At 36.7% G+C, this 72089-nt stretch overlaps 1 long non-coding RNA gene across 1 annotated transcript; it reads right to left on the bottom strand.

Moving 5' to 3' along the window:
- Positions 1-20995: 20995 nt before the first annotated feature.
- LOC138707605 (uncharacterized) lies at positions 20996-59043 on the bottom strand. Its single transcript, XR_011334288.1, has 5 exons — positions 58864-59043; positions 57086-57391; positions 52496-52783; positions 21465-21568; positions 20996-21112 (listed from the first exon to the last, which is right to left on the bottom strand). It is a non-coding gene; the product is annotated as an uncharacterized lncRNA (long non-coding RNA).
- Positions 59044-72089: the final 13046 nt, after the last annotated feature.

Genomic DNA, 72089 nt, shown 5'->3' with positions numbered 1-72089 from the left:
CTTTGGACGGGAGAGGCCGGCAAATTTAAAAAAAATGGTCATTTTGACCTTCCAAAACAGACTATTCTCTACACGAGGAGAACGAAGCGGCTCAGAGGCCCGCCCTTTTAACTGTCGCATCCCCGCATCTTCCTTAGTAATAACCGCACAAATCCAGTAAATCCGTCGCACTTTTTTCTAGCCCCAATTTTTGGTTGCCTAAAATATTTGAGTCTCAAATTCCGGAAATTTCGGCCATATCGAGGAACGGGATGCGGCCATGTTTTCTCCCTTGACTTACTTCTTACACGATAGCATCAAAATGGCAATCGCGAACACTTTCTGATTTTCGACAAAAAAAAAGGGAAAGGGTACCGATCGTCGAAATCTATCTTCAGTGTCCGCCGACATTCTAGCCGCCATAACTTCGCAGTACGTGTAGTTACAACAAAGCCGATGAGTGCGTTCAATACATATCGTGGAACTCTATCTTCAGTATAAAGGGCAACTCTCTATCCCCGCGCATTTGCACGGGAGAGGCGGGAAAATAAAAAAAAAATGCTCATTTTGACCTTCCAAAACAGACTTTCTTCTACACAAGGAGAACGAAGCCGATGAGTGCGTTGAATAGAGCTCGTCGAACTCTATCTTCATTATAAAGGACAACTCTCTATCCCCGCGCGTTTGGAAGGGAGACACCGGCAAATTTTCAAAAAATGGTCATTTTGACCTTCTAAAACAGACTATTTAAAACAAGGAGAACAAGCGGCTCAGAGGACCGCCTTTTAACTGTAGCATCCCCGCATCTTCCTTAGTAAACACCGCAAAAATCCAGCAAATCCGTCGCTCTTTTCTCTAGCCCCAATTTTTGGGTACCTAAAATATTTGAGTCTCAAATTCCGGAAATAACGGCCATACCGAGGAACGGGATTCGGCCATGTATTCCCACTTGACTTACTTCTTACACGATAGCATCAAAATGGCAATCGAAAACACTTTCTGATTTTCGAGAAAACCTAGCCGCCAAAACTGCGCAGTACGTATAGTTACAACAAAGCCGATGAGTGCGTTGAATACAGATCGTCGAACTCTATGTTCAGTATAAAGGACAACTCTCTATCCCCGCACGTTTCGACGGGAGAGGCCAGCAAATTAAAAAAAAATGGTCATTTTGATCTTCCAAAACAGACTTTTTTACACAAGGAGAACGAAGCGGCTCAGAGGCCCGCCCTTTTAACTGTAGCATCCTCGCATCTTCCTTAGTAATCACCGCAAAAATCCAGCAAATCCATCGCACCTTTTTCTGGCCCCAATTTTTTGGGTACCTAAAATATTTTAGTCTCAATGTCCTGAAATAACTGCCAAACCGAGGAACCGGAAGCGGCCATATATTCCGCCTTGACTTACTTCTTACACGATAGCATCAAAATGGCATTCGCGAACACTTTCTGATTTTCGAGAAAATCACTATTCCGCAGACATTCTAGCCGCCATAACTCCCCAGTAAGTATAGTTACAACAAAGCCGTTGAGTGCGTTGAATACAAACCGCCGAACTCTATCTTCGGTATAAAGGACAACTCTCTATCCCCGCACGTTTCGACGGGAGAGGCCGGCAAATTTTCAAAAAATGGTCATTTTGACATTCCTAAACAGAATTTTTTCTACACGAGGAGAACGAAGATGCTCAGAGGCCCGACCTTTTAACTGTTGCATCCCTGCATCTTCCTTAGTAATCACCGCAAACATCCAGCAAAACCGTCGCACTTATTCCTAGTCCCAAATTTTTGGTACCTAAATATTTGAGTCTCTAATTCCGGAAATAACGGCCATACCGAGGAACGGGATGCTGCCATGTATTCCCCCTTGACTTACTTCTAACACGATAGCATTAAAATGACAATCGCGAACACTTTCTGATTTTCGAGAAAAAAACAGAGGAAGGGTTCAAACCATTATTCCGCCGACATTCTAACCGCCATACCTCCGGAGTACTTAGAGACACCACAAAGCCGATGAGTGCGTTGAATAGAGCTCGTCGAACTCTATCTTCAGTATAAAGGACAACTGTCTATCCCTGCGCGTTTGGACGGGATAAGCCGGCAAATTTTCAAAGAATGGTCATTTTGACCTTGCAAAACATACTTTTTTCTACATAAGGAGAACGAAGCGGCACAGAGGTCCGCCCTTTTAGCCTAGCATCCCAGCATCTTCGTTAGTAATCACCACAAAAATCCAGCAATTCAGTCGCAATTTTTTACTAGCCCCAATTTTTGGGTACCTAAAATATTTGAGTCAAAAATCCAGCAAATCCTTCGCACTTTTTTCTAGCCCCTAATTTTGAGTACCTTAAATATTTGAGTTTCAAATTCCGGAAATAACGTCCAAACCGAGGAACGGGATGCGGCCATGTGTTCTCGCTTGACTTACTTCTTACACGGTAGCATCAAAATGGCAATCGCGAACACTTTCTGATTTTCGATAGAAAAAGTGGATGTTTTAAACCACTATTCCGCCGACATTCTAGCCGCCATAACTCCACAGTACGTATAGTTACAACAATGCCGATGAGTGCGTTGAACACAGATCGTCGAACTCTATCTTCATTATAAAGGGCAACTCTCTATCCCCGCGCGTTTGGACTGGAGAGGCCGGCAAATTTTCAAAAAATGGTCATTTTGACCTTCCAAAACATACTTTTGTCTACACAAGGAGAACGAAGCGGCTCAGGGGCCCGCCCTTTTAACTGTAGCATCAACGCATCTTCTTTAGTAATCATAGCAAAAATCCAGCAAATCTTTCGCACAATTTTCTAGCCCCAATTTTTGGGTACCTAAAATTTTTGAGTCTCTAATTCCGGAAATAACGCCCATAACGAGGAAGGGGATGCGGCCATGTTTTCCCCCTTGACTTACTTCTTATAAGATAGCATCAAAATGGCAATCGCGGACAATTTTTGATTTTCGACAAAGAAAAGGGGAAGGGTTCAAACCACTATTCTGCCGACATTCTAACCACCATAACTCCGCAGTACTTACAGATACCACAAAGCCGATGAGTGCGTTGCATAGAGCTCATCGAAATCTATCTACACTATAAAGGACAACTATCTATCCCCGCGCGTTTGGACGGGAGAGGCCGGCAAATTTTCAAAAAAAAAATGGTCATTTTGACCTTCCAAAATAGTTTTTTTCTACACAAGGAGAATGAAGCGGCTCAGAGCAACGCCCTTTTAGCTGTAGCATCCCCGCATCTTCCTTAGTAATCACCGCAAAAATCCAGCAAAACCGTCGCTATTTTTTTAGCCCCAATTTTTCGGTACCTCAAATATTTGAGTAAAAAATCCAGCAAATCCGTCGCACTTTTTTCTAGCCCCAATTTTTGGGTACCTAAAATATTTGAGTCTTTAATTCCGGAAATAACGGCCATACCGAGGAACGGGATGCGGCTATGTATTCCCCCTTGACTTTCTTCTTACACGATTGCATCAAAATGGCAATCGCGGAACACTTTCTCATTTTCGAGAAAAAAAGGGGAAGTGTAAAAACCACTATTCCGCCGACAATCTAGCCGCCATAACTCCGCAGTACGCATAGTCACAACAAAGCCGAAGAGTGCGTTGAATACAGATCGTCGAATTCTATCTTCAGTATAAAGGACAACTCTCTATCCCCGCACCTTTGGACGGGAGAGGCCGGCAAATTTTCAAAAAATGGTCATTTTGACCTTGCAAAACAGACTTTTTTCTACACAAGGAGAACGAAGCGGTTCAGAGGATCGCCCTTTTAGCTGTAGCATCCCCGCATCTTTATTAGTAATTACCACAAAAATCCAGGAAATCCGTCGGACATTTTACTAGCCCCTATTTCTGGGTACCTAAAATATTTGAGTCAAAAATCCAGCAAATCCGTCGCACTTTTTTCTAGCCCCAAATTTTGGGTACCTAAAATATTTGAGTCTCAAATTCCGGAAATAACGGCCATACCAAAGAAGGGGATGCGGTCATGTTTTCCCCCTTGATTTACTTCTTACAGGATAGCATCAAAATGGCAGTCGCGAACACTCTCTGATTTTCGAGAAAAAAAGGGGACATCCTAGCCGCCATAACTCCGCAGTACGTACAAGTACAACAAAGCCGATGAGTGCATTGAATACAGATCGTCGATCTCTATCTTCAGTATAAAGGACAACTCTCTATCCCTCCACGTTTAGACGGGAGAGGCCGGCAAATTTTCAAAAAATGGTCATTTTGACATTCCAAAATAGCCTCTTTTGTACACAAGGAGAACCAAGAGGCTCAGAGGCCCGACATTTTAACTGTAGTATCATCGCATCTTCTTTAGTAATCACCGCAAAAATGCAGCAAATCCGTCGCACTTTTTTCTAGCCCCAAATGTTGGGTACCTAAAATATTTGAGTCTCAAATTCCGGAAATAACGGCCAAACCGAGGAACGGGATGCGGCCATGTATTGCCCCTTGACTTACTTCTTACACGATAGCATCGAAATGGCAATCGCGAACACTTTCTGATTTTCGAGATAAAAAGAGGAAGAGTTCAAACCATTATTCCGCCGACATACTAACCGCCATAACACCGCAGTACTTACAGATACCATAAAGCCGATGAATGCGTTGAATAGAGCTCGTCGAACTCTATCTTCAGTATATAGGAAAAGTTTCTATCCCCGCGCCTTTAGATGGTAGAGGCCGGCAAATTTTCAAAAAATGGTCATTTTGACCTTGCAAAACACACTTTTTCTACACAAGGAGAACGAAGCGGCTCAGAGGCCCGCCCTTTTAGCTGTAGCATTCCCGCATCTTCCTTAGTAAACACCACAAAAATCCAGCAAATCCGTCGCACTTTTTTCTAGCCCCAAATTTTTGGTACCTAAAATATTTGAGTCTCAAATTCCGGAAATAACGGCCATACCGAGGAACTCGATGCGGCCATGCATTCCCCCTTGACTTAATTCTTACACGATAGCATCAAAATTGCAATCGTGAAATCTTTCTTATTCCGCCGACATTATAGCCGCTATAACTCCGCTGTACGTATAGTTACACCAAAGCCGATGAGTGCGTTGAATACAGACCGTCGAACTCTATCCTGAGCAAAAAGAACAACTCTCTATCTCCGCGCGTTTGGACGGGAGAGGCCGTCAAATTAAAAAAAAATAGTCATTTTGACATTCCAAAACAGACTTTTTCTATACAAGGAGAAAGAAGCGGCTCAAAGGCCCGCCATTTTAACTGCTGCATTGCCGCATCTTCCTTAGTAATAACCGCAAAAATCCAGCAAATCCGTCGCAATTTTTCTAGACCCAATTTTAGGGCGCCTAAAATTTTTGAGTCTCTAATTCAGGAAATAACGGCCATACCGAGGAACGGGATGCGGCCATGTATTCCCCCATGACTTACTTCTTACACGATGGCATCAAAATGCCAATCGCGAACACTTTCTGATTTTCGAGAGAAAAAGGGGAACCACTATTCCGCCGACATTCTCGCCGCAATAACTCCGCAGTACTTACAGATACCACAAAGCCGATAAGTGCGTTGAATAGAGCTCGTGGAACTCTATCTTCAGTATAAAGGACAACTTTCTATCCCCGCGCCTTTGGACGGGAGAGGCCGGCAAATTTTCAAAAAATGGTCATTTTGACCTTCCAAAACAGACTTTTTTCTACACAAGGAGAACGAAGCGGCTCAGCGGTCCGCCCTTTTAGCTGTAGCATCCCCGCATCTTCCTTAGTAATCACCGCAAAAATCCAGCAAAACCGTCGCACTTTTTTCTAGCCCCAATTTTTGGGTACCTAAAATATTTGAGTCAAAAATCCAGCAAATCCGTCGCACTTTTTTCTAGCCCCACTTTTTGGGTACCTAAAATATTTGAGTCTCTAGTTCCGGAAATAACGGCCATACCGAGGAAGGGGATGCGGCCATGTAATCCCCCTTGCCTTACTTCTTACACTATAGCATCAAAATGGCAATCGCGAACACTCTCTGATTTTCGAGAAAATCCGACATTCCGACGACATTCTAGCCGCCATAACTCCGCAGTACGTACAGAACACAAAAGCCGATGAGTGCGTTGAATACAGATCGTCGAACTCTATCTTCAGTATAAAGGACAAGTCTATCCCCGCGCGTTTGGACTGGAGAGGCCGGCAAAATTTCAGAAAATGATCATTTTGACCTTCCAAAACAGCCTTTTTTCTACACAAGGAGAACGAATCGGCTCAGAGGCCCGATATTTTAACTGTAGCATCCCCGCATCTTCCTTAGTAATCACCGCTAGAATCCATCTAATCCGTCGCACTTTTTTCTAGCCCCAAATTTTGGGTACCTAAAATATTTGAGTCTCAAATTCCGGAAATAACGGGCAAACCGAGGAACGAGATGAGGCCATGTATTCCCCCTTGACTTACTTCTTACACGATAGCATCAAAAAGGCAATCGCGAATACTCTCTGATTTTCGAGAAAAAAAGGGGAGAGTTTAAACCACTATTCCGCCGTCATTCCGCAGTACGTATAGTTACAACAAAGCCGATGAGTTCGTTGAATACAGATCGTCAAACTCTATCTTCAGTATAAAGCACAACTCTCTATCCCCGCGCCTTTGGACGGGAGATGCCGGCAAATTTTGAAAAAAGGTCATTTTGACCTTCCAAAACAGACTTTATTTTGCACAAGTTGATCGAAGAGGCTCAGAGGCTCAGAGGCCCGACCTTTAAACTGTAGCATCCCCGCATCTTCCTTAGTAAACACCGCAAAAATCAAGCAAATCCGTCGCACTTTTTTCTATCCTTAATTTATGGGTACCTAAAATTTTTGAGTCTTTAATTCCGGAAATAATGGCCATACGGAGGAACGGGGTTCGGGCCTGTATTCCCGCTAGACTTACTTCTTACACGATAGCATCAAAATTTCAATCGCGGACACTTTCTGATTTTCGAGAAATTCTTGCCGCCATAACTCTCTATCTTCAGCATAAAGGGCAGCTCTATACATCCGCGCGATTGGACGGGAGAGGCCGGCAAATTTTCAACAGCTCTATATCCCAGCGCCTTTGGAAGGGAGATTCCGCAAAAATTAAAAAAAATGGTCATTTTGACCTTCCAAAACAGACTTTTTTCTACACAAGGAGAACGAAGCGGCTCAGAGGCCAGCCCTTTTAACTGTAGCATCCCCGCATCTTCCCCAATAATCACCGCTAAAATCCAGCAAATCCGTCGCACTTTTTTCTAGCCTTAATTTTTTTTTACCTGAAATATTTGAGTGTCTAATTCCACTATTCCGCAGACATTCTTGCCGCCATAACTCTGCAGTACTAGTAGTAAGAACATATTCGAAGAGTGCGTTGAATAGAGCTGCTCGAACTCTATCTTTTCTGTAAAGGACAAATCTCTGACCCCGTCAGTTTGGACGGGACAGGCCGGCAAATTTTAAAAAAATAGTCATTTTGCCCATCCAAAACAGATGATTCTCTACACATGGAGAACGGAGCGGCTCAGAAGCTCGCTCTTTTAACTGTAACATCGCCGAATGCTCACTAATAATCAGCGCTAAAATCGGGCAAATTAGTCGCAATTTTCTCTAGGCTTATTTTTTGGGTACCTAAAATACTTCAGTCTCTATTTCCGGAAATAAAGTTCATACAGAGGAACGGGGTGCGTCCCTGTATTCCCCCTTAAATCACATCTTATACGATAGCATCAAAATGGCAATCGCGAACACTTTCTGATTTTCGAGAAAGACATTCTTTCCGCCATAACTCCGGAGTACTTGCAGTTACAGCAAAGCCGATGAGTGCTTTGAATACAGCTCGTGGAACTCTGTCTTTAGTGTAAAGGACAACTCTCTAACCCCGTGCGTTTGGACGGGACAGGCAGGCAAATTTTCAAAAAATGGCCATTTTGCCCTTCCAAAACAGAAGTTTCTCTACACAAGGAGAACGGAGCGGCTCAGAGGCCCGCTCTTTTGACTGTAGCATCCCCGCACGTTCACTAATAATCACCGCTAAAATCGGGCAAAGCCGTCGCACTTTATTCTATCCTTATTTTTGGTTACCTAAAATACTTCAGTCTCTAATTCCGGAAATATTGGCCATGCCTAGGATCGGGATGCGGTCCTGCATTCTCCCTTGACTTACTTCTTACACGATAGCATCAAAATGGGAATCGCGAACACAAGCTTATTTTCGAGAATAAACCCCGGAAGGGGTTTGGAAGGTAAACCCCGCCGACCTTCTTGCCGCGATAACTCCGCAGTACGTGTAGTGAGAGGAATACGTGGATGGGAGAGGCCGGAAAATTAAAAAAAAAAAGTCATTTTGCACTTCCAAAACAGAAGTTTCCCTTCACAAGGAGAACGGAGCTGCTCAGAGGCCTGTCCTTTTAACTGTACCATCTCCGCATGTTTACCAATAATAACCGCTAAAATGGGGCAAATCCGTCGCACTTTTTTCTAGCCTTATTTTTTGGGTACTTAAAATAGTTCAGTCTCTAATTCCGGAAATAATGGCCACGCTGAGGAATGAGATGCGGTCCTGCATTCTCCCTTGACTTATTTCTTACACGATAGTACCAAAATGGTAATCGCGAAAACAAGCTGATTTTCGAGAAAATCTATCCCGCCAACATTTTCGAATTCTATCCGTAGAGGAAAGGACAACCGTCTGCCCCCAGGCTTATGGATGGTAGAGGCCTGAAAATTTTCAAAAAGTGGTCTGTTTGAATTTCCAAAACAGACTTTTCTCTACATAAGGTGAACGAAGTGGTTCAGAGATGCGCGATTTTCACAGTAGGATCCCCGCATGTTAACTAGTAATCAGCAATAAGATCGAGCAAATACGTTGCACTTTTTTTCTAGACTTTTTTCCGACTATATAAAATGTTTCAGTCTCTAATCTCCTGAATTAATGGCGATATCGTATGTATGTATGTATGTATGTATGTATGTATGTATGTATGTATGTATGTATGTATGTATGTATGTATGTATGTATGTATGTATGTATTTATGTATGTATGTATGTATGTATTTATTTATTCACACTGCAATGGGTATATACCCGGTGGCAGTGGTAACTAATTACACTCAATAATGACAATAATAAACTTATTAATTAAAAATACAATTAATAATAATAATACTAATAATTAATACTAACAATAATTAATAATAATAATAATAATAATAATAATAATAATAATAATAATAGTAACAACAGGGAATATCCTAAATTAAATGAAACGATCACTTAAAATAACATTTGAAATAAATCTAATTTGTATCTTAAAACTAACATCGAACTAAAACCCATGAGTATGATATGTTCATATCTGCACAAATACCTTTCAACATTACACTCATTTCGGTGTCAACTCACTCACTGCACTGGAACTACGACACATTTCACTGATTCTATCCTGATTTCACTAACACTTCAAAAACATTTCACTGTTCAAATACGTTGCACTGCCACTACAAACTATAAAGCTTCACTGACAGAAACACGTTTCACTTACACAGCACACTTCACTGACACGACATACTTCTTCACTGATACAACACACTTCACTGACACAACACACTTCACTGACACAACATAATTCTTCACTGATACAACACTTCAATAACAACATATCATTTACACCCTTTAAATACTGTGTATAATTACCGTCTATTAGTAAGGTCCTTAAGCCTATTTTTAAATACATTTTTGGTTGTTGGTAAAGCCTTTAGTAAGTCTGCAGGTAAAGCATTCCAGTCCCTGATAGTACGATTGAGAAAAGAAAACTTTCCAGTGTCCGTCCTCTGCCTCCTTTCCCTCAATTTATATGAGTGGTCGTTCCTTGAAGAGTAATTTGGCGGCTGCAACCTATTTTTTATTTCTCTCCAGGCAGGCTCACCTCTGTATCGTGGAACGGGATGAGGTGTTGTATTCGCCCTTGACTTACTTCGGACACGATAGCATACAATTTGGAATCCCGAACACAAGCTGATTTTCGAGAAAAAAAAATACCCCTATTCCACCATATTTTTCGCCGCCATAACTCAGCCGTGTGTGTAGTGAGAAGAAAGCCGTTAAGTGGGGCGAATAGAGCTCTTTAAACTCTATCCGTAGTGGAAAGGACAACCCTCTGCCCCCAAGCATATGGACGGTAGAGGCCGGCAAATTTCAAAAAATGGTCTTTTTTATTTTCCAAAACAGACTTTTCTCTACACAAGGAGAAAGATAGGGCTCAGAGACCTGCCCTTTCCACTGCAACATTCCAGAATTTTTACTAATAATCGCCAATAAAACCTAGCAAATCCGTTGCACTTTTTTCTAGACTTATTTTTTGTCTACAAAAAAATTTTTCAGTTCCTAATCTTTGGAAATAGTGGCGATATCGAGGAACGGGATACGGTGTTGTATTCTCCCTTTACTTACATCGGACACGACAGCATAAAAATGGAAATTCCGAAAACAAACTGATTTTGGAGAGAAAAAAACCTATAGCTTATTCCGCCAACATTCTTGCCGCCATATCTCCGCCGTACGTGTAGAGACAAAGAAGCTGATAAGTGGGGCGAATAGAGATCTTCGAACTCTATCATTAGTGCAAAGGACAACCCTCTGCCGCGAAGCATATGCAAGATAGAGGCCGACAAATTTTCAAAAAATGGTTACTTCGACTTTCCAAACAGACTTTTCTCTACATAAGGAGAACGAAGGGGCTCAGAGACCCTCCTCTTTTCACTGTAGCATCCCAGGATGTTTACTTCTATAGTCCCGTCGCTCTAATTTCCGGCAGCCAATCGCGTTGCAGGTCGGCTACATTTAAATGTGTGCGTCTTGTGATTCGCTGATTCATTTCTTAAGGCTCGATAAATACTTAATATAATCGCCCGCCATTTTAGCTCTTTAGTTGGCGTTCGCAGAAAACACACGAAGACGTTATTTGCCGCTCAATTATTTGCTGAATTACATTGCGTTTGATTTATTATCATAGGAGTTACGACATGATAATGTTTAACGGTGTTGCAAATAGATTCCTCGTATGGTAGCTCGGCAACATAAGAACAAAAATGGCGAATGATACTACCTACCTAGACTTTATAGAGCCTTCACTTTCTAAGACGTAAGCAAAGAGGCGGAGTCACGCCGGAAATAACAGCGTCGGGACTTATAATCACCAATATAATCAACCAAATCCGCTGCACTTTTTTGTAGACTTATTTTTTTCCCTAACTAAAATATTTCAGTCTCTAATCTCCTGAAATAATGCCCATGTCGAGGAACGGGATGCGGTGTTGTATGCCCCTATGATTTACTTCGGACATGATAGCATGAAAATGGAATTCCCGAACACAAACTGATTTCCGAGAAAAAAAAAATACTCTATTTCGCGAACAATCTCGCCGACGTAACTCCGCCGTATGTCCAGTGATTACAAAGCTGATAAGTGCGGCGAATATAGCTTCTCGAACTCCATCTGCAATGTAAAGGGCGATCCTCTGTCGCCAGGCATATGGAGTGTACAGACCGGGAAATTAAAAAAAAAAATTGTCATTTTGGCTTTCCAAAAGATTTTTCTCTACACAAGGAGAACGAAGGGACTCATATGACGATAGTTTCAATTCTGCATACTTGACTTATGTATCCAAATAATCTGGGACTTGGCTAATGAATGTCTGTAAATATTACTAGCTTCGAACTTGAGTTGCATTAATTAAATTTATTTCATTCTGTTTATTGTCCATGTAACTTGATAACACTTTCATACTCTTAAAATAATTAATCACATTTTATACATTTTGCAGTATGTGAGTTACTCTCCACTACAGCCTGAATACCTATTTGGGTTTTTCCGAGTTTTTCCAGTCCTAAGACGAATGTCAGGTAAGCTACGACGATTTCTCGGGCTGATCTCGCCAAATACCATCTCGCTATCATAAATTCCATCGACGATAAATAACCTAGTATCACAGTCTACTATATACAATCGCGAAGCTTGTGGTGATTTTTTGCAAATCTCGTGATAAAGCGCTCCAAGCGGTTAGCAACTAGAAACAATAGACTGTCCAAGGTCGACTTTGGACTGTGTCGTATTTCCATCGAGTGCTAGCTCGTTGCGTATTTCACATTGATGCTTGTTAAATGTTCGTTATTGGTTGTAATGAAAATGTTAATGGCTAAAATACAATAATTGGAATAATAATATTTCACTAGAGGCGTAGAAAAATTAAGTTTGTTTTAATGAAATTTATTGATCACGTTTTATTTTCAATTCTGGTGGGATTATTATTGCTTAGGCCTACTTTTTTTTTCAAAGGATAGGTTTTTAATTATAGCTGTTAATTTTGTTGTTATTTTTATTTGTTACTTTACTAGAGACGTAGAAAAAGTCTGTTACAATAAAATTTATTGATCAAGTTTTATTTCCAATTCTGGGTTGATTATTATTGCTTAACATCATCCCAATTTGTTAACTACGTAAGCCTACATTACAAGTACCGGTACACGTAAGTTACTACATTAATTCATATTTCCATTATTATTGTTGTAAAGGGAAATGCAAATTAATATTTATTGGTTTCATAGTTAATTATCGCTATAATCTTGAATGAGTGAAGCGATTATAGTAAATTTCAGTTCGTTTTGCACAAACAAAAATAATATTAACCTATTTCTTGCAGGTATCTTCGAGTTTATGGTGGAATTTAATATACTTCATTAAAATAATAAATTAACTTTATGCATTTAATATTTCAATAATGGAAGGAAAGTGTTAATTTTTCCAAAAGAACACAACGAAAGTGTAACATATTCTGTCGTCTACTAGGTGAGAGATCTGCGATGATGAGGCGATAGTAGCGATCCTAGTGGTGGGCAACTACCCATGTTTGCATTTTTACTACATATTGAGCTTCGCGACTGTATATAGTAGACTGTGCTAGTATTTTATACAGTGTCATTAAATAACCAACTAAAAATCTACTGAAGCAAGCCATCCCCTACATACAAATTTTCTTTCCCACACGTTTGTACATTTGTGGCCTCATTATTTTCGTTTTTCGTCTTTATTCAGGCCAATCCCACGAATTTAGCAAATTTTCTTCAGTGTAGCAGGAGTTGAAACATCGTCGATCTCTTCGTCACTTGTTAGGCACACATTTCTAAAGAACTGGTACAAACTATCATAACACAATTTATTCTCAATCTCTCTTAACTTTAATGACCGGGTACAGACAATGTGAATATAATCCAGAATGAAATAACATTCAGATGACGAATCCTTCACTTAGAAAACTTGCGAGTTTTAAAACCTGATACAAAATAGTGTAGTTAAATGTAAACTCCAGTTAACTTCAATTTATTTCGTATTGTACTGTTGATAGGCTATTGTTTAATCAACTTTAACGAGTTTTGTTGCAACTAGTCAACAATTGTAATATTCAAACACATTATTTAAACTTTTTTATTTGTTGTTTCATTATTTGGAACTTTTAATTATTTATTCAAAAGAACTAATAATATTATGTTATTTTTGCGTAGCAGAATGAGTTTCTATGGAACAAGCGCAAAATTATAGCATAGGCCTAATCAATCGCATAAATTCCGGTAGTCTGGTAACACTGTTCAAGATGTCAACCACGAAATATGGAAGTCTCGCGCATGCGCAGAAACACAGTCGGAAACAGACTATGTCAGTGGAAGCGCCTCGAAGCTCATTGTAAGGCGCACTTCCGAATTGTAGAACTGTTTTACAAATACATAGATCCAGAATGTCTCAGTTGCTATGCAGCGACATAGCAATCATTGGAATGCTAGTTGCCGGTTATAGATTTGGCAAAAGTATGTCTTATGTACTCTACAACGAGCGCATTGGCCCATGTTTGCTCAGGAGCAATGCTACTTTAAAGAATGTGGGACAATGGGCAGGTAAGTTTCATGGATTAAGTTATGCACTGAATGTATATTAATATAATATTAATGTGTGTTAATTTGTGTATTACGTTTTAATAATATTTAGGCCTATTGCTTTGCATCAAGCAGGCACGAAATAAGTATGTGTATTAAAAATATGCTTTAATCATACGAATATTATGAAAACTTCATACTAAATTCCGATGGAGCCGACTATCGAGTTAAGTGGACACAAAAACATATTATCTTTTTATAAAAAGTATAAATATATATATATATATATATATGTTATGCTCCGACACTTGACACAAAGTCATTCGTCTACGTACTTTTTCTCTTTTATAAAAAGTAGAAGGGATATGAAATACTATTTTAATTGGAGGGAATCATCTTTTGTAAGCGCGAAACAAAATAATTGCGATATCAGTGATATATACGATACCGAGAATTGCATTCTGTCTACAATGGTTATTTATACTGAGTGAGGGGATCATCAGTGAAACATTAGCATGGCGTAACTCAGGCAGAAGTTTAGCTTGTCCGACATTTTGTGTGAAGTGGAGCCCTGCATAATGGACGGGATATACGGAGCAGTGAGGTAGAAGCACAGTCTAGTATATACAGCCACGAAGCTTGAGTTGTGAGGTTGCTAGGAACAATAGACTGTGCCGGTACTATTTCGCATTGTTTGTAATGAGGTGATATTAACGATCCTAGTGGTTAGCAACTATCTATGGATGCATATTTACTACGCATTGAGCTTCGTGACTGTATATACTAGACTGTGGTAGAAGTCTCTTAGTCTTACGAAAGTGGATACTAAACGCACGTGTTTGTTGTTGATGTTATGGGATATATATATATATATATATATATATATATATATATATATATATATATATATATATATATATTTATTTATTTTGAAAATTTAGTCATTTTCTACCAAAAAATATTGTAAACTCCCCCCTTAAAAAAGGAAAGGTGAAATGAAAAATAATAGGCCAAATTATTCTATTCCTTAAACAAGTGTTAATTTATGACTCTATGTTCGTACTTAATTCGTCTGTGATGTAAGGAGATTATTTCAAGAAATATTCCCAGGTGTTCTAATTCCAAGTCATGCTACGATTCATAAATCGGTTAATAAATGTCACGAAACGGTACCTATGAGTTCAATATAAGAAACGAAAAAGACGACGAACAGCACCAGCTGGAAAATTCCCCTGAAATTCTCTTCAGTGTCTTTCTAATTTCCTACAATTCCATACAAGAGGCTACAAAGCTACTTTAGTTAAAACTGCATTGAACTAGTGTGGTGCAAGGACTCAAACCAGGTGACCCAGTACTTGGGAGTCGATTTTGTGAATTGATTTCGTGTAAAATGCATGACGGCGAAATTGATCCCAATCTCATTTTTTCTTCGACTTACATGCCTATGTTAACACACAAAACAACTGATATTGTAGTTACGAAAACCCTAATCTGCTCATGACCAAAAAAAACTGGAGTGTGGTGTACACTTAACACTGATAGAATAATAGATATGTAAAAAATATTTTGCAACCAATTTTTGCTGAAATTACTGTGAGAGTATGTAGTTTCGTATTTATTTTTCAGCAAGACTCTACAATGGCACATGCAGCCAATGTTTCCTGGCAGGCAATTCATGAAATATTTGACGACAGAGTTATCAACAGACAAAGAAAAATGTATTGCCTAAAGTTAGTCTTGGAATATACCATACTATAGCATGTTTACAAGCATAGTATCGGTACTGGTACCTATGCATGCATCGCCCAGCAGGCCGCTATAATGCCAGAGCACAGCATAGAATAGCACGGTCAAAAGCAACACAAAGAACTAACGACCTAGATGTGCGTTGAAAATGCTATGACCGTAATTATGTAAGATAGAGGTTATAAGCAACGTATGTAGCATGTACCATTAGGAAACATTAAAATATTAAAATACACATGCTTGTGACAGGAAACGTCAAGTTAACTAGGTACAACAGGAGCCTACGTCACGATAAATTAAGTAAAATAAACATTTTTTGAAAATTTGTATGAAACATCATTGCAGCAAATATTCCGCTAAACAAATAGCAGAATGAGAAACTGCGTGGCTTTTTCAGAAAGTAGAGCCCGGACGAGAAGTTATGGCACCGGCGCGAGGGACGCATTTTAGTTCGTTTGCTTGGACTCGCCCTCACAGTAAACTGGATGGGTGTTGGGTTAGTTGGTTACTAGCATTCCAAGTGTTCAGATCGTTCTGCTACTACCGCTATTGCTAATACTGAAAACATTCTCCTTCTGACCGCCCTCATTATGACATTGTCTAAGGTGTGAAATCATAGAGTAGTTCATAGTCAAGGACATGAAATAGCATACAATGAATGGAAATTCATGTCAGAAGAGGCTGTAAACGGAATACCAATTCCATTGAAAAGCGTGTGTGCAAGAGTACTGGCTGCCATTGGTATTTCAAAGCGAACCTTGGCAAGAATCAGGAAAGAAGGGAAAAATATTGAGGCAGGAACAGCAGATCTTTCTCCAGTCCGGAAAAATCACAGCCGAAGAAGAAGATTGTTGCAGCTGTAGACAGTTTTGATGAGGAAGTCATAAGAAGACTCATTTATAATTTCTACACTATGCATAAGCAGAGGCTGACTCTGCAATCACTTCTTCCAAAAATGGATATCAGTGTATGATTATGTGAAGAAAGTAGAGAATAATTACATTGAAATTGAGCACGTGATGGACAGTATTTTTTAGAACATTTCCATAAACTTAGGGACATCTGATTCCAGCACAGATCAGTCGTCTGATTCGGACGGAGAATAAGAATGTAAAGATGGAATAGCGGGCATAATTCCATTAGGTATCTTCGGACTCTTGAGTAGAAAAGTGGTGATACTAAGGTAAGACGAATGTTTTTGGAAAGAGATGAAACAGATATGCCTGCCGCGCTGAGCTTGAGAACCGTAACCCAAACAACCCCCACTCCTCTACCCTGCTGGCCGGCAATTTAAAACTTCGCGCATGTTGGTGCCATAACATCTCGTCTCAGCTCTACACATGGAGGAAAATTGCTACAGAATTAACACCGTGGAAGAATTATGTACAACACTATTATGATATGACAAACGCATAAGGGTTGCAGAAGTGTAGTGAAGTACATTCAATTTCTACTTTAAAATCTAAATAATAAAAAAACATACTAGATTAAAATTATATAATACTCTTCCTCTTTCAACTCTCATGTACGGAAGTGAAATTTGGGTTCTTAAGTGAAGAGACACCAGAAGATTACTAATTACAGAAATGAGATACATGAGACAAACTGGTAGATGTACTTTGCTTGACCATTAGAGGAACAAAGATATTTTAGAACTCCATGTGCAGCCACTGGAAGACAAACTATCTTCATTCGAGAAAGATCGCTCCAACATGTATCCAGAATGTCTCCAAACAAGATAGGTACCAAAAGTACTCTTACAGTATCACCCACAAGGACGATGAAGATCAGGATGCCCACAGAAAAGAGTTCTAGACCCTGTTTAGCTGAGACCGATACAGGTCAAAATAGTCTAATTTTGTGCATGGTGTATGATAATGATGATGATGATGATGATGATGATGTACAACTGACGTAAAAAGTAAATTAAAATATAAGAAAATTTGTTTGTCAATTGATGACTCAGTCTATGTAACATTGCTAATGTAGTTGTAGATGCATTAAATACAGAAGGTGCTGATAACCTTTACCTTCTATCCACTGACGTACTAGAGAAAGTTAATTATTTTATCATAGGTGAACTTTTAAATTTCTGAGTTTACTTTGGCCATCAAGTGTACCGTATGTAAATGTCTTGCTATCTGTCAAAGATACTGTAACCTACATGAACAGATCGGCAAAGTTCCTTCATCAGCATTATCTCAATATAATACATGTGACATGTCTTATACATACTTGTCACAGTGATAGAAGATGTGAGAACGCAATTTCCTTATGTTGACATATTAATGACTGATGTTACAAAAGACAATTAGGAACATTAAATCCAGACATTTCAGATGGGCAGGGCATGTAGCAAGTATGGGCGAATCCAGAAATGCATACAGAGTGTTAGTTGGGAGGCCGGAGGGAAAAAGACCTTTGGGGAGGCCGAGACGTAGATGGGAAGATAATATTAAAATGGATTTGAGGGAGGTGGGATATGATGGTAGAGACTGGATTAATCTTGCTCAGGGTAGGGACCAATGGCGGGCTTATGTGAGGGCAATGAACCTCCGGGTTCCTTAAAAGCCAGAGCAGGAGAACTAAATTCAATGGGCCGGGCATAAATCACACAAAATTAGCTATAAATGGATTACAAATCGAGTGGAAAACTTCAGTTAAATATCTCGGAGTAACACTAGATAGACGGCTCACTTTTTCTGAACATATACTACAAAAGCTCAGACTTGCCAATTCTAGAATGGTGGAGCTCTATCCAATATTAAATAAAAGCAGACATTTAAACATACATACAGCATTGATTTTGTATAAAGCATTAATTAGGTCGGTAATATTATATGCTTGTCCTGCTTGGGGACATGCACCTATTACAGTTCTTAAAAAATTACAGGTTTTCCAAAACAAACTTTTAAGCTTCATTACAGGACTTCCTAGAGTAACACCTGTTACATTAATTCACAAAGAACTAGAAATTTGGACAATTCAAGAATATATATCTAATCAAGCCTTCTGCACATACACCAAGTCGTACAGCAGCACAAACCCATTAATTTCTTCACTAGGTAACTACAACCCGGCTTTAGATAAACATAAACGACCTAAAAGTGTACTCCACATTCTAGCTTGGAACGACAACATACAAGACGCAAACCAAACTGAACATTAAACAACAAGATGACTCAGAAGACAATCATACGTATACCACTGCATTAATAATGATATTGCTCTGTTTCAGGGACATCACGTTATTGGATGCATATTCAATTCAATTCAGTTTATTTGGCCATGAGACATACAGTTTTAGGCTACGTCAGAATACATTGAAAAAACATATAAATACATTTTAAAAAACACTAATAATAGAAACAGTAAAATTTAAGTAATACAATGAAAACGTGAAATAATTTGAAACTTTTAAATTGAAGAAAACTAACTAAATTGCAATTAAACTTATTTATTAAAATGCAATTTCATACAAATTTGTGTTGAAAAACTCAGCAACAGAAAAATAATTGTAACTAATCTAAATAACTTTATTTATTAAAAAACAATTTCGTGTGAATTTATATTAAGAAACTCATCTACAGAGTAGAAAGGATTAATTAAAAGCCAATCATAAAATCTAGCTTTGAAACTATTGGTTGGTAACTTATAATATTGACTGGGAAGCTTATTATATAATTTCATCCCCATGACAGAAAAATTTGTACTAATTTTATGTAATCTACAGTATGGAAATATTAATTTGTTCACTATTTATAATTTCATGATCATGTATATTGGCTATTAATGAGTAATTGTCTATATTCTGTCGAGTGTAAAGGACTAGGTCGTATATATATAAATTTATGACAGTTAATATCTGTTATTGTTTGAAAAGAGATCGACAATGTTCAAGATAGTTTGATTGACATAGAATTCTAATGGCTTTCTTTTGCATAGGAGTATGCACTGTAAAAGTTGTTATTGTAACTTCTTATATGGTTTATTATGTCTATTTTAAATTATGATTAAAAGTCAACCTTCCTACTGAATATATGCATATCCCAATGAAGCCAATTGGCTTGTCGTCAGTACGACACCTCATCCTGCTCAAGGTTTTCCGTGGTTTCCCTTGAGTAATAAGACAAATGTCGGGATGAGCCCTAAAAGAAATGGGCCACGGACCTCTTCCCTTCCCCCACACTTTCTCTTTTACTATTACAAAGAACTTGCTAATTTCTTAGATCATACCTGCACAAACAGCGCTCAACGAGCGCGCGCGCTCCTTTGGAGCGGGAGAGCGGTGTTTATCGCTCGCCGAAATGGAGAGGAAGATACGTCAGAATGACATAGACTTGCTATAGGTAGAGGAGAGGGAAACGATCACTCAGTTATCTAGTGGAGTGCAGTGTGTAGCCCTATTCTCAGTAACTGTTTCACGTTGCTTACCTACTGCTATAGTACAGTATGGAGGAATCTAAAAGACGGAACATAACATTTAACGATTTACAGCTCGAACTTACTGATATTCAATGTGACCTAAGGGCTAAAGATCGTTTGACTAATGCTACTAGCCTGGTTTAGTTTAACAAGACTAAACATTAGCAATAATATCCACGACTACACAGGCTGGCTGTGAAAATTATTGCTATGTTTGGCTCAACATTTATATTTGTGAGCAACTGTTTTCTATATCAACTTTAATAAAGGCAGACATCGAACATCTGTAACTGATGTTTCATTACGATCAGTAGGCAACTGTTCCTTTCACCCCTTCTTCCAGTCCACCCTTACACAGAGCGCAGCTAATATCTGCATTCCGCTCGTGAGCTGTGAGCCGGCTCAGAGAGTGCAAACCTTGTGCAGGCCTGTCTTAGATAACAACCCTATAATATGAAAATAGGGGAAAATAAATATACTGTAAGTTCTCAGGGCTAACAGCTTCGAAGCTGGGTACCTAGTTCTAATGAAGTGCACTGGTAGCAATTTGAAATATGGGGGCATGAGATAGTTTCTCTGCCTGCCATAAAAATTCACTTCAATTAAATCCCCAAGTTAAAAAAAAAAGTAAGTTACAAAAGACTGGAATTTTACTTGAAGCAAGTAAGGAGATAGGTTTGGAAGTAAACCCCGAAAAAAAACAGTATTATGATTATGTCTCGTGACCAGAACACAGAGCATTTCAGTGATATGTATCAGTTTATTCTTTGGCTGCTAGGTGGCATGACGCTTGAGCAACTACTGGCAACCACACCCTTAAACTCATGCCGCTTTCCAAATTAAAACTTACATGCATGGTACTTATTAACAATAATATGTTTTATTTAACATTAATTATTTTATGTTATATTAATTACAGAATTCTGTACTCACCCTCATGACAGTAACTGCTGGAAGTGTTCACCATTTTGCGCTATACAGAGTTCTCATCGCCGTAAAAAATCCATCGTTCACATTCATGAGCTCCAATGACTTGCTCCATATTCTAGCTGTAAAGCAATGTATGAATACCATGGAATGTTAATAAATACAATACAATACAATGCATTGAGTTGTCTAACTGGGTCACGAATATTATCTTTCAGTTTTTCAATTATTGTGAGAGGATTGTTTTATTGCTCTCCTGGTCGGAAATGGGTGACCTGGAAAACGACTTGTAAATTTTCGCCTTGTTTTGTCACACATTTTTTTTTTGTATAAGTTTTCATAACATATGTACGCTCAAGCACAGAATATTTCAGCATTACGCAATCTCCACGTGGTAACTAAATGAGTGGCATAACACAACACAACACCTCTCTACATATTCCAATCTCAGACTGACTTATCATTGAAACTTACGTGAGGTATTGAATGCCAAGAGAGGGAGAACTGGCCACCTGGCAGTTGCTCCACTACCGCCGCCACCTAGCAGCTGACAAACTGGTATTTATTGCCGGAACGCTCTGTAATAAGAAATGGAAATATAAAAATTGGAAATTTGTCCCTTGAAAAGGTGGAAAAATTTAAGTACCTTGGAGCAACAGTAACAAATATAAATGACACTCGAGAGGAAATGAAACGCAGAATAAATATGGGAGATGTCTGATATTATTCGGTCGAGAAGCTTTTATCATCCAGTCTGCTGTCGAAAGATCTGAAAGTTTGAATTTATAAAACAGTTATATTATTGGTTGTTCTGTATGACTGTGAAACTTGGACTGTCACTTCGAGTGAGGAACAGAGGCTAAAGGTGTTCGAGGAAAAGGTGCTTAGAAAATTATTTGAGCTAAGAGGGATAATATTAGAGAAGAATGGGTATTCTTCACCTAACATAATTAGGAACATTAATTCCAGATAGTTGAGATGGGCAGGGCATGTACCACGTATGGGTGAATCCAGGAATGCATATAGGATGTTAGTTGGAAGACCTGGGAGGAAAAGACCTTTGGGGAGGTCAAGACGTATATAGGGAGGACAATATTAAAATAGATTTGAGGGAAGTGGGATATAATGGTAGGAACTGGATTAATCTTGCTCTTGACAGGGATCGATGGCGGGCTTATGTGAAGGCGGCAATAAACCTCCGGGTTCCTTAAAAGCCTGTAATTAAGTAAGTAAATGTAAGCTCTCACAGAATCAACCAGTCTTTCAAAAGGGACTTAACATATATAGCAGCTGGCCTTTTTTTGTCTAAAACTTTACACTGTATAGTACAGCTTATGTTATTATATGTTCAGAATAGTATTCCATTTTTCAAAACTTTGTACAGTAATATCTTGTATTATGGGTAAATAAATTCGTATAAAACAAGTATGTATGTATTGCGAGTAATTTTACAGCTGTCGCCGTCTCCGCTTCTCAACTTCCAGGTACTCCGGTTTTGCCAATCGCCCACTTGTAGACCCCTGCAGACCATATCCTCCTGAACCTCCTTGCTCCATTTTTTCATTGGCCTTCCTCTTCTCTTTTTTTCCGGGGGAGTCCAGTTGAAGACCTTATTAGGCCAGCGGTCGGCTGACATTCTCTGGAGATGCCCATACCATATCAGGCGTTTAGTTTCCACTGATTGTAAGATATCTCCTGATACCTGCATTATATTTCGGACATCCTGATTCCTAATGTGGTCCATCCTCGAAATTTGACAACTACGGCGCCAGTAATCCATTTCTAAAGCCAACGGGTTGTAGCGATGAACCTGCACTCCGTCCTTCATAAAATTTTTTTTTTCTTGCAAAAGTTCTCAAATTAGCCTCGAAAACGGATGGTATAAAACAAGTACAGGGTTGAATATAATGAGTCGTAATGATTTTATACTATTTTCTAATTAGCAGATATTTTCTAATACAGGATATGATTGCAAATGTATTTGAATAGAGATGTCTCTCTCTCTCTCTACATTTTACTGATTATTTCTTTTCTTTACAGTAGTCACTGGGGCTACGGACGCAGTTGGAAGAGCATATGCATATGGAGTACGTATTTCAATCTCACAACATATTTTTTCACTAGTTGTATTTTATTTAACAAAACTTTCAACCACAAAGGTTATTCAGCTTTCAATTTCAACATGATTGAGATATGGTCGACATATATTACCTTCATACTTCTGTAATGGATAAGATTCTTTAACTTAATTCACAGTGCAGTACCCACAGCTTACTTCCATCTTAGAGGAAGCAACGCTAAGGATTTTATCATCCTTTAAAATTCACTGTAATCTTCCAGGGTTGAGTTCATGAAACTCAAATCTAGTGGCATGGTAACCATGAAACCACTAAGAAAGACTTGTTTTTTCTAGTTGTGTTTAATAATGAATATATACATTTAACAATCCATATCTAATATAAAAATAAAAGACCTAAGGCTAATATAACTAGTTACATATCGATATTTATTAACAGTTATATAGCCACCGGCGTGGCTCAGTCGGTTAAGGCGCTTGCCTGCCGGTCTGAAGTTGCGCTCGGGCGCGGGTTCGATCCCCGCTTGGGCTGATTACCTGGTTGGGTTTTTTCCGAGGTTTTCCCCAACCGTAAGGTGAATGCCAGGTAATCTATGGCGAATCCTCGGCCTCATCTCGCCAAATACCATCTCGCTATCACCAATCTCATCGACGCTAAATAACCTCGTAGTTGATACAGCGTCGTTAAATAACCAACTAAAATAAATAAAAAAATTAACAGTTATATAATCATATGGAAACTAGAAACTTGTTTCCATAATCTCAATTTGGTTGCTGTGGAAATATCTCTACAATAATGGCGCATGAAAAAGTCTGTTTGTATTGTAGGTGTTGAAATGAAATCAACAATAACATGTCACCTGTCTCATTTCTCTAATAGTGTACCACATAGGTTTTCCAAATTTTCATAACTCCTGAGTCGTGAGAGTATAGTATAACGTACTATACTATACTTCATGATCATGATATAGGATTATGTAGAGAGACCTGAAGTACAGTATAATATACCTACACTTGTGCCCTACCTGTAGCCTACAGAATTTTTTCATCATTTTTCCTCAAGTCAGTAACTTTTTTTGAAGTGTAGTATTATATTGAACTTTAAAAATAAAACAACAAATGTCTCAAGACTCAGAAGGATAATGTAAATAAGGGACAGTGCAACATTTAAGTCGAGGAAAATATGAGAAACTTCTAAGATAGAGAGAAATCTATGAATGCCATTTCAAGCATATACTAGAATTATAATCAAAGGCGTATTTAGGCCTAGGCAGACTAGGCAGCTGCCTAGGGCGGCAGATTTGATTTGAGGGGGCAGCTTTTAAGCTATTACTGTTAATTTTTATATATCTTTTTTTTTTTTAATTTTATTCATAACTATTTAAAAGAATACATGAACTTAAACGCACAATGAAAAGGATATGAATAACACTGGCAACAATCAGTTCAAATTTTATCAATGGTCTGTCAATGGAAAAAGAACAGTTTTTCAATGTTATGCCCTCTCACCGTGGAGTCTCACGTAATATAACATTAAACAACTTACTGGTATTATATTACAATACGTTAGGAAGGCAAATCTCGTTGCTCGCATTCATAAGCTTTGTGATGAGAGACACCGCTAACTCTGTCATAAGAGTAGCCAGTATCAACACTCAATAATGCCCATTCAGACTTAAATTCAAAGAAAATACTGCCAGCCATTGTAGCAGTTGGATGCTTGGCAGTTCAGTTTAATTTGAAATGGTAAACAATGCAATTGTTTTGTACCTAAGTGATTTAATATTCATTATAATGAGTGACAGTCGGAAAAAGCTAAGTGGTTCTCAATACCAGAAACACCTCTGAGTGAGGTTCTGGCTGATATGCAAATCTATTATCAGACAGTACATCTCACTTGACGATATGTGTCAGAGGAAGAACTGCATCTGAAATCTGATTAGTGTAATATGTAGCTAGTTAGCGATGTATGCAATGGAGGGAGAAAGGAACTGGGCAAAGGTAAACTTCAGTGGTATTAGAAAAAGTAATAATAACGCTGACTCAATTATTTCAGTTGATCCAAATGACGCATATAGGGCGAAATAAGGGGCGGAAATATTGTTCTCTGCCTATAGGCACCAAGTAGCTAGATTCGCCCCTGACTATAATGCTTTTCATGCAACTTAGTTCATAGGTGTATCTCAAGTTTTCTGTGGGTACAATATTTTGTCTGAGTGCATCCAATATTTAACTTAACATAACTAATAGCGACTGATTCTGTACATTACAACTATGCAACACTGCTTAATATGTGCGAATGGCTTGTCATTATAGCAAATTTCAAATATGCTGCATTTTTTTTCTAATGCTTAACAGCAATCCGTTTATCTTTTCAAAGTTTTAATGGACTTTGCACGCAGAAAATAAGTACAGTAGAATTCCTTGTATCCGGCAATTGTGGGACAAAGCCAGTGCCAGATAGCTGAGTTTGCCAGATAACTGGAAAATACGTTTATAGGTTATGTAAAAACACACTGTACTGCACAAACATTTTTTTCTATGTTGAAATTTAGTAATTTTAATATAGATAGTTAAAAATAATGTTTTGAAATACGTACAATGTTTATTTTTAGGGTGAATCTTTCTTATATCCCAGCCACTAATAAATAAATAAAAAAATACCTTGAAAATGCCTTGGATTTAAAGTACTGAGTAGTAGAAATTGATGTGAGCTGTAAGCTCACCCAACCCACCCTAAATACGTACCTTACATATATACGATAATCATCGTGCTTGAACAGTGGGTTTCAGTGTTGCCAACATAGTAATAATATTCAAACCTAATCTAACCTTTCTCATAATACTACACACCTAATCAAATCTAACCTAACCTGTCACATAATACACACCGAAGACTTGTTTAAAAAATTCAGCATCTGTATATTGACAGAAACGTTTGTAAAAGAAGAATCAGATATCATTGTAAAGGGATTCTATAATATGCAAGCTTATGCAATACAAGAAGAAAGGGGAAGACCGTCAGGAGGAGTAGCATGCCTATTGAAACCAGAAATGGCTGCATTTGCTGTGTTGAAGAAGCAAGAAAATGTTGTAGCTGTAATGTCGACAGCGGGAGTGATAGTGGGTGTACATTTCCAACCGCAATTGAGTGCTGTAGATATAGTGGACGAATTGAACAGTGTAATCAATCTAATCCTAAAATCATCTAGAGTAATACTCGCAGGAGACCTCAACTGTGTCATAGATAGAGACACAATGAAAACAAGGCAAGTTGTGGACTATCTCAAAAGCAAAGGCCTGGAGTTAGTGAATAACTGACAGTGGACGTATATGTGCCACAACGAAGGTAGTGCATTGGACTTGGTATTTGTAAGAGGTTTCTATATCCAACAACAAGAAATACTAGTAAAAACAGAAGCGTCCCTCATCAGAAAGCATAGCCCAGTCTCAGTGACGTTAGTAAATAATGCTCGGCGGCCTGATATCAACAAAGAAGACAAAAAATTGAGGAAAACCCTGGACATGGAAAGAATGAGGGTAATAGCAGACAAAGTTAAGAACATCAGGCAAGCAGCTCATGAAGGGAGACTGGAAGAGGCAGCAGAAAGAATTGAAATGTGGAAAAAGAAGAAAAAATAAGGAAAGGGAAGAGATGGTTTGATAAAGAGTACTACAAAATGAGAAAGCGGACACTCACAGCCCTACACCAAGCCAGGAAATCCAACATTATTACTAGAATACAACACTATCAGAAGAGAATACAAAGATCTACTAAAACAGAGAAAGAAGTTTTTTCTAGAAGAACAACACAATAAGCTAATAGAAGATACCGAAAAGGACCCCTATAGAGCTCTAAGACCACAGCAGCCCAGATTTCCTGCAGACATACCAATCCAGACGGGCGATCCTATAGGCAAAAAACAACAGAGCACCTGGAGATGGAATCCGGAATGCGCATCTGAAGCAGTCTATGCAGTACCTATTGCCAGTTTGAGTAGAGCTGCTGTATTGAGAGAGGTTATTGAAGAATACCTAAATAATTTGTCAGTAGAAGTTGATGGGGTACCTGACGACAGTATCGCACCAGAGGACCTGATTGAAGGATTCGAGGAAAGATGTTCACCATCTCTTGATGATTAAGCATCAGGATTGAAAAAAAAAAATTTCCAAAGTGACAACCATCAGGAACAACCACTTAAGACGAACTTTCTATTGGACAATATGCTATCATCTGTAATGAAGATGAACTGTTTCCTGACAAAGTCAATCAAATCAATAAGAATGAAGGATGTGTGACTGTGAGTTGCATGCAGAAGAGCAAGAAACACTGGAGGTGGTCCATTAACAGACTTACCATACTGGTTATGACACTGAACATATTTTCATGAATATCCAACTTCTCTCTGAGTTCTCGCATGAGAGGGTTACATACATATGAGGATCTGCTTAAAAGTGACTCAATTAATATTGACATGATATCTCAAATTAATGTGTGATCTGTGTTCATTATGTTTTCAATGCTGAGTATGATTGTGATAAAAATTCACTTTGAAGTTGTGTAATAAATAATTTAGTAAATACAGTAAAACCTCGATAAGACGCGACTGCTTATTACACTATTCTGTGTAATACGCTTTTTTTGTCCAGTCCCTGCACATTTCATATATAACGCCTTTATAAAATCCCCGTTTGTTGCGCTCAAGTCCCGCATAATACGCTGTTTTTGTGGAATATTTTCGATGTAATTTTGAGCAATGTACTGTAACAGAAATGAAACATCTTGGTCATTGAACTCACTGGTGCCATTAACCTGAAAAGTATTGGTATTCGACCCTTTACCTGCACATTTAAATCTTCATACTTCATACCTTAGTATACCCCACTCTCTTGTTACATTCTCTTATTCAACTCCTTATCTGCATGGTTAATGCCTACATACAGTTACAATACCTCACCCTCTTGTTAACCCTCTCTCTCAAACAGCATTCCTCAATCGGCCGTAATAAAATTCTGGAAATTTTTGTTGGGCAGTTTGTTGTCCTTTAGTGTATTGGAGTGTCTGTGAATGTCATTACAATGAGTGTTAAACAAAAAGCGCTTTCTGTGTCGAAAAAATTGGAAATCTTACGAAAGTACGATGAGAACAGTACTCTTACTCAGAAACAACTCTCTGATGCATTACGAATCCCATCATCGATATTAAGAATGATAATAAAAAATCGCGACTAAATCATTACAGTTGCGACGTCGTCGGGAGGATGTAATCGCAGGAAACTGAAGTGTGGTAAACATGAGGACTTGGAGAACACGCACACGGCAGACAACTATAAATGACTTTTTTCCGAAAGAATTAAGTACAGTACATATTGTAAATGTCTTTGACGTACAGTACAGTAATTACATAATGGAGTAATACTATATTACCTTTCATGAATCATGTATTTCAATAAAGAAAAATGCTGATAGATACTGTATATGTCAAAATTAGTATACCCGCTTAATACGTGGTGCCGGTTAATACGCGGTTTACACCCAGTCCCTTGAACAGTGTCTTATCGGGGTTTTACTGTAGGTAATTTCCTAAACTTTTTGTTCCTGTGTTCCCTTGAGTTGTATACTGTAAGACAGTGTTGCAGAATGCTAACTTCTAACAGAGTACCTTTGTTTCACATACAAAAATCATGTGGCACAAAGTTAGCCTTTTGAGGGGTAACTTTAGGCCACACATTAATGACTGCATAATTAATTACTACATTACATGACATGCAATTCAACCTGAAGATCTTAAACTAGAAGTTTCAAGATAAATGCTGATGGGGAATTTTTGCCAATAAACACAATTGTTGGTTGTATGGCAGCAAGGTAAAGTTAAAAAAAAGCTCATAAAATGGCACAAATATCCCCATCTGACAGTACCGCACGAAAATTATTTAATAAGATTAATGTAAAGCAAGATTCAGTGTGTAATATTGACAGGTAGCAGGTATACAGAAGAGTGTGAGTATCCCCACTCAGTCGTCATGCAAGCTGTTAAATAATTAATCTACGTAATTCACAATGAGAAATTATGTGTCAAATATCTTGCATGTTCTATTTATTATGGCTGGATTGTACACCAGTATTGTTCACTGCTGTGTAGTAATAGTTACCATGTCTGAGTTCAAATCCTGATTGGAACAATTTACCAGGTTGGATTTTTTTCCGAGGTTTTTCCCTTCCACCACTTGAAGCAGAATTGCTGGCTAACTTTCGGCGTTGGACCTCAGACTTATTTCGCCTTCATTAATTTCAACTTCATGCTTCACTTACAATAGTTTCAGTTCGAACAGGAGATCCAGCACACGTGGTGTGTGGTTCACATACAGATGTCACTGTATGGAGGAGCTGCATAGCTCCCAGGGAGTCGAAGGTGTTTCCACAGCTTACTGGGATAGGCAAGGGCTGTACTATGCTTGTAGCTTTCTTGGACAGATGGCGCCATGGTGGATCGCAATATCTGCAGTGCTGTGACCTTCAGGTCAATATAGGATGCAACAGGACGTAGTACATGATTTGGGAACAGATGCCATCGATCTGGGGAGGCTGCAGATAACAGGGAGAGACTGTCAGATCTGGATGCTCTAGCTCAGTGGTTGCCAAACATCACGAAATTGTGACGTAATAGAAATGCAACCCGCACACCACTATCGCAGAGAGAGGGGTGGAGTGGGTCCTATCTCCTTAGGTAATGCAGTGAATAACAGTGCAGAGACGGACTGTGACCAATAAACAAAAGCAATATAATATTTTTCTACTTATTAACTACACACACTTTTTTCCATGTTAACTTTTATCCTCCTATTCATTATTTGTGTATTATTAATAAAATAAAATATATTTTCTTATTTACCATAAAAAGAACGTGTACTTTACATCAGCAGATATTTGAAATTATAGAAACGTACCAGGCTGGTCACAAAGTTGTAAACTACACTACATACTTAAAAAAAAAAAGGCGAAGTATTTCATCCCGATTAAGACATAGAAGCCGTTACTTTTTATTATCTATTTATTAATTAAATATTCAAATTATATTGCATACGTCGAAAAAAAACGTCGAAGTATTTTACTCCGATTAAGACACAGAAGCCGAAACTTTTTATTGTTCGTTTATTAACAAAGTATTCAATTTACAGGTAAGGACTTGACAGTCTTTATATTAAAAGAAGAATAATGACAACGTACATTGTTCTTTTATACTTCATTTAAAATTTTACAACAAATTAACTATCTCATATTTTTGTCTGCACAAAAGAAATACTTTTGCTCCCATCCTCCTTAAAATTAAATTTTCTGTTTTGGAAAAGACATTGAAACATTTTATCCTACACACTTATGTACGTCCGCTGCTGATAAATGTCTTGTCTTATATCGAAGTGAAGGCTGTAAACAGAGGGTGGGGTTATGATGCCATGGTTACGCTTGAGTGGAGGCAGGGGCATGTGTCGCGACACAGCTTTTGGCGATCACTGCTCTAGCTGAATCAATAAGATGGCATCAAGCAGTGAATCACGTACTTACAGAAATGCGATCCAAAGGACAACAATCATTCCACAATAAGCCTCTGGCTCCAGTGCACATCAAAATATTTGGGGCCTTTTCAGGAAAGGGAAAAGAAAAGTATCAGTTTTGATTATATGCAGTATTCCCTGTCTTTAATTTCTCTGTCCTTTATTTTCAGCTTGCTCAAAGAGAAATGAACATCGTTCTCATTAGTCACGAGGATGAGGAAATGAAATGTCTCGCATCAGAACTTGGTAAGTCAATTTCGAAAGCCTAACCTTCGAGATATTGAAGAATGCTTGGTCCTAAAATATATTCCCAATTTCCATTCATTGTATATAGGATGGAATAATCCTGCAGATTGAAAGGCATGATAGGATACACTTAAAGGAATAGAAAACCTATTTTACGTTTTGTGGTTAAATGCATAGTTAATTAGAAAATTGAGTTGAAAGTTTCAGCAGTCTGGCAACATTGCCGCTAACAGAGTTTTCTTTCTTCTCACAATGCAGATGTTAGAGGTCAACGAACTCAGGTCTGTCTCTGTACGCAAACCTCCCTATGCAATCTGCTCGCATCGTTCAGTGGTTTGAAATCAATAGTTTTAAAATTAAATTTACACGAAAACCGTTCACGCTATTGAAATACGCCAGAGGGATAAATGATTCATTATTAGATTTTTTATCGATATGGGCAAAAAAAATCACGATCCTGCTAGCAACAGTTACCAAATAAGAGGGCGTTAAACATTGAGAAAACTAAAAATTTCACCGATATCGTATTACACTTTTTTGATATATACAAAATGAGCTATTATTAGTTCTGAAAATCTGCCGGGTTATTTCACTTCAACCCTATATTATGTTCAATAAAATCTTTCTCCTTCAGAAACTAACATGAGTTCCGATCCCGGTTAGGAAATTTATTGTGTTTCATTATCATTTTGGTTTTGTGTATAGTAAATCAGCATTAGATTAATTTTACAGAATGTGGATGATGGAGGTAGAGTTGACTTCAGGTGCTATTTCCTCCAGACCTAATAATGAATAATCGATCTTGGTACTGTGATTGTGACGTTATATGTTATCTTTGTCCTCAGAGCAAGATTTCCAGATCTCGACGAAGTTGATTCTGGTAGATTTTAACAACGATCCTAACGCCAACTATTTCCTAATTAATTTGGAGTTGTTCACAATGGATATTGGAATTTTAATAAACAACGTTAGTATGGCTTACCGCCATCCCGAATACATTCCAAGTCTGTTTTTGAAGAAGAGACCCCATGCAGAGATAGTTAAATGCAATGTTGCAGCAACTACAATTATGATTGATATCGTCCTCCCTCAAATGCTGAGGAAACGCAAGGGAGTGATAGTAAATGTGATGTCCACAACCGCAAGACTGCCATGTCCATTGAAGTCTGTGTACCGAGAGAGCAAGGTGAGTATACTGCTAACAATGAATGGATAAATGAGTGAATGGATGAATGAATCATTGCCGCCGCCGCCAACCACCACCACCACCACCACCACCACCACCACCACCACCACCACCACCACCACCACCACCACCACCACCACCACTATAGACTGCACAGTTTAGAATACTGGTCTGTTCAGTTGTCACAAAGTAATTGATGCATTCCTTGGAGTAACAACTTAACATGCATTAAGTCGTTTTTTCCGTTTCCAGCATATATTTGAATCCTTAATAACACATCTCCCTCCTGACATAATATTATTTCCCTCCAACAAACACAGCGCGCTATAGAAACATTTAAATGTCATTCTGTGCAAAGCTGTTATATAAGATCTAGAAAATTTGATGCTCTGTATCTCAAATTCAGGATTTTGCAGTTAAGTTCTTGTTTCAGAGAATGTTTCACTTAAATATGCTCTCTCCAGCGCTTCTTTGGCCTACCCACACTCAATTAATACTGAGAATGAAGATAAATATTTGAATGAATGCGATACTCAGATTGAAAACTACCACAGCTCAAAATATTGAATGCTATTTTTTAAAATGGAAGCCATATTGAGCATCTCCTATGATGTAGATCAGACATCTCCAAAAGCGTACTCGCGAGTAAGGCCCTGAACGGAACCGAAGCCAGTACGTAAAGCACGCTCTGCCTCACCCATCCCCACCTGTACTGTAATCAATGTTCATGCGCAAACGAAGAGCAGTGGCGGACTGCCATTATCATTGTATTGGTCGGAATGTTCCACCATTTCACAATGTCTTCTAATCATGGACGTAGTACATTCAAGGGTTAATAGGAAGAGAAATTTTTTTGTTGTTGTGGGGAGAATGTGAAATGCTTAATTTGTTCGGAAATTCAACATGCGACGACAATACTCGACTCTTCATAAAGAATATCATACAATTACAGGAATATTGGACATGTGAAAATAATTTATTTTGGGGCTATCTGTATAACTGTTAGTTATACATACAAATCAGTATATTATAATACATTTACACTCAGTTCCGCATGACAAACATACAGTTTTTCGTTTAATTTCAGATGAAATGTGTAGGCCTACAAATATTTTGATAAATATAAAACTAGAAAATACAAACATAAATCACACACGTGTCCTCAGTCTTAAACAAAAAAAAAGCTTCTTGCTAGCTATGTTCTAGCGTGGAATATTGGAAAATCAATTAAACCCTTTACAGAAGCATCATTTATAAAATCATGCATACAGGACATTACTAAAATACTGTGTCCAGAACAAAGTCAAAGTTTAAGAAAATTAAATTGTTTCCAATTACAGTTCAGAGAAGGAATTTCAAGATTGTAAATGCAATTGAATCTGAAGTCGAAACCACAATTAACCAGTTTGTAGCTTACTCACTTGCATTGGACGAAAGCACAGATAGAAATGACAAAGCTCACCTAGCCATTTTCATCCAAGGAGTTAATGAACGTTTTACTGCGTCTGAATGTCTTATAGATGTAATTACAAAATACAAATGGAGAAGATCTTTTCCAGCCACTGAAAGGCACCATAGAACAGAAGAGGTTGAATTTGCAATGGTTGTGTCAATAGCAACAGATGGGGCTCCAGCTTCATATATTATGTCAAAATAATATACAAATGTATGATATTTCTTATTCTTTTGATGTTATTATTTGTAAACATAAGCAGACTGTTGCCGCGATCCCACACTGACCGCTCCTATCTGTTGAGGTACGAGTCTCTCCCCCTTCTCTAGCCTTACAGCACACTGTGTTCGGCAGGCAGTATCGAGAGCACGAATGACGATACGCTTTTTGGAGACCTCTGATGTAGATATATCTGAGAAGACATTAATTTTAGGACCCATGTTTATTAGATTTTTTATTTTGAATATTACCACCTCTCAAAATACTGAATGCTCTTTTTTAATACACTGCTTAGGTATAGTTGTATGGGACTCTAAAACTCAAATGAATTTTGCAATTACGGTATATTCAATAATGTAGTTCATTGTAGTCAGTGGGGAGAAATGATTATTCCTGACTGGGATATATTATTCATAACCACAGGTGAGGTTGGATCAATAGAGTGGAGGGAGCAGTCCCTACCATCCCCTTCAAATTTTATGGTACACTTGTAGTAACTAACTCACTTAGTCCGGAGGCTGTTGAATCTGGAATACTCATAACCGAAAGTAGAAATAACTCTGCACATAATCATTCATTTCTCCAAAACACAGGGGCCTAGAGATGGCTGGGAAGCTCACTTCATTTATCTCTTGTGCAAGAAATAATTCTTCTTCTTCTTCATCCGGCACTATGGCTCAGGGTGAGCTTTGGCCTCTACAACAACAGTTTTCCATCAGTCTCGATTCTGGGCAACTGACCTCCATGGATGTACATTCATCATTCATCAATCCGTCCACACCTGTGGAGTAACGGTCAGCGCGTCTGGCCGCGAAACCAGGTGGCCCGGGTTCGAATTCCAGTCGGGGCAAGTTACCTGGTTGAGGCTTTTCCCGGGGTTTTCCCTCAACCCAATACGAGCAAATGCTGGGTAACTTTCGGTGCTGGACCCCGGACTCATTTCACTGGCATTATCACCTTCATTTCATTCAGACGCTAAATAACCTTAGATGTTGATACAGCGTCGTAAAATAACCGAATAGAATTTAATATATAATTCATCAATCTATCGATTTCTTGGTCTTCCAGGTCGTCATCCTCCTCCTATTCCGGCTTCATACGTAACTTTAACAGTTCTTATATCAGTCATTCTTTGAATGTGACCTAGCCATCATAATCTTGTGATTTTATAAATCGGACAATACAGTAGAACCCCGATTATCCGTCCCCCTTTTAACCGATCAGCAGATTATCCGACTGTCTTTCTCTCACTCTATTCTTTCTTTCTTTCTTTGCTGTGGGAAAAAGTATGTGGTGCTATACCTTATATTAGTACCTATTCTTTTCTAGAGTCTATTATTATAAGCTTTGATCCTTACATATAAAAAGTGTACTACCAGCAATAGGAACAGTTACTGGTAGGCTTACTTGAAGGTGTTTTTCCAAAATTGTAAAATAATCACTACCTGCTTTCAAAGAAATGGTCCCAAAAACTTCTGCAAAATTTAGAGAAAACCTGTGCAGCATTCCGTCCTTGTTCTACTGTTTGAGTGCTCGTACTTCATAATTTATATCCAAAATATCTTCCATGGGTGTCAAGAGTGTTTTACTAAGTATCAAAATAAAAATACAAATAAATAATTAATCAGTTTGGGAAAAGATAAATCGCGGCTTGTCTCGCATCAGAATACGAGATTGACATTACAAATATGCGCGATTTAATTAAAAACAAGACTGAAGTGTACAAAATCTGTACATCTACAACAAGAAACCTATACTATTCCTATCTTTCTACAAAGAATCAACGCAAGGAATTTACTTGGTCCTTATAAAACCACTGTTGATAACCAGACTTAAATTATTACCGGTAAACCTCTGATTCACAATCTAGCATGTTACACACAAGACCATGGTGGTAAATTGTGAAACTGTGTTATGCACTTAATTTACGAAAATATTTTATGATACGGATTATCCGATATTTTCGATTAACCGTCCAGTCCACCCCCTTGATTACCACGAATAATAGAGGTTCTACTGTATCTTCGTTTTCGAGAATTTCATTTATTTCTCTATTGTTCCTTATCCTCCACTCCCGGTTGTCCCATATTGCAGCATAAATTCTTATTATTATTCTCCTTTCAAACACTTGAAATTTTACTACAATCACTACTCAGCAAGATCGTATCTCAAAACCATATTCTACTACCGGTCTAATCAAGGTCTTGTAGATTTTTAATTTTGATTTGCGAGATAATAGCCGAGATTTAATTAATTTCAAATTAGCATAATAAGCTATATTGCCTTTAATAATTCTCCTGTTTATTTCTTCACTCACTTTGTTATTAATATTAACTGTGACACCCATGTATTCAAAATTATCAATATTTGCGAATGTATATGAAACTATTATTAAATTATTAACATTTATTCTCCTTTCATCTTTTGTTACATACCGTACATATACTTAGTTTTACTTTCATTAATTTCTAGGTCCATCTTTTTTCCTTCTTTCTCTATTTCTATAAACATCTCCATTAAATAATTTAGATTTCGAGAGATCAATACTACGTCATTAGTGTAAGCACAAATCTGTGTAGATTTATATGCAAGAAACAATAATGAGAGAAAAATATTTGTGGTTTCAAATGATGACCAATTATTATTTTTCTAGTAAATTTAATATATTTTATGTAAGTTATTACAATATAAATTGAATCGTTGAAACTGAATATCAACAAAATTCACCTAATACAGGGCTGGGCACCAAGAGCTAATTCTACTCTCTCTCGGGGAGCCATATGACTTCTCTTCAACCCCTTTCTTTCCTGCCAAACACCATACAGTGTTGATGCCATGATGGATGAATATTAAGCATTCCCGTTTAGAGTCCAGATTTGCTCCCGGTGCCCAGCCCTGGCCTAATAGTTTAAGATAAATCGCTGTCCTGATGGTTATTAATTCTATCCAGCCCCCTTTCCTGTTGTTTCTTTCCCCCCTGCATGGGGAAAAGTGCATATTCTAAAAATCATCACTGCTCACATTAATAAATCAAGTTCAAAGTCATCACATTGTAATACTAAATTTCAACATACTGTTTTGATTTTATTTAGTATGTGATTTATTAAATGCTTGGATTAAAAAAATACTCCATTTTGAATCTTGCATTCCATTTTGAAAAATACGTTGAAAATAAAGGTTTTAATAAAGCCTCATGCAGTTCAGTAACATAGTTGATGCCAATTTGCTAACAATCTTGATGTGATAGCAATAAACTGATTCGATTTTCAGATTTAGCACACCAGTGTTATGTTAAGTAACTTTATTCACTTTAGACAATAATCATAAAGTCAAAATTACTGGCTAGTGAATAATTTTGGAAGGCTCTCTGATGTGTTGCAGGAACACATTGAGAAGATGACAGAAGAAGTTTCTGAACAACATGCATCCAGAGGAATACTAAATCAGTGTGTACTTCCGGGGTGTATCCTCACTAGGGAAAAGAATCCTACACCCCAGAAGGTCATGTGGCTTTCTCCTCGACCAACAGTGTTTGCAGAGCAATCACTAAACATAGTTGGATTCAAGATACGACCATCGACAAGATGGCCACATTTGTTGATGGTAATTTTTCAGCTCCAAAAAGTATTTATTTATTTATTCTGGTGTAGTTAAGGCCATCAGGCCTTCTCTTCCACAACACCAGGAATACAAATGCAATAATAGAAATACACAGAAAAAAATACACTATATACAAAGTAAAGCTACACAAGAAATAAAGAGAGAGAGAAAAAAACACTATAAACAAAGTAAAGCCACACAAAAATATACACAGGTTGCAGTCACACAAACTTTAAATGAGTGACTAATGGCCAGTTTTTCCAAGTAATGTTTAATTTGGCTTAACAAATGTTAAATTAACAGCTGGTTTACTTTTAACGTTTTGTTAAGATGTTTTCCATTTTTCCAACATAATTTTGTTTAAAATAACCAACACTTAACTTTAACTGTCGTTAATACTATTCTAACTACTCAACAGCAGTTGGTAATGATTTTGCATATATAAGACAACTTCTTATTGGCTGATATTATTATTTAAATTCTGTACTATGGAGTAAGTTATGAAACATGTGTAAAATCGTAACCTATTACAGTAGCCATGATTCATACAGTACAGAGAATTGATAAATGAAAGTTGCATTGACTGCTATTGAATAATAATAATTATTATGTATGGTTACATTTTATAATGCTAAATATGAATTTCTGTTTAGAAAAATCTCAGCATTATGACCACCAGGTGACAATAATTACACGAATGTGTGTGTAGTCAACTGTACAGAAAACCCCGAGGAGAATTCCGTATCATATAAAATTCTCTAATTTAGGTTCATGTATAAATTATATGTAATTTCGTCCTAAAGAAGCAATTGCTGCTGAAACATTTTATTATTTACTCACTGCATATTTTGAAGCACTATTGACATCGGCTATAGTTGAAGAGCTAGTAACATAGAATCTAGAGTTAATAGTAGCTAGTGAATTGGAACAAGTGGCCTATTTCAACTAGGTAACATACAACTGAGTTTTATTTTAAGACATGAAAGTGATTATTATAACTACATACCGGTACCTAAGAAATATTAGTAAATTAATACATAATGTGCATTCAAACATAACAAAACTTAATTGGTACATTAACTTTAATTTATTAGAATTATATTATAGCTAGCGATTAGATATGTTTGCACTGGCTTTAAAACAGAAGCGAAAGAGCTGAATTCTTGGAATTTATAATCGTTTTCTTTCCGATGGAAATTTAATTTTCCAGCAGGATAATCACCCCGCGCACACCGCCATAAACGTTCAAAGACGGTTCACGGAAAAGCATGAAAAAGAGGAGGATTGACAAATATCGAGACATCCCACCTCAAAATCCAGATCAGTTCTGGGATCAAGTTCTGGTTACCTAGGAAGATTTCGCTAAGGACCAGAACTATTTCCGCGATCTGGTGGACTCATTGCCCCGAAAATGCCAGGCAGTGATAGACGCCGATGGCATGTGGACAATGTATTAGATCCACATGTGTATTTCTTTTATTTTTCTTTAATTTGTTTGTTTATCTTAGTTTTATTTCGGGAAGAAAATTGATCTCCCAAGAGTTTTTTAAATTCTCCTAGTGGAGCCAGAGTTGCGAAATAATAAGTTCCACTACATAAAATTATAAAAATGAAGAAAGGTAACATGTATAAAAATTAGTTACGTTAAAAAAAAAAGTTATCGCCGAGAACCGAACACGGGCCCCTGGGATGGCAAGCAAACACGCTACTGACTACTCCATTGGGGTGTCATGACGTAACCAGCGCGACGAGGCACATATAGCTGCTAGGCTTGAAGTCTACGGACAAAGCTCACATACAAACGTAATCGTGTAAATATTTCAATGTTCAGTACTAGTTAATGTTTCATTTGGACTGATTTACTGAAGCTTGGTGAAACCGTCCCTTACTCTAAACATTCCTCAAAGAGAAACATAACATGTTATTTTCACAACTTTTGTCTGAACAGCTGTGGTGTTATCCGCCATGTTTAACTGTTTGTTAAATGAGTTAACGGCCTGAAATCCTACATTTAAAGTTAACAAACGGTTAAGAATCTGTTAAGCCAAACTGGTGTTGAACAAATGGAAAAACTGTATTTAACAAACTGTTGAAGGTTTAACAGTCATCAAGTCTTCTAACAATACTTGGACAAACCGGCCATAAGTATCATAATTAATTCTATCCTAATTAACTAACATAAACAAGAAACTTGCAATTTTAATCTAGATTAAAAAACAAAAAGAAAAAAAAAACAAATCAATACTTCTAGCAATACCTAAAAAACATTAACTAAGACAAAATTTTCCAATTTACTTTTGAATTGTGATAAAATCCGGCAGTCCCTGATGTCATTAGGTAACGAATTCCAGAGGTGAGGTATTTCTACAGTATAGGAAGATGAGTATAAAGACGTTCTATGATGAGGGATAGAAAGTGCTTGATGTCGGTTTCGAAAAGTTGTAAGAAATTGAAAGCGCGATAACAGATAATTCGGTGTAGAAGCATGGATGATTCTAAACAGAAGAGACAGTGAATGTATTGTTCTTCGTTCCTTCAGACGCACCCATGAAAGTAACTGGAGGGAAGGTGTTATATGATCAAATTTACGAGTACTGCAGATGAATCGTATGCACACATTATGAACACGTTGTAGTCTCTCAGCTAAGAGTGAACTTACATTAGTTAGCAAGGAATCGCAATAATCAAAATGGGGCATTACAAGCATCTGAATAAGATTCTTTTTTAGACTGAGTGGTAGAAATTCTTTCATATAAAACAAGGAGTGAAGTTGAGAAAATATTTTTTTGCAAATGTGTGTTACTTGAGTGTTCCAATTTAGATCGCTATCCATAAAAATGCCAAGATTTTTAACGGTTTCACTGTATTTAACAATAATCCCATTCAATATTATATGTGGTACAGTACCACTATCAAGAGTGCTTCGTAGACGATTATGTCCCATTACGATTGCTTGCGATTTCTCTGGATTTAACCTTAATCCAAATTTGTGTGCCCACAGTGAAATCGAATTCAAGTCTTCGTTTATTTTGTTTACTGCGTCACTAGTCTCGTCAGGGTGGAAATGCAAACAAATTTGCAAGTCGTCAGCATACATCTGGTATCTGCAGTGTTTTATCATATTAGTCACGTCATTAATATAGATCATGAAGAGTAAAGGTCCGAGAACTGACCTTTGTTGAAAAGTATAGTTGTACAAAGACCACGCAAATACAATGCTTTTCATATTCTCTGCATCTGCAGTAGCAGCAAAGCCAACAGCTGCAATGCTGCCTATCACTGGTAATATAAGTGAATTAAGTAATTTCCCATCACATGTCAAAGATTTCTTTGTAATTGAACAAATTTCAATGCAATGTTTTCCTTTATTTCATCTAGGATATGGAGTTTCGTTCTGTACACTCTACCCTTTATATTGGCTTGAAGATAAAAATCATATGGTATGAGATCAGGTGGTCCAGAGAGCAATAAATTTCTGTTAATTATTTGGTTCCTGAAAACGTGTCTCATATCACCTACAGTTTCATTGGCTGTATGGACAGTGGCAGAGTCCTGCTGAAAGAATGCTTACAACCCTTCTCCTTAGTTTAAGGGGTTAGGTACAGTTTACAGCAGTAACATTTTTGGAAATATTCAACATTTTTTCCCTCCATTACTGTATCATACAGGAGAATGGAGAAAGTTACACAACGCAGAACTGCACGCATTGTATTCTTCAGCTGACGTAATTAGGAACATTAAATCCAGACGTTTGAGATGGGCAGGGCATGTAGCACGTATGGGCGAATCCAGAAATGGATATAGAGTGTTAGTTGGGAGACCGGAGGGAAAAAAACCTTTAGGGAGGCCGAGACGTAGATGGGAGGATAATATTAAAATGGATTTGAGGGAGGTGGGATATGATGATAGAGACTGGATTAATCTTGCACAGGATAGGGACCGATGGCGGGCTTATGTGAGGGCGGCAATGAACCTTCGGGTTCCTTAAAAGCCATTTGTAAGTAAGTAAGTATATACAGTATTTCAAAATTCAAAATGGTGGTAGTTTACTGTGCAGTGATGAAGCCTTTCCCTCATAACTCATAAACTTGTTAACTTTTTCATGTTCTCTCTCTTTTATTTTATTGCTTACATGTTTACAATGTTTCAACTACATTCTTTAATAAATAATATATTTTTTTTTGTGTTAGAAGAAAATACTGTTATTTGACAATTTTTAAAATGAATTTATTTTTTATCAGACAATCAATCGAAGGTAGAGAAGTGATCTTTCATCATATTGTAGATATGACATGTATAAATACACATAAAAAATTTCATTACAGAATATTCGATAGTTTTGAATTATGTGGGAAATGCTTCATCACTGCACAGTGAACTGAATTTTGAAAAAAAAAATGTAAATAATTCTTTTTAAATCGTAAAAATATTTTTTTCATATAGCAAAAGGACACATACAAATTTTCATTATTGTACAAGATACAGTAGGCCTAATGGAGGAAAAAAATATTGAATGTTTCCGAAATTTTACTGCTATAAGCTGTACCTAACCCCTTAATTCGGAGAAAAATGGTTGAGATATCAGTTCTATACCTAGCCCATTATAAATTGTAGACACCAATATTAAAATCATCTTGAATAATATTTGATTTCTCGAAATTTTAGTACCGGTATCTGTTATTTTGCAAATTCCTCTTCCTTAAAGATGAAAGGAAACATATCCACCGTGGAATGGGGTGACATTAATCGATTTTATTTCATAATGTTAAGTTGAGCAAGAACTGTACAGTTAATTTCAGATATTATAAAATTAGCATTTGAAAGAGCGTACTTCAAAATATGATAGTGAAAAAAAATTACCTTTTGGAGATAATGAATTCTGTGTAAAATAAAATAAAAATAAGGCTATCAAACTTGTACTACGAGTGGGGTGAAGGGTGATTTTGATACCCATGTTGAAAATGCAGCAGGACACATTTATAGCTGCTAGGTAAATCAATCTCGCCTCATTTTAAATTTTACAAAGCAATTTTATTTATTTTTAATGATTTGATCTGTGGAGTGAGTTTCACTTTCTATAGATTCTAGTTTAAACTATGAAAGAACTACAAAAATTGAAATATTGTTACAAATATTTTGGTGGAGCATAGAGTATAAAGCATTAATTACTATCTAGTTTAGGGGTGGGCACATTACGTGATTCTGTGTGCTTTAAAGAGCAGTTCTTCCGAGCGCTCTGACATATGCATACTGTACGTCATTTAGTGTCGGTGCAGTGGTGACTCTGCAGTATGATGGCGAACTTTGAAGACGGAGCTTCCGCTCATATACTAAAGTGGCCTGCTACTCCCAATGCTTGTAATGTATCATGGGGGGAGGAGGAGTTCTTTTTCGTAGAGAGCAGTGGATTAGCAAAGTGTTTAATTTGTCATAAAACACTCCAACTGATTAAGAAGTTCAATATCTAACGACATTATTCTTTACAACATGCTACTGAATATGACAAATATGTTGATAATGAACGCCATAAATTAATACAACAACTAAAAAAAAATGTTTTTCAGTTACATTATATTAGAATATCTATTTGATATTTATATTGCATTATAATTTATTATACATTAAGTAATATATAATTTTAAATTATACAAGGTCGCGACCCTGTAAGGCCCGGGTGGCATGAGTCGTGTAATAAGAAACTAAAAGGGAGAGGTTAAACTGAGGGAAAGAAGAAGAAGAAATTATACAAGTATTATGTTATATCATAATATAGTGCATTACAGTTTATGATATATCATATCATATCATAGCTTATATCAAATCATATATCATATCATATTATTGCAATCCTTTATTACATATGTTTATATTATTAATCCCTACCATTATGTCTGATTGTAATCCTTTATGTTCATATATTATTAATAGCCTACCATTATGTAATGTTAAAGCACTGTGCGTATGGGTTATGTAAATAAGCCTAATGATTTGTGTGTATGCATAGAGCGAAGTTTATTTCATGAAATTAATAAAAGTGTTATAAAGTCTGTACTGTACGATGGATTGATGTGATATCCTTATAAACTATTATGTACTGACAGACTGAATGAATAGAACAACCATGGCTCTTGTTATATTAATGCAGGGAAGGTAGCTGTAATGCGAGTCCGCCACTGTGTGAGCGTTCTGCTCTGGCTTGCCTTGCGGAGCGAGAGCAGCTCTGGCCGGCTAAATGGAGCTTCTCTCATGCCCGGCCCTGATCTAGTTATTTATAGTAGACCCCTAATAAATATCTAAGACAAATATATTAATATGTGATATAACATACTTAAAAACTAATTTTTGAACAGGAAAATATCATTTCCAATAAGAACCACTAAAGTTGGTTGAATATATTTAATCAAGTGAATTTTACATCTTGAGTACATATACTTTATATGGAAATGTACACAGCACAGACTCTTCGACATTTGTGGTAGGTTTCGGTAAAATATCTAGTATACAGGAAAAGTGTAGGCTACAGTAGATATGTCTTGAAATGTTACAGCATCCATTCACGCATGGGGAGTACGGTTATAGCGAAAGTCCTTACTGCAACAAGGCTTTTCACCATGGTGCACCCTTTCCGTGTATTGTATAGATGTTGGGATTTGTATACAATATAGAATGTTAGAAGAAGTGTACCATCAGCTGAACCAAAAACTATTATTGTTGGGTCACTTTTAGAATGGCCTAAAATTTTCTGTGGATGTTTAGTTCCCAGGCGAAAAATTCGTTATCATCTGAAACATTAGTAATTGAAGATGTTTTCTGCTAGAACAACTCTGAGCTAGAGCCGGGGACAGAGCGAGTAGAACTGTTGAGTAACTCGGTTCTAGCAGTTTAACGTGCTTGCAGCAGAGCACCGAAGTTACTCGGTTAACAGTATACGTTACCGGTTAGTTCAAACAATTCACGTGCTTCACTTAGTTCTAACAGACAACGACGTAGGTACTACTGTATTTAAATATTTTCTGCTGCAGGACAAATTATTTCCGAGAGGAGATCATCCTTATCCCCAAGGCGGGCTGAAACCCTAAAATTTTGAAGAGGAATTCATCCTATATATGACTTGTCAAGTGGGTCTAGTGAACACTGACAGCCTGTATATATTACATTATTATTATTATTATTATTATTATTATTATTATTATTATTATTATTATTATTATTATTATTACTGAAGTCCAGAATAACAGAGAAGGTTTGCAATTCAACAGGTTACATCAGGTCCTTGTTTCTGTGATGAATGGAAAAGGACCTTATATTTACTATTTATCGATTTTAAGAAAGCGTTTGACTCGCTTAATAGAGATTATATATGGAGAACAATAACAAAATTTGGTATACCAGAAAAAATTTGTAGACTAATTAAACTTATGTATGAAAATTATACTTGTAATGTCATACATAAAGGTATGCTGTCACTAAAATATAACAACTTCATGCAGAGTGAAACAGGATTGTATTCTCTCTCCGATCATATTTCTGATTATTATGAATGACATTATGGAAAGGTCTGTTGGCAATGTTAAAAGAGGTATAAGATGGGGATTAAACGATACCTTGGAAGATCTGGATTTCGCTGATGATATCTGTTTGCTCTCCCATAGTTTTGGTGATATGCAGAATGAAGTTAATACTTTATTAGAAGTAATAAAAGGGACTCATATGAAAATAAACGTAAAGAAAACTAAAGAAATGAGATTAAATAGTAAAAAGACAGATAAAGTTATAATAAATGAAGAGTCCACTGCAAGAATGATGAATCTCCCAGTGTGTTTGTTATTCTCAATGGAAGACTGACTGGTCCTCAACAAAGCATGCCATTCAAACACCAGTGTACATTTCATGTTCTTTTCCCTGAACAGCCACCGACGTGGCTCAGTCGGTTAAGGCGGTTGCCTGCCGGTCTGAAGTTGCGTTCGGGTGCGGGATCGATTCCTGCTTGGGCTGATTACCTGGTTGGGTTTTTTTCCGAGGTTTTCCCCAACCATAATGTGAATGCAAGGTAATCTATGGCGAATCCTCGGCCTCATCTCGCCAAATATCATCTCGCTATCACCAATCTTATCGACGCTAAATAACCTAGTAGTTGATACAGCGTCGTTAAATAACCAACTAAAACAAATTTCCCTGAACGCTTGTATAATCATTGCCACAGTCTCCATCCCAATTTTCCGAGATTTGCACAAATTATGATGCATACTTGTCGTTCCTTTCTTGGATTCATTGTGAAATCGCCCCAGACGAGTTACACGACTCTAAATAAAAGGACATAAAAAATCAGCACATCCACCCATCTTTGTGCAATTTTGTACACTGACTCCCAAAATATGCTAGTACTGCCATGCACTATTGCATTGCACTACTACAGATGGCAGTGCATCGGAAAATTCTGCATATCACCTCGTATGAAAATAGGTGCTCCCTCATCCCCACCAACATTTAACCCTATACTCACACTTGACTTACTGCATCATTTCTGAAAGTGAAATTTTAATTTTTTTTTACAGTAGAACTTGGTTATTACGACATCCAAGGGACCTTGAAAATTATGTTGTTATAAACGAGTGTCGTAGTAACCGAGATTCATATTATAAGTCTAGTGAGGTGGAAAATTGAAAATAATAAACATAATTAGGCTTATTTTACATTTATGTATTCACCATGAACACAATAAAATACACGTACAATTATATATACAGTATTCTGTATTAAAACAGTTTGTTCATTACTCACCAAACTTCTTTACTGAGGAGTGAGTAATCAGTCATTTTACTCTGTTGTCTCCTACTCGCCCAATATACACTTTCTAAATTAAATTCTATGTTCATTATTTCAGTTGCAATTTCACTGCTCCCTCTCCTAGCTTCATACTCCCTCCTCTAGTTTCATAGAAATGTTCACAATTCTAATGGCTTCTAAAGTGTCACTCACTTCTTTTAGTGGCCATACTGCGTTAAAATGCGTGCAGTTAGTGAAAACTTCCTGTCGAAACTGACCACATGCAGGTACCGTTAATACCGCATGAATTCGGGCAGGTTACAATGTGATGGGGAATCTGCCTGCATTCCAGAAGTCTATGATAGAAGAGAACAGTAAAGAATTTGCCAGATTTCAGCAAAATATTTCTTAATACGACAAACGTATATGCGTCTACCTAGCATATAACGTCATTTTCAACCTCAGTTTGGAATACAATTTTCTAAGAACCAAAGTATTTTAAGGTAGAAAAGCATATGTCTTATGGGGAATTAGTTGGAACCACAGAATATTTGACGTTATAAGCGAGGTGTCGCACAAAACGAGGTCGCTATAACCAAGTTCTACTGTATTTATACAAACATTTATTTATTTTGACAATGCTAATCTCATAAGGAGGGACAGTTATGACTTCGACTTTCAAACCGCTTAAGCAAGAATAAAAGTATCTGTATGAATCACATAATAGAAGCATGTATTTTGTCACATCTCTGTTACAGGTTAGGATGATCATGATCCTATTGCATTCAGTATCACCTAAACTGCTACAGTGGGTCATCATAAAAACCATAGAGCACCTTCGTGATAGAGCTGCTGACCATTTCATAATATGGTAGCTGTTGCGTTGTTTCCATGTCCAGAAGTATTCTGATCTCTGAGAATACGGTACGGTCACATTAAGTGGTATGAATACTTGTAAACACGAAGTCCATAATTTAATTAACATTTAATACAGTTACTGGGGGGGGGTAATGTGGATCGCCTCCAAGTGGTGCCCCCTGGAAACGTGCTCTCAATACTGGAACGCGGCAAAATGATCTACGTAATATCTCGAATCTGAAGACAAAGAAACATTGTTTCCATAAACTGCCCTTCTCAAGGTCAGAGACAATTATTCCAACTAAACAGCAGAGGGATGTCACATGAAAAAAAATCTGAACTTCGATTTTCTTCAACTGGCACAACATAGACACGTTCTGAATTGCTGAAGCCAACCTAACAGAAGAGTTACGAGGATACACACTAAGAATATTAGTTGGTGTTAAGAATAATCTGACAGTACTTCTTTTTCTAGATTAAGGGGACACTCAACTATATTTTGGAACTTTTTTCCTATTTGACCAATCTTTTTCAAATTTGGAGAAAAAGTTTAATATATACATGGAAAGTAACATGCAAAATCTCAGCTCATTAGATCCAATACTTTTCAAAATAAAAAATATTTCAATTTTTAATCAATCATTAATTGAAATATCACTTTTAATTATCATTTTTTGTTTTTTGGCTTTGTGCATTTGACTGTGACTTCTCAATGAAGAGGGGAAGAATTCTGCGTATTGATTTAGTTCTGTCACGTAAATTAGTGTAGAAATTTAATTTTTCATTTCTATAACACTTTTTCTCCAATTTTTAAGTTGAGTGTCCCCTTAACCAAAGTTAAAAATAGTTAATATATGATGGATATAAAGTTTCATGTCCATAACCTACCAAACAGTTCATCCACTTTTCTCTGTCCTATGTGTACATTCAAACTAGCCTACTTTTATACCTTGTGCAAAGAACGATTACCGAAAAGCAATAGTGGCGTTACTGTTTTGACATGTGTATGTAGGCACACCGAGGGAGCGAGAGGTAGGGGAGTAGTGGGTACAGTGAGACACAAAATACACTGACTGACAAAAAAAATCACGCACCAAGAAGGAGTTGTGGGAATTGCATGATACCTGATGTGGTTGATCGTAACATTGATGTATGTAAATGATTACAATATCAGAGTAAAATAATAATTTTATTGCTGAAAACTGACTACCTGAATTGAGGCTCTAGTACCCTGTTTGTCCACCTCTAGTTTAGATGCAAGCTGTAATACGGGCGGGTATGGAGGCATACAGATTTCGTATGGTATCCTGTGGCATATCTGTCCATATTTGCCGCAACTGGTTCTCTATATCTTGTAAACTCCTAGGTCACTGAAGTTGGTGTCCCAGGTGATACCAGACATGTTTTATTGGTGACAACTCTGGCGATCGTGCAGGCCATGGAAGTGTGGCAACGTTGGGGAGACATTCCCCTGACATCCCTGCTGTGTGCGGCCGAGCATTATCCTGCTGGAAAAGACCTCTTGGAAATCCTTCCATGACTGGCAACACATGTGGCTGAAGGATGTCTTGCACATATCACTGCACTGTTATTGACCCTCGTATCATTAGTAGGGGTGACCGACTGTCATACATGATGACCCTTATACCAGCACGCTAGCAGTGGCTGCGGTGTGTCGCGCCACAGCAAATGTAGGATTGAGGCGCGCACCACGAGGTCTCCAGACACGAACACGACCATCGTCAGAGCTCAAAGGGAACCTGAATTCGTCACTAAAGACAACCCGGTTCCAGTCTTCAGCAGTCCAGGTTTGTCACTCACGACACCACTGCAAACGGAGGTGACGGTGGACGGGTGTCAATGGCAGGACACTTAATGGGCGCCGTGAGACCAAATTTCCTTCAGCCTAGTGCCTGGAAATGGTTCGGGCAGACACAGGGGCCTGTAATGACGGTGCTACCTGTCTCAGGATGGCGGGCGATGAAACAGTTGGATCTGTTCGGGCTTATCGGAGGATTCGACTATCTTTTCTCCTGGCGGGTCAGTCGAAGGCGTCCTGAGCCCAGTCCCCGTGTGTGCATGCCCTCACGCATCCACTGGTCCCAACACGTCCTAACAGTGTGGTCAAAATGGCGTAGGTGGCTGGCGATTCGCTGATAAGACCATCCAGCCTCACGCATTCCAATAATGCGCCCCCTCTCAAACTCCATTAACTGGATAAATTCTCTTCCATTGTGTCGTAGAGACATGTCGAATGATCGACGAGTTTTACACAACTGGAAACAACAGTCCATTACGTTCGAGTAGCCTGTGCAAGCCCTTTTATAGGCCACAGATGACAGCAGGTTCACGACCTCTGGTGGCAACGCCATTCAACAAATTATGTTACTATGCTAATCATTTGACTATCTCATTGAGATATAACTGTATGGGTTTGCAGCAGAACGACAACTCCTTCTTGGTGCGTGATTTTTTTTTGTCAGTCAGTGTATTAAGACATATGTATGCAAGTGATAATTGAAGTATTTTTTAAATCAAGTGCAATAGAAATAGACATTAAAACATGGAGTATAATAATACACAAACAAAAATTTTAATAGATTAAAGACATAATATACAATACGTGTTTGTCAAAAAAAATGTAAATGTTTCACTGTTCCCATTCAGGAGGGTGCAGTGAGACACCACAGTGTCTATTAACGGACATTGAAATGATTTACGTTTATTTCAAAAGAAAACAAAAACTTGCTGACTCTTTATCTTGCCATATTCTGTAGGCTTATTTATAATCATTTTGATGTCTGACTTCGAAACCATTGAAACATCTGGGACATTTGGAAAAGTGAATTTTCCATGACATTTCAAACTTTAGACAAAAAATGAAATGAATTTTTGGTGACAACAAAGCTTATAATTATAAGAATTTAATGTAATTCTTTATTATTTTTTAACATTTTCTTAAATTTTGTGAATAATTTTTAATTTATGAAACCATTAAAATGTAATGCATCCATTATTTTAAGCTACAGTTCCTAAATTGGTTACTAGTATGTTCATTTTTAATGTTAGTTGCTGGTAAATGCAATATAATTACTGAGACGTCTCAGTGTACCGTTCAATGGCATGTCTCACTGTTCCCTTTACGCATAGTTCATTTAAAAATGACGCCATCACTTCAAAATTAAAACAAGAAAGACGAAACTTTACCAAACATAATCTCAAATACCATAGTATTAGGTAACAAAACATTCATATTTATATCTCATTTGTATATCCAATATAATCTTCATTAAACACAAGCCAAAATTTTACTTCTAGAGTGAAAAATTACGAATTATTTTTTCATCACTCACCTTCATAACTAGAATCAAATCGAGTATGAAAATACTGTTACTTTACTCATGCAACATACAACTCCACTGTTACCAACATCTCAACATCAAAATTTACCATCTAATAAAAAATGTCTCACTGTTCTCCCTGTCTTACTGTACCCGCTTCTCTCCTACCGGGCGATAAAAGTACTGCCTCTTCCAAGAAGATGAACAGATGGGGAAATCGCTTGTGAAAATAAAGAGCGTATTAAACACGCAACATATGTTTATGAATAAAATAATGATAACCTGCGAGGGAAATGCTACATCGCTACATATTATAATAAAATAAACGCACTTGGAACAACACATGTATTCACATGCTGTGGAACTGAATAGAACAGTAATTTAACTATCACAACGCAAGAGTGATTATATCAATGTCGTTTCTCTTCTGAATGTATTCTTGAATATCATTCAAGCTATCTCATGACCTTTCCTATCACCCGCTCTTCCTTATCGCATTGTTTTGTTCACATTCCTGCCGTCGGTATTCCCTGCTTGCGAGACTTATACCTAACTCATCCCCCCACAACAGCAGCACCTTCTCCATTCCCTTTCCAGTCAATGTCTGTCTGTCATTCATGCTCTACTAAACTTTACCTTTGTTCATGCATTGCTTATCACATTTTGATTTTTCTTATGCTGTCATTTTTAATATATCTACTACCATACTTTCACTTTACATTTAATATTATGACTCATTATTTCACTATTCTTTTTCTCACTTCAATCACCATTCCTCACCCACTAGTTATTCATCTTCACTGTTGCCATTTGTACCCTTGTCTTCTGCGTCATTGCTTTTATCTTTCTCTTTATGCTTTCCTTCTTTAAACATCAGTTTCTTAAATTATAATACTTTTTCCCTTCCCCTCCTTGTCGAGTTCAGATGTCTCCTTTGTTTACCGATCTCACTGACCTTATTTTTCTGGTCTTTCTTTCCTGTCACTTGTGCTTTCTTGCTCAGCTGACACGTCAAAACTCTGTTATTATGCCGTATGACAGAGATTTTACGTAATATTTTATTACAAATTGTATGTAGTATATTTTAACATTTTAGTATATGACCATGATGTACTAGATATTGTAACTAATGTCTGAAGATGCCACAAGGCGAAAACATAAAAAAAAAAAAATTAAAAATAATAAAATAAATAATGTAACATAATATCCATGTTTTGATAAGAGGTAATCAAGGACAGAGGTATTGTGTTATAGTCAAGGGCAAGGATCAAAATTAGTGTACAGAAAATATAGTGAAAGTGTTCAAAAGAACCCAGATTCAGGCACAGATTTAAACATATTCATATTAATATTAATATATTTATTTCTACATCATGCTTACTGGCTATGGTACGCCATCACATTTCTGCATACAGGCTACCCATAGCCTTTAATTACAATCTATACGGTAAAGTTGTCTAATGCCATGATATCCCTAATCCCATGATACTTTTTTTAAACTGAATGTCAGTCAAAGCTTTGCCGTTCGATCATAGCACCAGACATCTTTCTCGAAAGAGTGCATCTTTCAGCTACTTTTGAGACATGGGGGAACTTCAAGCAAGATACCCAATCCCGTGATAGTCAGTGAAAAAAAGTATCACGGAATTAGGGGTATCACGGCATTAGGCAACTTTACCCTACTATTTATCTCATCATAGGATAGACATTTACTTTTTATATTTTTCACAATAAAATAAAAAAATATTTGGAACCTGAATGAATTTAAAAGTTAATATTGTGATTGGTTGACAAGAAAGCTTTTATATTCTGTTAATGAATTTTTGATGTGTAAAGATATTGTATTACACATTTTGTATTTATAATTTGTTTTTGTATGAATTAGCCAATTGCTATTGTAGCTTAAAGAATTAATAAAATGAATATGAATATATTTTGTTGTTTGGTCAACTGTCTGAAGACAAATTTGAACCTCATAAGTGACACCAATAAGGCAACTAAGCCACGAGATAATGGGGTAGGGTGACCAGGTACTTTCCTCCCTCCATTTCATTCATCAATGACTAGTAACATATCACACTTATCAGACTTAAGATGTATACAAATAAATTGTTCGTCCTCTGACATATCGTCAAGTGAGATGTACTGCCTGATAATAGACGTACATACCAGAATATGAGTGTAATATTACAATATTTATACTCACGTTATTGTGTTCTGTATATTTTTTACTTCGCACCATAAACTTGTCCCTTAAACATAGCATGCTTTTGTATATAAACCAAATCTATTTACAGGCTACATTTCTTCAGCTCGTGCTCCTGACTTCATATTACATTTCTGTCTTTCTTTGGGCTTCTGTTACATCACATTTCATTTCCTGTGCGATTTGTTTCCAAGAACCTGCTCTAGATGATATTACTGCCATTTTTTAGATTCCATAAACATTCATATTGTCTGTATAACTCTATTAATCTTCTGACCATTCCATTTCCTAAAAACAAAAATCATATCATTAAATCGTAGGAAATGTATGAAGTTTAAACTACAGTGAAACCTCTCATTTACGGACATCGAAGGGACGTAACAATATGTCTGCCAGAGTGCTCCATTGCAGTTAAATCGCTCGCTTGAACTCAGTCGAAAGTCGTACCCTTGAGTGAAGTAAGATCGGTCGTGATACGCTCGTAATAAATAGAAGCGCAGTACAAGGTCATCTCACCGACATGTCTTATCTTGTATGGAAGGCGACAGATAAGACACACATATGTTTTGCTCACACAGTAAAAGTAAGGCTTTAATTTCTGCATTTATGACAAACGTTTAGTGGAACAGTCTAATGGAACATACCAAAACAGTAACATGAAGTTATAAATAAAATAGTATGAAAAACTTCGATATACAGTTATTATTGCTAATTAATAATTATTCAATATTTGATTTACCACATATTTAATATGATAGGTCCATACATAGTGTTCCATCTATATACTGCGACAATGTAGAAATGTTTTACAAAATATTATTGATACAGCAGTAGATTAATAACAATATTAGTACAAGGATAACGTTACAGAAAATATAACAAAATGAATAATCATGCTGCACAACTGTTACAGATGCAAAGATTGATACATTAATTATTTATTAGAGATTATTATTATTACTAGAAAACTTGATATGGTTCTTGCATTATCGTGATTGTGTTCTCCATTTATAATAATTACATTTACATCCAATAACATCTATCAGATGTGGCAAAAACAAAATAACTCCTAAGCAGAAAAAAAAAAACATTTACCTACAACATTTATATTACATTTTAAAGCAAGTTTTGTAGTTGTACTATGGAGAGGTTAGTTAAACACTGCAAAGTTTTGAAATGATAAACATCTATGATGTTACTACACAGTTCATCACTGTAACAAGAACGAATGTCTAACGCTTGGCTTATACCGTTCGAGGATTTATTGCTCGCGACAATTTTACCCATCATGCATGTGCGCTACCTATCGAATTATGCTATGAACTACTTGGCGCTCGAGCGAAAATGTCTGATGCAGACCTCTGCTGTCCGCATCTGTGAGGTGTCCTTTATTGGGAGGGAGGCTCCCCAATCTAATAGTAAATTTATAATATGCAGTATATATCCCTTCAAGCTTTAAATGAAATGTACCTGTATTACTGTAGTTTAATTCTAAATTCAGTATACTACAGTACATTCTTTGCAATTTTGAACTACAGTAGATAAGACTGAAAAAGGAAAATACAGTACTGTACCATGTAATTTTATTCTAGGTCTACAGTTATGCAGTACTGTAATTTACAGTTTTCAACTTAACTTTTACGTTCAGGTGCCATGTCTCTCGAAACAGAACTGATTGAAGTGAAGGGAATAATGCTATTAACCCTATCATGTGTCGAATACAATTTCACGATCGTGGAAATCTTGGACCCATCAGATAGGTTAAATTTTATGACGTTGTTTATCCAACAAGGGGTAGCCAGCTGGGCTGGTGGTAGCCTACGAGACCCTTATTGTCTTCTTTCATGTTAAGGAATTTCTATACAGTTCTCAAAACTAAATTTTCCATTTTTGTAAAACAGTAGGTCTTGAAATCCAAGTTCTGTCCGCAGTCAGGAGGTAAAGCAGGCTTTAGGACTGTGAAACAGCTGTCCGTGTCCGTGTCTGAGAGTGTCAGTAAACGAGAGTTAAATGTATCATTATTTCTATATTATTTCAGTTGGGACACAAAAATCTGTCCGTATATGAGGAGTATCCGTATCTTGGGGGTGTCCGTAAGGAGAGGTTTCACTGTAATCATAAAAATTACACCTACTTAGAAAATTACTTACCATTAGGTACAATATCTGGTCTTTACTACTAAAACAGAAGTAAATTCTTTTTGATGCCATGAACAACTGAATGTTTGTTTTTACCGAAGTTGAACAAAATATAATGCGACTTTGTAATGTTTTGTATTATTACACACTTTTTAATGTTAATATCATCTCTCTAGGTATATCTGTTGTTTTGGGAGTGTTAACATTCAATTAAGGGGGAATGTTGTAATGTTGTAAAATTAAAATTTCTTCATAGTCTGTAATTCTTTGGTGCTACTAGTTTACATGGTGACTGCATCATTAATAATTTTTTAAAATATAAAAACACTCTTTTTATCATTGTATGTTTAGTCAGCAGTCCGAAAACTGGCTGAAACCTCATTGACACCAATAAGGCATCACTCATGAGACAACTAAACTAGGAGCTAATGGGTTAGGATGATAAGTTCCTTTTCCACTCCATCACATACATCACTGACTTGTAACAAATTCACTAATCAGACTTGAAATGTATGCAACAATTGTTGTTCCTCTGACACATATCGTCAAGTGAGATGTACTGCCTGATAATAATAGATGTATCAATCATAAACTCATTCAGAGGTACTTTTAGCATTAATGGTACGTATATGTATTTAAAAATGACAGGTGCAGTCTGCACAGAGAAACACTCTTTTGTTCAAAGGTTATACAATTTTCAATATTTTAAAATATTTTTTTGTTTTATGTTGTTCATTATCAGAGCCCGGAATTTAAGTGCTAAAATTTAATATTGTTCCTCACTATAGTTTATAAATATAGAAGCCATGCCCCCACTTCTTTGAGATGTCATTCTTGTCATTCAGTTTTTTCCCTTTGGTACTGTTAAAATTCTATAATCCTCTTAATCACCACCACTTACAAATTAGGGCACAGTTTACAAGATCCATTGCTCAGTCCTTGTAACTCTGTTGTCTATTATTACATATCGGACTCTTATGAACTAGGCTTAAGGTATACATCGCCTCTAGAAATGTCAGATTTCTTCAAAATTTTGGTAAATAATGTTTTTGCCTCATCTGGAAAAACATTTCTCCTAATTTTAAAAAGTATGTAACTTGTACCCATTATTTCAATAATTTCATAATTATTTGGAAATTCACAATAGAAGAGCACTATACATTCTATACCTTACGTCACCTTCAGTGTCTGTTTTCTTCCTTGCCTCTTTATTCTGGTCAGTCGGTCAACATTTTTGGTACCCAGCATGCACAAACTTTAGAGTAGACCAGTTTATCAATACTGGCCATCACACTGCCTTTATAACCTGTCTGAAGAATCATTGCAGATGGCAGGTAGAGTAAGCTTGGACATAAACATGCGATCGATACTGCATTACGTCACCCTGTTCTGACGTATTATGCACAGTGCTGCAGTAAAGAAATGCCTCGGTTCAATTCGTTCAGTCTGCTAGTCGATATCAGAGGTGTGTGTGTACACAAGAGCGAATGGAAACTCTGCCGAGACACTTGTCACGCACAGTCTTACACTCGCAAAGCAGAAAGATTATATACAAGGTGCTAAAATTTTGTAAAGAAGAGAAAAATAAAGGTCTTATCATTCCATTAACGAACGTTGTGAAAAGAACAGCAACGGTGATGGGGAAGAGTGAAAGAAAAATACAGACTACAGCTAAGGAGGTGAGGAAGCAAAGCACATTTGGAGGACAATTTTCAACTCCTGGTGAAAGTCGCTCACATCCAAAGAAAATTGTACTTGATGATTTTGAAAAAATGTGTCATCTGCAGAATATTTTTGGAGTTTTATGAGAAGAGAAAAGAAATTCCGACCCTACGCAAGCTTCTGAATGCTGTTAAGAAAAATATACAGTTTAATGACGGAAAAGATACATTCTGGAGGCTGTCAGTTTTGAAACAAATGACCATACAATCAATAAGCGAAATCAGCAAAGAAGTCTGGATAAAATGCTGCCAACTTGTTAAACATATCAAGGACGAATATTGGCGTCATGATACGTTAATGGAAGACGAAGTAGAAAGGATAGTAATAAACATTGGCATTGTGAGTAGTGATAAAATGAGATGGATTATGATAGGCCATGTAGCAGCACAGATATAGCAGACGAAGGCAGTTCAACTGATAGTGCAGATGAAATAGAGATCTCTGCCATGGGCATACAGCTACTTCTGGAATAAAGTATGTGTATATACCGTACATGACAGAAAAAAGTAAATTCAACTATGGTATTGGTAATTGTATTTGAATATGTTCATAAGAGCTGTTGATGTTTTTATTGTCAGACTGTGCCAACATTTCTCCAGCTGACTCGCCACGCATCAAGACTGAGTGGATCACATTCGCGACACACGAGCGCCTTCATCTGAAAACTGCAATGTTTCGTCAGACGAGTTATACCAATGGAGAGTATGTGACACAATGCATCTGTTGTTACCTGGTGGTTATCATGAATGATCTCGTACATTCGCTGGATGTTGAGTGAAGTCACTGCATTTGCTAGCTGGCCGCTTCGCTTTTCATCAGCCAATGGTGTTTCCCCTTCAGCTTCTGTACAGCGACAAACCCATCGTCTATCCATTGTTGCATCTCCATAAACCTTCTTCTGCCTTTCATGAATGAGAATGGGCGTTTCACCTTCCACATTCAGGAATTCTATCACAGCATGCTGTCTTATACGTATGTCGACGTCAGCAATTTTCTAAAATGTTGCAGTGCTGCCATCTGTTGACTTAGGAAGCTGCTAATGGAATGAAATGTAGGAGGAGGTTTGAGGAATAGCACCAAATTCAAATTTTTCACATCACAAACTTATTTAAGGAGAAAAAAAAATAGGCGACATTACATTCTGACTGACCCTCGTATTTTACTAGTAGCTTCTCCATATGAACTCTCACAATAAACTATTTTTGTTAAAAGTGTGACTTCGAACTATTTCATTCTCAACACTTCATTCATTAAATAAAAAAAATTCTCGTTATGAGAATTATAGATTTGAAAAATATAAGTTATGGGAAATGAGCGACAAACTTACATAAGAAAACACTTTCTGGAATGAATATTCACATTTTTGGTCGTAACTCGAAAAGTACTTGAGACATGTTTACGTTTTTTTCATTAAATTATAAAATAAGATTCACTTAAAGAATATGAAAATAAAAAATCACACTTTTGTCTCTGAAAGGTAAACATGACACCTTAATGACTTAAGGCTGGTTCACAATAAACCGGGAACGAGAACCAGAATGAAAACAAGAAGCAGAGGACGTGAATATGAAAATTTTTGATTCACAACAAACCGAGAAGTAGATGACTATGCATATCGATATGCATGTTAATAACGATCTGTAAAGTCGATATTACGCATTCTGATGTTATCTGTGTATAATTGACCAATGGCGCTCTCTCATGAGTACAAGGCAGCCAACATAAACACAGGTTAACCAACTTCGAAATTTCAACTGAAACATTTCATTAGGTACGGTACTATAAATATACTCATGCATCTTTATTATCACAACCTATTTTAAGTCTACCATAACGTAAAATAATTAGAGAAACATTTGTAATAGAACAAAAATGAACACAACAATAGTTATTGAATTGAAGCATGAATATGTAGTGTGTAATACAACCAATAAAGTAATAAAATATGATTCACTTATGATCGGTGTTCAAAGATGCAGCTATTAAAAGCCACGTATTCTCCTTCATTTTCTCACCTTTATACGAGGAGCGCCGCTTATCGTAAACGTGAGGATTTTCCTTAATACTCAATATTAGAATCTCATCAAATAAAACTTGCTCCATGATGCACAGCACAGAAAAAAATAATGCATAGGTTAAGTCACGGTCTTCTTGCTACAAAATATACGACAAAATAGTTTTAGATGGCAATAAAATGAATCTAGTGGGCTGTGATTGGAAACGTGAACGCCAAAGTTGAAACTTGGCCAACTCTCCGTTCCCGATCCCGGGCTCCGGCAAGCTTTTCGTTAATTGTGAATGCTCACATTTAAATGTACACATTTTAACAATTTTACCATTTTCGTTTTTGTTCCGATTCTCGTTTCCGGTTTATTGTGAACCAGCCTTTACTCTATACACAGGCATATATTTCATCACTAATTTGTCAATTTTAAAGATTTGGTGGTGAGTTAAAGACGATTAAAAGAGAAAGTAATTTTTTATATAAGTTCTAACATATAAGCTTACCAGTAACAACTATACTCATAACTGCAATGTGTACTACTGGTTGGCTGTAGTTTACTGCATGCACTTCTGTCAAGGGCACATGCCAAAGATGCACAAATGCTGATCCATGCTTGCTAGTCTGGCAGTGTGAAGAACGACATTTCTGAGATGTATAATGAATAGCAGAGTTGGATTCTCACGTAATTCTGGAAAAACAACATAGGCCTAATCATTAGTAAAATAAGGCACTATTTTATATTTCTGTATTTTACACAGGAAAAAAATCGCACTTGTTACCACAAATAATTGAAAATGCATCTAGATGAGAGGGATCAACAAGGACTATTAAGAGTATAGTAATCACGGATGTTGGCATTCAGATAATGATATCACTTTTATAAAGTCCTGAAAACACCAGTACTGAAACACTAGAAAAATGTTCATTCATTCAATAGTTTCCTGCCCAAGGGCAGATCCTTAACTACAAACACAGCATTCTGCAATCTTTCCTATTTTCTGCCTTCCTCTTAGTCTCTGCATATGATCCATATATCTTAATTCTATCATATGATATCTTCTTCTATCACAAACTTTTCTTCCGTTCACCTTTCCTTTCAGTGCATCTTTCAGTAGGCAGTTTCTTTTTGGCCAGTGACACATCCAATTCCTTTTCATCTTTCTGAACAGTTCCAGCGCCCTTTTTTTTTTCACTCACTCTTTCTAGCACAGTTTCATTTCTTAGTGTCTGTCAATTTCACATGCACCATTCTTCTCCATATCCACATTTCAATTGCCTGCAGTAGTTTCTCTTCACTCTGCTGTAATGTTCCTGTTTCTGCTCCATACAATACCACACTCCACACGAAGCAATTCACTAGTCTTTTTCTTAATTTTTTTCCCAGAGGTCCGGAGAAGATGCTCCTTTTCCTACTCAAAATTTCATCTGCAATTGCTATTTTCCTTTTGATTTCCTGGAAGCAGCTCATGTTACTGCTTGTAGTCCACCCCAGGTACCTGAAGCTGTTCACTTGTTCTGCTCCCTTATTTCGAATTCGCGCGTTTACCTTCTTTATTTTTCTTCCGATAACAATGGTCTTTGTCTTTTTTTTCATTTTTCTTCATCCCAAGCTGTTCACAGTTGTCTTTTAGCACCAGTAGCATATCCCTCAGTATCATATCTTCTTCTATTAACACCATAAGGAATAATGTTATTAATTGTAATTGATAATTCGGATTAAGTTATCACATTTCTCCTTTTCATCAGTGTTGACAGATTACACTGTCTGCAATTCTCTGATCACAATGTTTACAATCTGTCAATTGAAAAGAGTTATCCCAAAACTCCGCTCAGTCCATTAGTCAATTTTTATGATATATATATATATATATATATATATATATATATATATATATATGATTTTTTAGATCTCTACCATTATATTTTAAGCTTGTTTTCTTCCAAAACAACGCCAATCCTTAACTAAAGGTTTATGTTTTTGTGCAAGTCGCTTGAAAACTCGCTCGGTCTGTAGGGTAGAATGCTCTATCAAGGGACACTTTTTACATTTTTATTTTTACAAATTTTATTTTCAAACACAATGTTACCAAATTGACAGCACATATTGCTCATCATTCAAACTACAAATACAGTAGAGCATCGATTATCCGAAACAATTGGGGACGAGGGTGTTCAGATAACTGATATTTCGAATAACCGATCATTTAAGAAAACAAATTGTATAGCTCGCACAAGAAACGATTACCGAAAACCAATGGTGGCATTGCTATGTGTTTTGACGTGTGTATGTAGACACACCAAGGGGGAGCCGATGGAAGTACTGTCTCTTCCAAGAAGATGAACAAATGAGGACATCGCTGTGGAAATAAAGAACGTAGCAAGAGAAAAATTCGAAGCTAATTAAACGCGCAACATATATTTATGAATGAAATAATAATACCGTGCGAGACAAGACACGCATTCACATGCAATGGAACAAACTAAAGTCGTAATGTAACTATCACAACACAAGACTGATTCTATCGATGTCATTTCTCTTCCAACTGTACTCTTGAATATCATTCAAGTTATCTCGTGACCTTTCCTGTCGCCCGCTCTTCCTTATCGCAGTGTTTGATTCGCATTCCTTCTGTCGGTAATCCGTACTTGCAAGACCTATACCAGTGTCATAGGAGTAGTATGAAACAAATAAACACTGATATTAAACACAAAACTGTACATATATATTTTGTATCACACGTCTTACAAATAACACACGAACTGACTAGCATAGTTTGACAAGTTCAAAATGGCCATTAAAGTAGGCCTATAATTTAGGAAAAAAAAGTCCAAATTGTTTTTTTGCTTCAGAGCTGAGACTCGTTTTTCTTTTTGCCACTAAATCTCGCAAACAGCGCTAGCAGAACTTCTACATGGCGCACGCCCAAATTTGAATTTGCCGACTGGAATGCTTTCGGTTAACCGATGTTTCGGTTGATTGGCATTCGGATAATCGATGCTCTACTGTACCACAATTTGCAATTTGTAACACCAGCAGTTTTCCTGTAAATTTCAAACATTTTTGGATATGTAAATTGTCCCCTGGTACATACACATGATGCACCAAGGGACAGGTTGTGCTGTACCTAGGGACAATTAACAAAACAAAAAATATCAAAAAATGAAAGAAGTTATACAAGCTCTCTGCAAAGATACATAATAATAGTTAATTCTAGTACAATCAGTGGTCGGTTCCAAAAATTATCTCTCAACCCAAGTGGACATGACTAAAGGAAACAGGAAACTTCAGTTTATTTTGGCTTCTCTTTGTGCCACCAACTCAACTGGCATTGGGGAGTTTACGAACAATGTCTTTCTTATGCAAGAGGAAAATTTCACAGTCTTCATTATTTATAAAAGTATTGCTTTTCTGCAATTTTCGAAGGTAAGTTACTTCATAACTCGTACAAGATTTGACAGTTTTAACACAAACGGCAATGTATTCTCCAATATTTAGAGTGTCCTCCATATCATTGAATTCTTCAAAATCTGAAATTTCAGTTGATGAAGCAAGCGATTGGTCTATATCTTCTTCGCTAGTTGATTCTGCTAGAACCAATTTTCTGGTGATGTTAAGCATTTTTCGGTTCTTTAACTGCCTTCCTCTTTGCTATTTCTAATCTTTCTGGGGTCTGTTAACACCCATGTTCTCCCTTTGCATACTCTTTTGTTGGACTCGCGTTCACTAGCTTTAGGGAATGCCCAAATCAATTCTGGTGACACAGTAGAATTGCTTTGCGAGGTTGACAAGACGTTATGAGAGTGTGTAGATGAACCAGGCTCGTTGGAATCAGTTTCCTCTGCAAAAGAAGACTTGTTCTGCTGGTTACTCTGCCAATCAACAACATTGCAAGGAAGAAACTCGTAATCTTAAAAAATGTTTGAATTCAGCGGCACAATTTCTGTTACTCTAAAACCACTGATTATGTTTTTCTGTGAGAATGTTGTTTCATAGGCTGTTGCTACAAAAACGGCAATCTCACAAATAATAACTAGCTTTCCTGCATTTTCTGAGGAGCACATACATTCATTCGTTGTCAAATGGTATGCAGATTTAAATGAACCAAGACAGTGTGGGCCGTGATGAGCCATACTGCTTCCATGAGTTTATCAGGAATAATCGTTTCCCCCCCCCCCCCGATTTTAGAACGACCCAGAACTAAAAAAAAGGAAAGGCAGATAAAAAAATTAAACTTAGTTCTAATCTAAACTTAATTATACAATATATTATTTAAAGAAAAAAGATATAACTATAATTCATGATTTACCCTTGGTACATAACTCTACATAAAAAGATTTTAATCATAACCTAGCTTTTCACGTGTGTATATGGCATTAAGCTGGTATCAATTTAAGTACCGGAGGTTAATTTCATGGATAGTTAATATATATAGTTCAAGTCGTATAAAAATTAAGATTATATATACTAGAAACACGATGAAATAATATTTACAAATTTACTTTTGATAGCGACTTTGAGAAAACTGTATCTCACATAAGCACTTCCCGCCTTTTTTTAATAAACATGTAAAATGAACACGTCCTGCAGGTTGGACAACCCCACAGGGAAGGCTAAAATTTCCCACTATTTAAAATATGGTTTTTATTATCAATGTCCCTTGGTACATGCTGTCCCTTGGTAGAGGACTCTCCCCTATATCGGTGGGTAAAAATACTAGCACAGTCCTTTCATAAAAAATTGGACTGAATGCATTTTGGGATCATTCTCAATTGTTTTCTTACAGCCCACACGACTTTACTAATACCACAGTCTAGTATATACAGTCACGAAGCTCAATACATAGGAAATATGCATCCATAGATAGTTGCTAACCACTAGGGACGCTACTATCGCCTCATTACAAAAAAAATGCGAAATAGTACCTGCACAGTCTATTGTTCCTGGTATCCTCATAAACTCAAGCTTCGTGACTGTATATACTAGACTGTGCTAATACAGTGATGCAACCAGGAAATAATTTGAATACTAGAAGTATATAATAGTCATGAAGTACTCACAAGGATATAGGAAACATGGAGATCTCACAAGAAATTTTAACACATTTCAAAGTTTTAAAGTTTTTACACTTTAACAATAAGTGTTATAAAGTGAACTGCTAGAATAAAAATCTCATATCAGCTGACAAGCAAAACCAATGTTCTTGATGCCCTGCATTTTCTAGCCATGTCCTGTGATAATGTGTTAACAAATACAATTCAGATCTATTCCAAGCATGGGAAATTTCAAAACAGGTCCCAAAGGAGGAGGGAACTGTAGACATTCGTGCACCGGATGTTGTTCTAGGCGAATTTCTAGAATGGATGAATATGGTACTGACGAAGCAATTAATCTTGGTACTAGACAGAAAATTATGGCATATGTGAGACTGTCACTTCCTAAGACTCAGAAGTAGAAGCAGAATCAGGTGTAGTTGATACTACTGGAAATTCTCAACCTCTAATGAATGCTGAAATACAAGAGACAACAATAGTTTTGAAACATAGTATTGAGCACATGTTAGTGGATTTTCAGAAACATTATGAATATAAATAATAAAATTAATGACCTGAAAAAAGAAAGGCAGAAAGAAACAGAATAAAAAATCTTTAAATTAGTATTGATACTACAGTTTACTTGCAGTTCTAATTTTTTTATATATTGGTACTATATTTACTCGGCTATAAGGCCCCAACATGTATAGCACCTCCCTCTTACTTTTTCAGAGTTAAAATACAAAATTCTGTAATCACTTTTCTTTAATTATTAATACAGTAAAACTCCATGTTAACATTCCCATTTTTAGGGAATAATTTGCTAAGTTCCAGCCAAATTAGCATAATAATAATGTAATTAATTCCCACTCTTAAGAAAACCAGTTTAAGGAAAATCCTGCATTTAAGGACTACTTTTCAAGTGGATTGTGTGATTATGAAGCCCAAAATATCGAATCGACTTTCAATAATCAATACTACGAGCATATTCGATAGTGCATTTCAATTGATAGTAATGTGGTGGCACATGGTGGCATTATTCTTTATAGTTCTTTATGATCTTGCTTTGCATTATTTTCACAGAGTGGTTGCTTTGTTTGCTTTTTTCTTGTGAATTGGTGAATCCTGTTACCAAGTTTCTTTTTGTTAGTTTTTGAAGTTTATGCATCGTTGTAATGGCAACTAAATGAAAGAAATTAACTATCAGATGGAAAGTGAAAATAATAAGGGATGTCGAGGTTAATTCTCAAATAACAATATTGCATATGGCAAAAAGGCATCGATCACTCTTCAAGAGCATGATTCACTGCTTGTGTGTCATTGTATCGATTCAGCTACAGCATCCAGTTCTGACTGGAGACCTGATCCTTCGCCTGCCTGTGATGTTATTCTGCGCCCTCCTTAGATCGTTGGCATCTGTTCGCAATTCATGTGCATGAATCTGCTGCATCCTCAACCAGGAGAACATGCCACATTCGATTCCATGACTCACCAAGGTGCCATCTATCTAAGGGAGCTACACTCCACTGGTCACCTGCTACAGCTTCACTGGATATGTGTAGCTCCCGCAGATAGATGCCACATATAGGCAGATACTGGAACCACGTCTACCATGTCCTCCTGGTCAATCTGTAACTTCTAAGATGATTAATGGAAGATACTAATGAAGACAAAATGAGTCTGAGGTCCAATGCCTAAAGTTACCCAGAAATTCTGCTTCGAGTGGTTGAAGAAAAACCTCAACCAGGAAACTTGTCACGACCAGGATTTGAACCCAGGCCCATTCGTTTCATGGCCAAGAACCGTTACTCCACAGCTGTGGACTGGTTTGCCAAATTCTTCATTAAGGGGAAAAGTGAAGAAGAAGGAAGAAATTTTCAATGCAGAATTTCAGTGTGGTTCGGGTTCAATCAAACGGAAAAACATTCGTGCCTCACTAATTGAAGAATTAGAAAACATTATAATGAAATGTATTACAAATAATAATTGTAAGCCTAATTAAATAATTATAATGTTTGGTATATAACATACATGTTAATACTAGTTATTTTAGTCATTCCTTCTCATTTTATGTAAGCCCCCTTTTAAGGAAAACCCCTATTTAAGGAAAGAAAGAGTAATCCCCCGGAGATTCGTAAAAATGGGTTATATTGTATCTACTGTAGTACATTATGTGGCATAAAAAATAAATAGCATATTTTTACCCCCCTCCCAAACCAAGCGATTTTATTAAGTTCACATCTTAATACCCTCCGCCAATTGTTGTTTAGTCAACTGTCTGAAGACAGGTCTGAACCTCACAAGTGATACCAACATGGCACCACTTATGAGGCAACTAGGTCAGAAGATAGTGAAATAGGTGTCCAGTTCCTTTCCTCCTCCATTGCATACATCGCCGATTAAATACATATTACACTAATCAGACTTCACATGGCATACAAACAATTGTTTTTCCTCTGACACACATCGTCAAGTGAGATGTACTGCCTGATAATAGATAGGGGAGAGTCGGGTAGTATCGGACATCGGATAATATCGGACAGTGCATTTCTTTCATCTACCACCATATGGTAGTACCTGAATGACATGGTTACGTTTCTCTATGCGACATCACAGAAATGTAACCATGTCAATCAGGTACTATCATCGTGTGGTAGATGAAAGAAACTCACTGTCCGATATTACCCGATGTCCGATACTACCCGACTCTCCCTATACATATCAGCCAAAACTTCAATCAGAGGTACTCTCCCGATTTTGGAAGTAAAAATAGAAAAAAAAGGAGCATCTTACAGCCGAGTAAATACATTTCTTCTTTGAGGTGCAAACATATGTATGAGGAAACAACTTTGCAAAACTGTATTTTATTCCTAGTAATCATTGATACCAAGTGCTTAATATTGTAACATTAGCAAAGTGCAAAAGTTATCACAATAAAGCGGCATGCACTGCATTTATAAGGGTTAAATATACATTTAATTCCACCCACCTTTGTGTGCTTCACTTTTGGAGGGTGCTCACGTGTCTTAAACAGGATGCAACAGAATCTCCATTACAGACTAATGTTGCACATATCTCTCACTATCACGATTGAGAAAGAAAAACGCGGGCTCCCATTTCCTCTGTAATGTTAGTTACTTGCCAACTAATACAATCTCTTTACAAACCACTATTATTTTTAACATTTCTATTAACATCCATTGCCATTTTCATGAAGAGCAACAACCTACGAAGAATTGTTTCATGTGAAATTTTCCAGAATTAAGTCAGCTACCTCAGTTCTAAGTAATATATTAACAAACTAGCTGTACCCGTGCGCTCCGCTCCACTTGTTAGAAATAAATATAAAGTAATTACATAATTAAAATAGGACATCTGGTCCAGGGAACATTCGTGTTTGACAGAAGGATAAATCGGTTAATATATCACTTAATTTAAATTGTATTTAAATAATTAAAATGCGATCATTTTGGTCCAGAGACTACTCATTTAGTGCAATGATAATTCCTTTAACATATTTCTTAATTGTTATTACATGCAAATAATTAAAATATGATCATTTTGTTCAGAGAACATCCGTTTTTGGTGCAATTTGGTCCCATCAAAATTTTGCTTGGAATGAAACGCATCGGAAATAATTTTTAAAGAAACTTTTGTTATGTACCATTTTTCACAGAAATTAATAATAAGGGAGATATTTAGATTTATTTAATTCAAGCCCCCTTATAACCTCCCTTTTAAATAAAGTATTTTGAATCCCATATAGCCTAAAATCTAAGTTACAACGAACTTAATTTATATTTCAATTTTCATATAAATCGGTTCAGCCATTATCGCGTGAAAAGGTAACAAACATCCAGACAGACAGACAGACACACAAACAAAAATTTAAAAAAAAAAACGATTTTCGGTTTCAGGATGGTTAATTATACATGTTAACACCAATTATTTTTGGAAAATCTAAAATTACCAGAAATATTTTGGCTACAGATTTATTATTAGTATAGATATGGCAGGATGGTAGGGTATTCATAAAACTCCTATAATTCTGTGAAACGCTTAAGTGGCTGTGTGACCGATTTCAAATAATCGTGGTTAACAACTTGATGTGAACCATCTTAGCATAATCACAAAACAAAGAGCTTTAACTCTTAATAAATATCCTAGAAAATAAATTAAGAGTTCACTGCTCAAATCACTAGTAACATCTTGAATGTAATACACAGAGTTAAATGTTATGTTTTATTTAACGACGCTTACAACTACTGAGGTTATATCAGCATCACCGGTGTGCTGGAATTTTGTCCCACAGGAGTTCTTTTACATGCCATCGACCTGGGCCGGAATTGAACCTGCAACCTCAGGCATAGAAGGCCAGCGCTATACCAACTCCGCCAACCAGGCCAACTAAATAATATATGGAGTATATGATGATATTTAAACTTAATTTATTTTACAATAATATTGTATCAGCCCATTGCTACTAAGGAGCAATGGTATGTGGTGTGCCCCCACTAAGGAACAAGAACAGCTTAGAGAACTGGTATTACAGACAAGGTAAGAGACATTTTTCCTAAATATGTGCCCACTTAAACGTTCCATGTAAAAAAATTGCGTGTAATGTGTAAAACGAAAATGTATCTTCTATTGGGTAGGAAGTAAATGATTTCAATTATGTTACATATTTTTGAGTGCTGCTTAGAGGAAATAAAATATAAATGAGAAAGTAAGAAGGAAGAAGGCAATTCAGAGGACACATCATAAACAACAATTTTGTATGCATTCACACCAAAATATTTTATTATTGTACTCTTTAATATTATATTTATTCAAACATATTATAAATATCACTTTCTTTACCATAGAATTTCATATATTTAAGAATGTGCAGCATTAGTTTTGTTTTTCCTCTCCGTTCTTTATATAAAACTTCAGAAATGAAATCTGTGGTTTATTTTCACATGAAACTTTAAAAAAAACAAAAAAAATCCATCTAAACTTGCTTTACAGTTCGTAGAAATAAAATGCTTTTTTTTTTAATATTAGTAAGAAATTAACAGCAACATAATTTATAAATAAATAAATAAATAGGGAATGAATGAATGAATGAATAGAAATTAATTAATAAATTTAATGAAATAGTAAAGAAATATTACAGTACCATAATAAATTTTCTCTATGATATTTTCAATGCGAACAGATGAGCCCTATTAAGAGCTAATACATACAATGCAATCTCAAAATAAAATTCATGAAATACTAGACATGCCCATGAGTAGCATTTGTACAGGTTTTGTTCTGATTCTCTCATTGCAGTTTCTCTTATAATTAACTTACTGTCCATCATTACAGCATTATAGTGTATAATTATAAATTTCGAAATTTTTAAATATTTTTTAAAGCTATTTCATTATTGGACAACTGTACTGAAGTTTCCATGCCTCCTGGTTTCACTTCCCTTCCAAAGTACGCCATGCTAAGAATTTTATTTGAATCTACGGATATGATGGAAGCTAATGACGAAAGTAGCAACAACGACCACCGAGGACTCCTCCTCGCAAATACACTAAGTTCTCGTTTGGCAGAAATTATAAAAAAAAATCATGAACGGTGAAATAATTGCACAGAAGAATGCAGTTTGGGTCAGTTATATGCCCCGCATTCTACGAGGGCTCAAGAGACCTGGTGAGATGAGTATTTTATGCTTCCTGTAGTTGTAAAATGGACAGTACATGGAAGAAATTTGGATATATGTTGACAGACAAAGAAATAACATTGGTTTTAATACAATATCTTCAGTTTATAAATGCAAAAGATAGGCTATATCCGCAAAAAGAAAAGAGAAACACAGATTTCTACACAAACATGACACTAACAGTGAAAATAACTGAGCATTGTACGCAGTAATTCAACTTAAAACATATTTCAAATATTATGACAGAGATTGTTTAACTCTGAAAATGAGGAAGACTAACCTTGCACACTCCAACTTATATACAAATTCTGTGACAATTGTTCAACAGTAATTAAATTAGTCTCTCACATGTCACAAAAAATCACTTATTCATTTGGTTTCACAATTTTACATTCTGTAAGTCTTCACAAAAGTGGATTCCTCATTGAACATCACTTCTACACTCTCAATCAAACAGAATTTGCATTGTTTTGTACCAGAATCCATATTACATTTTATAAATTGGAATACCATATTTATCAGCATAAAATCAATGATTCTTAACCTCTTAAAACTCCTGTCCTCCTGTCTTCTGGTGGTGATATGAATTGAAAATGAGAACCATAAATTAGCAACTGGTCTCTAAATTTAATAATTTTGAAAACCTATCTACTACCAAATTCCTAATGCACTCCAACCTGTTGGGTTATTGTCCTCGTCCTTATATTTTATACACATACTTCCTACTTTGCCCACCAGAGGCCTCTGTAATCTCGCAAGATGTTTGCTTGCGGAAGTAGTCCTGGAGCAGGAAAACTTCAGGATAGAAATAATCTATAAATTTCACTTGGAGCCTTCTAATCCAAAAATAGGTTTTCCTTGCACTGCATGTTTATGACATGAATTCACGTCTGTTTCCCTCTCCTTTGGAGGATATGATCATTCTTTGCCTTGTTTGATCTATGTACCGGTACCTCAAATTTAATAGTGATCCTTTTCTTTTTCCTTCATAAAGTTTTAATTCAGATTTTAAGCTGAATAGAAATAATTAGGGGTGTGATTTTTTGGTATTAACTCTATACCGGTACAGTATGCAAAATGTGTTAAAACTTAATTTTATGCATGGAAAATACGAATCAAAGTTAAGTAAAATATACCCGCGAATTTTCGTGAAATTGATAGAAATCCACAAAATTACTTCATAATCACGATATTTTCAACAAAAAACTGGTTTTATGGAAAATTCTTTCTTCCAAATAACACCTGAAAATTTTCTTTGTTATAAAATATACATGAACATTTCTACATATTTGATCATTCAGCATTACATGCATATGACATCTAGGAACAATGTACACATATTTATTTTTAGTTGGTTATTTTACGATGCTTTATCAACTGCTATGGTTATCTAGCATCTGAGTGAAATGAAGGTGATAATGCCAACGGATGAGTCCAGGATCCAGCTCAAAAAGTTACCCAGCATTTGCTCTTGATGGGCTGAGGGAAAACCTCAACCACATAACTTGTTCCAATCAGGATTTGAACCTGGACTCGCTAGCTGTACACCTTGTTTCAAGGACAACTCCAGGGAGCAGCGCAAGCAGACAACACTTATTTCTCTTTTCTGCAACAACTACCTTCGTGAGATCAAGAAGTCAGTACTGTCACACCCTCATAGTCGAATGAAATTTGAATTATGAACTTAATTATGCAAAGAATTTTTTGTTAGTTTCAAAGGGATTGTTTCAATAATGAAAAAAGAATGTTATTTTATAATTTGAAAGTTTGTTTAGAGTGCGAAATATGCTCGAAATTGCTTGTTTTCTTACAAAATATTCATTGAAATTAAACCACTTTAATCACCGAAATCAGGGTAAATAAATAATGGAAGCCATCTAAAGCATCATAGTTGAGTTGCGCAAATGTTTTAAAGTCAACTTTATGTCATTAAGGGGGTGTGTGCACTTTTCGCTAGTATAAATTTAGTAAAATTCAACATTTAATTTCTATACAGGGTGATTCAGACCACCTGTAACAGTAATTTATTTCGGAAACTAATGCATGAAAATTTTCGAGACAAAAATATTTATAACTAACCCACATCTGAACTTTCACTTGAGCTTGATTTCATCAATCAGTTCTAACAAGAAGTAGGGCCAGTGGCGTATCACTTTAAAATTTCAAATGAGAGTCGGGGTCAAATAGGGTACCATTTGATAGAGATCTTCAAAGCAAACAACTTTCATAGGAAACGTTTTTATTAATTCCTATTCTTTCAATGAGAAAACGTACGAAAAGGCAATAGGTGATTTGTATCACCAGTAAGTCATTTATTTCGGAAACTAGTGCATGAAAATTTTCGAGACAAAAAATATTTATAACTAAACCACATGTGAACTTTCACTAGAACTTGATTTCATCAATCAGCTCTAACAGGAAGTAGGTCAGTGGCGTATCACTTTAAAATTTCAAATGAGAGTGGGGTCAAACAGGGTACCATTTCATAGAACTTTTCAAAACAAACAACTTTCATAGGAAACGTTTTTATTAATTCCTACTCTGCCAGTCGCTTGACCACGTCAAAGTATTAGGAGTCACTGACTGTTAGAAGAAGGGTACAGGTGTGTGCTGTTCAGAACAGCAGATAGTTTGAAAATTTATAAAAAAAATTAATGGAATTGTCAAGCCTTTCAGTAACATGTCAACATTAATAATCGTCTTGTAACATTTCTCAATATTGATGACATTGTCTTTTGTACGTTTTCTCATTGAAAGAGTAGGAATTGATTAAAACGTTTCCTATGAAAGTTGTTTGTTTTGAAGAGCTCTATCAAATGATACCCTACTCGATGCGACTCCCATTTTGAATTTTAAAGTGATACGCCACTGACCCTACTTCCTGTTAGAGCTGATTGATGAAATCAAGCTCAAGTGAAAGTTCACATGTGGTTTAGTTATAAATACTTTTATTTCGAAAATGTTCATGCACTAGTTTCCGAAATAAATGACAGTTATGGGTGG

Source organism: Periplaneta americana, chromosome 10 (genome assembly GCF_040183065.1).
Source record: "Periplaneta americana isolate PAMFEO1 chromosome 10, P.americana_PAMFEO1_priV1, whole genome shotgun sequence".
In the NCBI taxonomy this organism is placed as follows: Eukaryota; Metazoa; Arthropoda; class Insecta; order Blattodea; family Blattidae; genus Periplaneta; species Periplaneta americana.
Note: the sequence above shows the minus strand (reverse complement) of the source record. Positions and strands in the feature narration are given on the sequence as shown.